The sequence below is a fragment of the Mustela erminea genome, chromosome 7 (genome assembly GCF_009829155.1).
Source record: "Mustela erminea isolate mMusErm1 chromosome 7, mMusErm1.Pri, whole genome shotgun sequence".
NCBI classification, from domain to species: domain Eukaryota; kingdom Metazoa; phylum Chordata; class Mammalia; order Carnivora; family Mustelidae; genus Mustela; species Mustela erminea.
Window position 1 is genome coordinate 100,853,444 of NC_045620.1, and position 71,511 is coordinate 100,924,954.

The following is a 71,511-nucleotide window of genomic DNA, read 5'->3' on the forward strand; positions in this document are numbered from 1 at the left end:
TCATTTTCTATAGATTCCCCGTAAGACACAGACATATAAATAATAAATAACAAGACAGGAAGAGGGAGTGTTTGGAAACCATTTTCTTTTTTTTTTTTTTTTAAGATTTTATTTATTTATTTGACAGAGAGAGATCACAAGTAGACAGAGAGGTAGGCAGAAAGAGAGAGAGGGAAGTAGGCTCCCCACTAAGCAGAGAGCCGGATGCGGGACTCAATCTCAGGACCCTGAGATCATGACCTGAGCCGAAGGCAGCGGCTTAACCCACTGAGCCACCCAGGCTCCCCTGGAAACCACTTTCTTGCACAGCCCCTTTGACAAAACTCACCCATTCACCCAGTCTTCAGCATGCCGGTGAGACCCATTATACGTAATTAAAGCGCTTGCCAGAGTGCAGGAAGCACCCTAATCACAGACCTGAAATAGAGAGGAGTAAACAAAGGTCCTGCGGCCTACTGACTCCCCAGAATCCAGAACCCGCAGTGAGTAGGAAGAGGAGCAGCAGGAAGGAGAACAGGGTCAGGATCCAAAGTGGCAGGAGGCCAGGAGCAGAGCCCAGGAGTGAAGCGGTGATAGTATCCAGAGGGTGTGAGCAAGAGTTGTTTGCATAATATATACACATTGTAGGAAAAAGCCTATACAGAAAATGTATTTAATTATTTTCATATAATACATTTATAATTATTTTCATACAACTCATTATATTACAAAACTGTACACCTACCCCAAGCACTGCTGGATAACCCAAAGTCAATTCTTGGACAAAGAAGAACCAACACGGCATTTTACTCTCTTTTCTTGGGTTGGGCCTATCAAGGCTGGACCAGAGTGTGGAGTACAGGTATGGCCATCCTTCAAGTCCACGGGGTCAGGGGCTTGGCCTGGCCCCTCCAGTCATTACAGGAGGGGTGCCTCTGTTTGGAAAGCCAGCGCCAGCACCCAGAACAGAGGAGTCCAGAGAGACAGGCAGGCACTGCTGGCCACCATCTGGCTGTGGTGGGAATGCCCACGGTGAAGGAGCTGGAGCTCGGCAGAGACGGACCTATCCAGAATGGGGACCTGCAGCTGTGGGACCATGACACTGGGAGAAAAAGAAAAAAACAAGAGTCTCAGAGCACAGCAGGAGCCACTGACTACTCCAAGGCCCAGAAAGGCCCACACAGCTTCTTTCAACTCCCTTTTTTTAAAGATATATGGGAATGGATTTAGTATATTAATGGGCTTCCTGTGTCTTTGTCCCTTAATACCACAAACCTAGCTAATACAAGTGCTAAGACCAGTGCATGCCCCCCAGCGATGTGGTTCTTGGTTCAGAGATTATCAACACTCTAGGTGTAAGAAGGCCCAACTCAGGGGCACCTGGGTGGCTCAGTGGGTTAAAGCCTCTACCTTCGGCTCAGGTCATGATTCCAGGGTCCTGGGATCGAGCCCCACATCGGGCTCTCTACTCAGCAGGGAGCCTGTTTCCCTTCCTCTCTCTCTGCCTGCCTCTCTGCCTACCTGTGATCTCCATCTGTCAAATAAATAAATTAAAAAAAAAAAGAAGGCCCAACTCAGACTTGCTTATCATTAGCCTTTGGGCGATCTCAGGCAGGGACCCTCCTCACTGACCATAACAGAGAGGCACATCCAAGCCACAAGGTGTCTTCCCTGGGATCTGGCTCTCTCCCCCACCCCAGTTCAGTCTGGTGTGAACACCATGCAGACATCCCAAGTCAAGACAGTATGAGCTGAGGGACCCATGGTCTCAGGCCCATCTGGACCTTTCAGCTCAGCTCAGGTGTAAAGTGCCCAACTCCGGGCCACTTTGAAAGGAAATGGCCCAGAATGAAAAAGTACCGAACAGGTTGACTTCTTCCTCCACCAAGGAAGGATGGTTGTAGGGCTGTCCTCTGTCAGGTACTGTGGAGCATGGATACATTCTCCAGGTCCTGTTTGGCACCCAGCTTCCCTCCATTTAAAAATGCCAATTAGGGGACGGCTGAGTGGCTCAGTGGATTAAGCCTCTGCCTTCGGCTCGGGTCATGATCTCGGGATCCTGGGATCGAGTCCCGCATCGGGCTCTCTGCTTGGCAGGGAGCCTGCTTCCTCCTCTCTCTCTTTGTTTGCCTCTCTGCTTACTTGTGATCTCTTGTGATCTCGCTCTCTGTCAAATAAATAAATAAATAATCTTTTAAAAAAATGCCAATTAGGGCACCTGGGTGGCTCAGAGGGTTAAGCTACTGCCTTCAGCTCAGATCATGATCTTGGGGTCCTGGGATTGAGACCCACATCTGGCTCCCTGCTCACCAGGGAGCCTGCTTCTCCCTCTCCCTCTCCCTCTACCTGCTTGTACTCTCTCTCTTTCTCTGTCAAATAAATAAATAAAATCTTTAAAAAGTGAAAAAATGTGAATCCCAGGGCCGCCTGGGTGGCTCAGTCAGTTGAGTATCTGACTATTGATTTTGGCTTAAATCATGCTCTCACAGTCACGGGATCAAGCCCTCGGTCAGGTTTCCTGCTCAGAGTGAGGTCTGTTTCAGATTCTCCCTCTCCCACTCACTCACTCTCTCTCTCTCAAAGAGGTAAATAAAATCTTTTTAAAATTTAAAAAACAAAAACAAAGAAGCTGCCAATTCCATAGCACAGTGGATGCCTGCTTCCCGCCTTCAGTGGCTCCTCATTCCTGCAGGCACAAGACTCTCGTCAGTCCACCCCTCTTCCTGTCTGCACGCACCCCACCCCACCCCACTGCTCTTGACTTCCCAGGCTCCAGCCATAATGACTTCATCTTGGTTTCTTCAACACGCTCACTCTCTCCATGCCTTCAAGTTGTTCCCTTTGCTTGGAACTTCTTCCCCTCCTTGCTCAATTGCTACTCAGTCAACATTATTAAGCACCTATGCAAGCATCAGATCCCTGAATCTCCCGATCCAGACTCAAAAGTTCTGTTCGTTGGACTTCACTTTGTCAGGCTTCTACTCAGTATCAGCTGAAAGGTCCGTCACTCCATGAGGCCTTTCCTGGTGCCCAGCCCTATATACACACACAGTCCTCCAACACACACAAAAGCACATTCCCACAGTACCCTATACTTCCTTTGCAGGCGATCGACTCAAGATCTGGCTTTCTCCCCAGAATGTGAACTCCATGAAGGCAGACGGCTAATGCCTGGTTTACTCCAAAGCCACAGCCCTGAACACAAAAGCAGGCACATAGAAGGAACTCAATACACTCAGGCTGAACTGGATCCTGGATCCCAGGCCTCTCTGATATAGTTCTTCCAGAAGCCTTATGCCCTGCAGACCAGGCTGAGTCATCATCTTTGATTCCTCTGCCCACCTCTGATCTACCCCCTAAGCATCTCTGAGAGTACATTCTGTGGTCACCCTACTCCCTGTCAAACGTGGGGGCTGAACAGGCCCATTCTTACAAGGATGCTTCCAACTCTGCAAAACTATGAAATCCCTGATCTGCAGTGCAGAAAGGACTGGCAAACCAACAAGCTCATGCATACCTACACCAGCTCCCCCACCCCACTATCCTTTAACAAAGATAAACATGTTGCCCTTATTCCGGCTTGAAGCAACTACCTTTAATCTGGCTTCACCTGTATCACAGTGACCGGAACACCAGTGCCTAAGACTGTGAGGAACAGGAAAGGCTGGTCCACCAGTGGGGCACTTATCCCCACCAGAGCCTTGAAGCCCCTCACTCTTAAGCAGTGTAGTGGGCATTCCTGGGCTGCTCCCCACTCACACTCCCAGGGGGCAGATGCATGACAGGAATGGGCTCCCGGCCCGGCCCGGCCCGGCCCAGCCCAGCCCAGCCCAGCCCAGCCCAGCCCAGCCCAGCCCAGCCCAAACCACCCTCTCACCGTTCCTCCAGTCGAACCCACAGATCACTGAACTGCCTAAGCCGCTGCCTTCGCTGTGGGCGTGGCCGCCTCCGCTTCTTCCGATACTTCGGCTCCGCCCCGCCACCCAGGTCGGCACTTCCGGGCGGGGGCACGTGAGGCAGAAACAGCGAGTGGGCCGCCAACGCAGCTTCCGGAGCTCGGACGTCCACAGCGGGCACTTCCGGAGCGAAGACCGACGAGAAGGTGGGCCCCGAGGACGGAGTTTGGCGCTTCTCTCTGTGAAGAGGGGTGGAGGGAAGATAGATCTGAAGGACCGTCGCACAGCATGGCGTCCTCCCCACCCTCAGGGCCTCAAAAGGGAGAGAGAATGTGAAAGTTCAAGCTGGCTAGGGAGGGTTCTCGAAGCCACCTCCAGAACTGATCCCTTTGACGCCTTAATTTCTCATTCCCCATACTGTCATCATAGTCGTTCCAAATCCCCCAGCTGGGGAGGAAACAAGACCTCTTTTAAATTGTGTATAATTACTCCCCTTCCCTAACAATGGGTCCCACTGTCTAGAAAGTCACTGAAGATTACAGCATTGAAAGCAACATGAAGAATGTTTAAAGGCCATTTACCTAGGACAGTTGAAGTGGCCCTTAATCATGTTAATCCCTCCTTTACCCTCCTAAGGGCTTCACTCAGAATGAGTCTGTAGCAGCCCCATCCCCACCTGAATGACTGCTACTGTTCACAGCGCTGGCCTCTGACCACCTTACCCCAGGCCTCACCATAAGCCATCCTTCCCAAAGGGAACATGTGGTTCACAATTGATGAGAAACTCAAACTTGCTTCTAGTCTTCCCCTAAAGGTGACTATAGTCCCCCCCACCCACCCCAAGAATCTCTTCTGGTGGGGAAATAAGCTGTTAGAAGGACCAATTTTCTTCCTACAACAGGACTTTTGTCAAGGGTTTAGTTGGGGTTGAGAAGGGCCAGTAAGAGACGAATCCCAGCTACTAGAGGCCAATCCCATTGTCTCCTGATGGAGGCACTGAGGGCCCTGAGGCTCCCATGCACCTGAGAAAAGGGAGCCGTGGATGTGCCAAGTGCATCCTCCAACAATGTGCGTGTAGCAGACCAGCATATGTAAGAACTCGGTCATTCTGCCCTGATTCAGCCTTGATGAACTGCCCACTAGCCAGAAGCAGGGCTCAATTCTGACCCACAACCCGACAGAACTGAGATGTCAACTAATATTCATGGCCCTGTGTGAGGAACGGAGGAGGTATAAGAGACAAAAAAATGAAAAAGGGAAAGACTCAGGGTGGGCAAAAAAGGTAAAAGAAGGGAATTCCTCAAATGGCAAAGAAGAAAGGCCCCTATTCTGAACTTGAGCCTGGGAATCCCAGCAACATACAGTGACAGCTACAAGACCCCTGGAGGACAGGACCTGCCAGATTCATCACTGTCTCTGGAGCCCAGCACAATGCCTGACTCGTAAGTGTGACACCACTTAGATGAACCTCTTCATTATGCCAAGAAACTGGAGCCTAGAGAGGAAAACTGTCCCGCCTCTCTCTCTCCAAGATTCTGGTGGCCTCCTAGAGGATTTAGGAGCAGATGGTCAGGCAGACCCCATGCCAAGGCCCTCTACCCCAGCAGAGATTATGTCTATGTCATCCTTGACCTCCATATCACCCAAACAGGCTCTGGTACACAGTAGGCACTCCAAACGAGGTCTGTTGTTTTTACTTAGCAAAGAACATGGACTCAAATTCATGAAGGCTCAGCTCTTATGGCTTCAAGCAGTGGATCCTCTCAGGGGTACAAATCACAGCTTCGGTTCTGTTCAAATCACATCACAACAGACACAAGGAGACCTCAGTCCAGTTACTGCAGGTAGCCAAGGCCAGGGCTTGAGAACCAAGTTAATTACCCCTGCACGTGGTTGGGGCAAGGGGGGTAGATTAATCCAAAAGAAATTGATTTTACTTCTCCTGATTTTTATCTTTCTCATATTTCACAGCTGAGATGTCCTGGGGAATCATAACATCCACTTTACAATTTGAGGAAACTAAGGACCAGGAAAATAAACTTCCTTACCCTAGATCCCAATAAGGATTCAGTGCCATTTTCAAATAACATTCATCATTTAGATTTTTTTTTTTCAGTTTATAAAGCTAATCTATTTCACTATAGAAAATATGGAGAGTATAGCATGCTGTCGCTATAATCTCCTGGGAGAGACCCTACGGACAAATGCTCACAAGGTTTCTGGCTGCTGCTCTGCCGGGAACAGAAAATCCCAGGGGCTGAACACAGCCTAATCCATCCCAGAACTTCTGGGCTAGCTTAAGTATCCCATCAGAGCTTGAGGTTATAGGTTACCATGTTTTGGTCCATCTGAATTCCCAAAGTTTAGCAAAACCTCTAGTTATGTATGAAGCCTAGGCCCATGGTCATTCTGGCCACAGTAGAGGACTCTTGGGCTGAGAAACTGTTTGTCCCCTGCCTGAATTTCATATAATCTACTCACTCCACGGAAGTCTCCAAGAAAGAAACACTGGATGGCAGTGGCCCCTCTCCTGGGCACACACCCACAGGAGGACATGTGGTATCCAGGAAAGAGCCCAGGCTTGGAAACCAGGGCAAGGTAATTAGCCTTTCCGGGCCTTTGCTGTTTCTGTGAAGTTGAGCTATCTTGCCTGGCTGCTGTGAGGATTGAAACGACTCAGTCACCTCACAAAGGGCTGAGCTCACAGTCCGCATTCCATGTGCATGCCCCTTCCTCCCAGTCACTCTGTGTGGGGATGAGTGACACTGGATGTGCGCCAGCAAGCATGGCCAGAAGCCTCGAGCACACCCCTGTGTAGCCTAAGGAACATTCACCAGATCCTCATTGGATTTGTGGTAGGCAGAATAATGACCCCCCCCAGAGATGTCCACATCTTGATCCCCAGAACCTGTGAATACATTTGTTACCTTTCCTGGTAAAAGGGCTTTTCTGGATGTGACATAGGACTATGAGAGGGAGATTGCCCCAGGCTATCTGGATGGGCCCAATCTAATCACATGCATCCTTAAAGCTAAAGAACTTTTCTGTGGCCTGTGGGAGATGTAAGTACAGAAGAATGGTCAGCGAGATGCAGTGTCACTGGCTTTGAACATGGTGGAAGAGGTCACAAACCAGGAAATGTGAGCAACCTCTGTAAGCTGGAAAAGGTGAGTAAACAGATCCTCCCCTCTCCGACTCCAGAGGGGAATGCAGAAGGCTCCAGAAGGGAATGCAGCCCCACTAACATCATGTCAACCCAATGAGACATGTCAGACTTCTCATCTACAGAACTGTAAAATAATCTTGCTTGAAGTTTATAGTAGTTTGTTGTGGTAGCAAAAACAAAAACAAAAACCCTACAGCATCCATTATCCTGGAAGAGGTGTGGGTGTGGGGGACTGGCTAAATCCTTGGGATCAGCTCAGCAGGAGCCTTGCCAGCAGCATTTCCTGTGTGTTCCAGCTGTGTGTTCCAGGTGACAGTGGAGGGGAGTGGCTGCCAGTTGCCCTCCCCTTATTCCAAAATACAACCCTTCTCTGTCCATCTCGTACTGGTCTACCCCAAACCCCAAGGGGCTGGCAGGGCTGGAGTAAGCTAGGTCACCAGTTGGAAGGCCTCCTGCCCCCTCATTCACACAGCCTGTCCCAGATCCAAGTTCCATACAATCAGAATCATCCCTCAAGGGTTATCAGATCGCTGCTAAGGAGAGTAGGAAGGAAGTGGGTGTGTTCACAGCCACTGCACTGGCCCTCACCAATACCTTCACTGTGGACACTTCTCCCCACCCTCCCCCCAGCTCTAGGCCCTTTTCCCCCACCCCCTCCTCTTCCTGAACAGAAGCTCCTTTCCAGACTTCCTGCTCCCTTGTGGCCTCCCCTGGGAGCACTGCTCACCACTGAGAAGTCATAGACATTTATCCAAATGGAGCACATAGGGTGTGCCAGACGCCAGGACAGCTACCACAGATGCACACACCAAACCCCTTGGGAATTCCTGCGTGGGGGTGGGCCCTGGCTGGAGCAGAGAAGAAGATAGGGCATTTGTACTGGACCTCACAAATAGTGACAGAATAAGGGGCAGGGATGATGACTGACCCTCTGGCAGAGGAAACTGCTTGAGCAAAGACAAAAGATCTGGGAAGTAAAACATAGAAGAAGAAAGGGCCGAAAGAGAAGGGACATGCAGGTGGGGCACTCTGAGCCGCACTATGGCACTGATGACCTGTGTGATCTTTCTGTTTGTCTGTCAGGAAAGGAGAAGAAACACCTGCCTCACAGGCTGGCTTTGAAGATTAACTGAGAGTCCGTGTAAACTTGGCTGACACCTGACAATCTATCAGTAAATGTTCTTTCCTCCCCTGGAAATGTGAGCGGCCGGCTGCATGTCACCATGGTTCTCAGCCCTCACTGTGCATCAGAATCACGGAGAGATTTTCAAAATTGTGATTCCTGACCTTACTTCCTCCCAGAGGCAGGTTTCAGGGTTAGAAAGAGAAGTAGGAAGTGCACATACGTACATACACATGCACACACGTACATGCACACCCATGTACATATACACACATACACACACAGGCACGGCAGGGTCCTCTTCAGCACCCACAAGCACTGGGTGCCAAACACCAGCCGAGTCAGCCCCGCAGCAGGGCGGGGAGCTGAGAAGGGACCAGGAGGCCCAGCCCACCCTGCTATCCAGGAGCACAGAGCCCGTAGGTGAGGAAAGACCCAGTCCTCCCAAACCAAGCAGGAACCAGTAAGGGCTGGGTTCTCCGTCCAGGGCTGAAGGAGGAGAGGAGGGAGAGAAAGAGCCACCCTTGGGCCATCAGCAGAGCTGGCTGAAGGAGGGGCAGGGTCTTCCCTGTCAGGGGGAGGTGAACAGGCAGCAGCCTGGACAGGAGGTTTTCCCATGCAAGAAGCCTACCTGTGCTGGAAAAACGGTAGGGACTGGGAGCTGAGACATCAGCGCACAGAAATCGGACTTTGGAAAAGAACAGGGAGAAACCACTGAAGGTTTCTGAGGAAGGGACACTTGCAAGGTTAGTCCCACAGAAAGGAAAGAATGGATCAGAGTGTGAGGGCCAGGGGAAAGGAGAGGAGGGAACCGGAGAAAGGAGGCCCGAGGTGTGATAAAGGTGAGAAATGAGGAGTCTCAGGTGAGGGCTTTTTCAGAGTAAGGGTGCCAGTGCAGAACAGTTACTACTGATGCACTGGGTGTAGGTATCAAGTAGCGGGGGGAGATGGGCCCAGGCTGTACTGAGGGAGACTGGCAGAATTCTGGCCCACTTCCCCCCCCCACCCCCGGGGGGTCACTGGACTTTGAGGAAGGACCCTCTGGAGTAAGGGGCTAGCAAGAGGCCCTGGCTTGAAACAACATGAGTTGAAGGGAGATTCTGAAGAGAGAGAGGGTCCCTGGGGAAGAGCAGCCATAAGCAGGCACCACCTCCTACCCCCTCTCTACCCCCTCAGCAGAGGACCACCCCCCACCTCCGCATTCACCTCAGCTCCGCTGAGATCTCTGCCAGGAGGGGGCGCTGGTGACCACAATCTGGAAGAAGTGGAGGGAAGAATGGCATGTGCTCTGGGCCGAATTCCTATGTTGAAGCCTTGACAGCCAGTTCCTCAGAATGTGACTGTGTTCATAGGCAGGGCCTTTAAAGAGGTGATTAAGCTAAAATGAAGCTGTTAGGGTGGGCTGGGATCGTCTGACTGGTGTCTTTGTAAGAAGGGGAAATTAAACAGAGACGCTGGGATTATGTGTGCACAGAGGGCGCCATCTGCCAGCCAGAGAGACATCAGGGGAAACCGAACCTACCAACACCTGGATTTTGGACTTCTGGCCTCCAAAACTGACAGTAAATATATTTTTGTTATTCGAGTGCCCAGTCTGTGGCATTCTGGGATGGCAGTCCAAGCTGACTAGTATGAAAAGGGAAGGAAGTATCCACACGGCCATCAAAATTAGAAATAAACTGACCTGGGGGTGGGGGGAGCTTAGGGAAAGAGAAGGGGTTTGGCTCCTGCCCCCAAGATGGGTCTCACAGGGGTGTCCTGCCCCTTTAGCCCCTCTGACCTGACAATATGACTGATTCCACCATCTGCCTCCCTGAAACCTCCCAAATGCCCACTGGAAGGGCACTGAGCATTAAGCCAAACCACCCGTCCTGGGGCCCCCAGGACCGTGGAACAGTCTCTCCTTCTAATTCTCTGCTTCAAGACTGTGAGGAAAAGTCCACAGTCTTTTGTTGCCCAAAGTGTCTGCAGCCAACCCACGTCTGACAGAGCCGCAGCCAAACCAGGATGCCAACTGAGCTGGGTGCCAAGTGTCCATTTAGCCACCAGATGGGAAAGGTGATAAGAGCATTGCTGGGGGCCTCTGGAGCCCCTCAGGGGACAGCCCACCTCGGTGCCCAGGCAGCCCTGTGGGGGTCTTGGTCCCCCTACTTGCTCCCCAACCAGGATAGAAGCACAGGAAGGTTACTTGTTGATGGGTCGTCCAGCGGGGGCGTGTTCTACCTCATAGCCTTCGCGCCGCAAGACATCAAGTACTGTGTTGTTGCCCATGAAATGACCTGCGGGAAGAAAAATGATCAGAAACACGGCAGTTCCCATGATTACTAAACATACCCCCAAACATATACCCCAGATCAAAGAAATAACCTGGGCAACCCACCATCCCTTCTGTCCAGCCCAGGAGAGTTCCAGAGTGTCTAGACAGGGAGCAGTAACCATTATTTCAGAGATGAGGACACAGAGGATCAGAAAAGTGCAGTGAGCTGCCCAGAGTCACACAGTAAGAGGACAGCCGAGACACCAAATCCCAACCTTCTACCTCTGAAGGCACTGTTAACAGTCCTGACAATTCTCCTTATTTATACAAGCCAACCACCTCTAAGACCCAAGCCCCCTTCTGTCCGACACATAAAGATAAATGTACAGTTAAAACCTCTGTTTAGCAGAAGCCACCATAGCTGGAAACAGCTTGAATTTTATTTCAGTTTTTCCCTTTTTTTTTTTTTTTTAAGATTTTATTTATTTGACAGACAGCGATCACAAGTAGAGAGGCAGGCAGAGAGGGTGGGGGAAGCAGGCTCCCCACCGAGCAGAGAGCCTGACACGGGGCTTGATCCCAGAACCCTGAGATCATGACCTGAGCTGAGGCAGAGGCTTTAACCCACTGAGCCACCCAGGCTCCCCTCACTTTTTCCCTTTTGATAAAAAACAACAAAGATCAAACAGATAAGCTTGTGGTGACATCTTCAAATAAACATTTTAAAGGCCAAAAGTAGATCCTGAGATCAACCTTCTTTCCTTTCAGGTTTTTTTGGTTTTGTTTTTGTTTTTTTTAGGTGGCTCCATGCATGGAGCCCAGCACAGAGCTCGAACTCATGACCCTGAGATCAAGACTCAGATGCTTAACAGACTGTGCCACCCAGGCACCCCTCCTTTGGTTTTGATGCTCAGAATGACATGTCTCTGTCTGTGACAGTGTATGGCACTTTAATGTCCTAAATGGCCCATTAAATTGCAGCAGTCTACCACGTGATGGCATAGAACTTTAGAGGGATTGTTATTATCTCCACTTTAAATTAGAAAACAGGTAAAACAGGTTCCGGACCTGTTTAAAGTCTAAGCAGCAGCAGAGTCTATGCAATTTTGACACCTCAGTATTTGATAACCAGAGACTGGGACAGCAAATTAAGGTCCATCCATGCTGCAGAAGAGACCACAAGTGGTCTGTAGGTCTCTCCCGTGTCCTGGTCCCACAGAAGGAACCTGGATCAGCCTCTGTGTCCCTAGAAAGCCCAAGGGCATGGACTATGGCAGAAGATATTGGGCCCTACTCCATTCTTGGGTTCAACTGTAGGGTCTATGACTCCAATACTGATGAGAGGCAACTGGCTCAGATGAAAGGGGCATTGGCAAGGCCCAGATTAACCCCGGCGCAGAAGTGCACACATTATGCCTGGGCACCTGGCTGGCTCAGTCAGTAGAGCGTCCAACTCTTAGTTTCGGTTCAGGCCATGATCTCAGGGGAATCTGCTTGTCCCTCTCCCTCCCCCCCAATTCTCCCCCACCTTACCCGCCCCCCGCACATGTACTTATATATACATGCATACATACATACAAGATTATGCCTGGGCTGGGTGGAAGGGGGTGTGGCTACTAAGCTTGCAGAGTGCTGCCCTGACCTCACTCCCCCAGCCATTGCCAAGCCCACACAGCAGGGGTGATCACAAAAATAAAGTCACTGAACATTACAAGGTGCAGTGATTTACACATCACTGAACACCGTCCCCCCATGCCAACAATCCTATAAGGTGGGCGTAGTAGTATCCCCATTTTACAGGTGAGATGAGGCACTGAGAGATGAAGCAGATAGCATCTCAAACCCTAGGGGTCTGGCTCCAGAGTCCAAGCTCTCCACCAATCAGGAAGGCAAACAATATTTGTCAAGTCAATGAACTGCCCCCATTACAATGCTTTCTCATCACAGAACCGAGCTATTCTGTTTGACTTAATTTTCCTCCTACTCCAAAGGCGCACTCCATTTCTCATCTCTAAATTTTATCACCAGGCCCCTGTAGCAAAAGCTGCTGTTTGCTTTTAAATGCTGGAGCTTTTAGTTTTCAGTTATCCTCACTTTGCAATTAAAAGTTTGCTAACCGCAGATTTTTTAAATTTTAAAGCACTAGTACTATGTGTCAGGAGCAATTTCTGGGGTTCCTCCAGCCAACACAGCCTTCGGAAGGCACGGAGAAATGGATTCAGGCGGTGGAGAAAAAAGCTACAGGGAAGAAAACCTGGCACTAGCAGCTGCCCAGGGCACTACCGATCCCCAAATGCCCAGAGGCTGCGAGGCCTCTCCCCAGAGCTGCAGCAGTGCGACGAGCTGTGCCCAGAGAATGAGGCTAGCCCAGGTGCTGCAGTCTCACCTGAGCCCTCTGTCCAGCACAGTCCCCAACTAGAGGGCCTGCCCCACGATCTGCTCAGATCAACCTGCCCACCAACCTGCCCACCAACCTGGTGTGCTGCCCAGCCTCACACCACAGGGCGAGTCATTGTCATCTCAAAGCATCCACCTTTCCCCCAGCACCCAGTGCTCTACTCTACCACTGAACATCAGGAAAGCTTGGGAGACATCAGCTGAGTCTGGCAGGAGTGGAAAGCAAAAGACCATGCTCAGGGGGTGGCACCTCCTCCTGGAAGACCCAGCACAGCAAGCTACCAGTTCTGCATCCCAACAGAGAGCCACCATCACACCACCAGACACCATGAGGGCTTCTGGGACCTAACTCCTATAGGATGCCACAGGACCAGAGCCAACAGCTTTAGAGACAGGCCAGTTGTGGGCACAATACGACCTGGCAGAGTGCACAATCCACATACAGAATGATTCAGGGAAGAGGAAAATCGCTCACCCAGCTCACAGGAACCAGCTACCAAAGGCAAAATTGTTCATTTTTCAATGAACAAAATATAGGAGCCCAACCTCTCATTTTCTCCACAACAGCTTTATTTGAGTATAATTCACATAATATAAAATTCGTCTTCTTTTTAAGTTTATTTATTTTAGTAATCTCTACACCCAACGAGGGGCTCGAACACATGACCTGGAAATCAAGAGTCGTACGCTCTTCCGACTAAGCCAGCCAGGCGCCCCTAAAATACATTCTTTTAAAGTGTGCAATTCAGAGATTTTTGAAATATTCACAAAGTTGTGCAAACATCACCACTATCTAATTTTAAAACATTTTTATCAGCTGAGATTTTGATAACAATTACACTGAATGTATAGATCAATTTGGGGGAATACTGTCATTTTAACAGTATTTATCAAGTCTTCCAATTCATGACCATGAGATGTCTTTCCATTTACTTAGGTCTTCTTTAATTCCTTTCTATTACATTTTTAGTTTTCATTATACATCATGCATGTCACTTGTTAAATTTAGTAGTATGCATTTTTTTATGCTTTTAAATGGAACTGGCTTCAGAAAAACCATAAGAGACCCTTAGTCATAGGAAACAAACTGAGGGTTGCTGGAAAGGAGGTGGGTGGAGGGAAGGAGTAACTGGGTGATGGACATTAAGGAGGGCACATGATGTTAACGAGCACTGGGTGTTATATAAGACTGATGATCGCTGAACTCTACCTCTGAAACTAACAACACACTGTATGTGTGCTTTAAATTAGTTGGATTTAAATTTAATATAAATAAATAAATAGATGGCCCCGGTTTCTTAGCCGCATTTTCAAAATTTCATTGCTAGAATATAGAAACACGACTGATTTTTGTATATTAATCTTGTATCCTGCCTCCTTACACCCTTGGTTATTAGTGCTCACGGTTTTTTGATGGATTACCTAAGCATTTTCTATACACAAGACCATTGCTCCTGAGAAAAAATACAGTTTCACTTCTTCCTTTCCAATTTAAATGTTTTTTATTCCTTTTCTGTGTCTAATTTTACATTGTTGAAGAGACACACAGTGAGAACAGCCATCCTTGTCTTACTCCTGACCTTAGGGGGAAACTGTTCTGGGCTTTCACCATTAAACATTAATGTGGGATTTTTCATACTGACCTTTCACAGGCTGATGAAGTAAATTCCCTTCTAGCCCAATTCTGAGGAGTGCGTTTATCATGAAAGAATACTGCACTTTATCAACAGCTTTTTCTACAACTATTGAGAGCATCACTTGATGCTTAGCCTTTAGTCTACTTATATGGGGTTAGCATGTTGACTAATTTTCATATGTTGTGAAAATGGCCCCCGGAAATCGGCACCCTAATCCCTGGAACCTGTGAATGTTATGTTACGTTGGGGGGAAGAAAAAAAAAAAAAAAGATTTCGCTGCTGTAATGAAGCAGGATCCTGAGGCCAAGTGATAATAATTATACCGGACCCTTCCTGCCACTCTGGAAGAGCTTCTCTCCAACCCCCCCCCCCCCCCGATTTTACTCCTAAGAAAAACTGAGGGAGGTGACTTGCCCAAGTCTATGAAGCTAGTGGAAGAAATGAAGGGAGAAAGCAGAGGCCAGCAAATGGTCTCTCTGCACCCTACCAGGCGCTGGCACTTCCATCTTTAATTCTGGAGGGGGCAAAGATAGAAAGTGATAGAATCACTCAAGAAGAGGGGATAATTTTTTCAAAAAGCCAACAGAAGAAAACCATTTTCCCAGTCTGTTTCCCCGTATGCTGGTAGCAGCCGGGTCTATCCGCCCCGGGCCTTCCAGCGAAGTTGCAGCCCTGCGGGGCGCTGGGGCATCAGCAGGGCCTCTTGGCGAGTGAACTACGGCAAAGAAGGTGCCTGCCGTTCAGCTCTTTTCCTCCAGGCGCCACCCCAGCAGGCCCCTCGTGGAAGGAGCATCCGAGCCCAGTGTCCCAGCAGCGGGAACCTACGACTCACCAGCTCCAAAGGCAAAGAAAAAGCCTTTATCAGGAAACTCTTCCAAGAGCGCCTTCACCCGCTTCCCCATTCTCTCATTCCGCTTGTAGATAAGCTCCTGGCGGAAGTAGCTGTCGATCTCCTGCGCCGTGACGCGCTCCTGGGGCGGCAGTGTGGCCTTAATAAAATTGGGAACCTCCGCCAAAAGAGAGAGAAAAGGAAAAAATTAGGGGCCACAGAGTAACGAAGGAAGTTGCTTAATTGGAGCGTCAAATCACCCAGCCTAGACAGTCAAACCGCTGGGGGCGGGGGGCGGGGGGTGCGGACACACCACTCTTGGGGTCTCCCACCTGCTTTTTCAAACTGGGATATCATTGTCTGTAACCCAGGTGCAAACACAGTAAATGAAGCACTGAAAGAACCCTTGGGCTATTTTAGACAGCGCTTCTCTTCCATTTAAATGAGAGTGCTTGGCACCATGTGTTTGTACAAGGAGACCCTATCTTTGCCTTAGCACATCCCAAGTTTGTACTTGTCAGATTCACACATGCTTTCTTTAGGAAAATACTTTTACATAAATACATAGTTTAGAACCAATAATTGTGATTCTACCACCAAACACATGGAACGCCTATAGCCATTTGACTGTTTTCTAAATTCCATACATGTTCATTGTCATTACGACTCCAATTCCCATGTCTTCCTCTTGCTTTCTCCCGTGTTCTTGGCCCTCCTGGCAAGTATTTCACCTGGCTCCGGCACACATCTTGGCCAGCTGCGGTGTTTGGACTAACAAAAGGGTGACGTTACACCAAACTATGACCATCCGGGTGGTACTTGCAGCCCAGCGGCTGTAGATGAGGTGACACGTGGGTTCTCTCCCACCCCACCTGGATCCCCTCCTCCTGGGTGCGGTGCTCTCTCCTCTACCCAGGGATTTAACAAGCTTCACCATTTGCAAGCTTATAAAACAAGATATCCTCCCAGGCAGCTTCTCCCACCTGCAGTAGCCCCTCCAAGTCCTTCTGAATGTCCTTATTCTGTGGCACAGCCGTCAATTTCCATTTCACCAACAACAGATCCCCTTCGGCTATTTACTTGGAATACTTTTTTCATTTCCAAATCCAAAGCCTTCATCTATTCCTTTATCGTCTTTTCAAAAATCCTGTCGTTTATGTGCGATCCTTCTGTCCATTTCTCCATGTCCCTTCTCTTCAGCACAGCACTTCCTTTGTGCCGGCCCCTCCCCCACAGGCAGCCCAGAGTGTGCAGGGCAGCCTCCCACTGCCATCCTGCTGTCCCTTCTAAATGTCGAACGTGCCCCCTGACCTGCGCCCCTCAGCGTGACCAGCCTGGCCCTCCTGGCACCACCTCCTCAGTACCCCACACCACCGGTGGGGGCGCTGTGAGCAGGCCAGGGATGAAGGAGCCACAGAAAAGGGAAGCATAAGGCGCCTCTCTCTGACCGCCCCCACCAGCCTTCGCATTTACCCGTCTTATTTCCAAACCCCCGTCCCTATTAGCTTTTCCTGCCATTTCGGATTTTAATATGTCCCAATTGACCGTGACTTGTCTCCCCGCTTACCCCACACCCACTACAAGTGCCAGTAAGAACTGTCATCACCATGAACTCTACTATTCCTTCTGTAGTGCATTCCTTGCTCTCCCCTTCCCCTTGCTTGCTTTGCCTGGTTTTACTTCCTCCAGCATTAGACTTTCCGGAAAGCTCATTAACTATTTTGACGCTTGTGGGGCTGATGCCGGGTCCAGCCTCTGTTGTCCCTTTCCCCAGGCTGCCATTCCTTGTTCACCTCTTATATTCACGCACATTGCCTTACAACAGGGTCCCCAGATCTAACAGACCCTGAGCATGGCTCTCGCCCTCCTCCCGCATGAGGACACTGGTCCTGGGGCTGGAGACAACACACTCCCCATCTCAGAAGCTCAGCTGGCACTTGCCACCGCCATATGGTATTGGTGGGGGGAGGGTAGGAAGCCACGGTTTGTCCCCAGGAAGCTTATTGATAAAAGAGTAACAAACATCCCCGTAGGGAGGCTGCACTCTGAGCTTCCTTCCCCCTTGAGAGGCCACAGGTAAGACCTGTCCCGTGTGTCACTCACTACACCAGCTCGGTCACCGGCACAATCCAACCCATCCTGCTCACGTGCCCCTAGAAGCCACTGCTGAGGTGCAGTTGAAGTTCTGCTCCATCACTTCCCAGAAGTACTGCCTAAGCCAGCCAGGGGGCTTTAGCCCTCAGATTCCTTCCATGCCCCAGAGGCCGCCCCTGCTGCTGGATCCCTTGAAGCTTCATTCTTTGCCTCAATCTGAGAATTAACGCTCATCAACGCCCCCAGTTCCCAGTAGCATAAAGAATGCCTCTGTTAGCTGCAGCATCTCCTTCAACATCTAAACCTGCCCAGTTTTATTTTTGGAGTCCTTTATGACCTTGATCCTTTGTACACAGAAGGTCCAGGTGTCAGTAGGTAATGTCTTTACTCTTGTGCTTAAATGCACGCTGAGCTGGGCAGAGGACCAAGGCCCTCACCTGGGAGCTGTCATGGCTGAAGATGACAGAGCTGAGGTCCCCACAGTTATAGTGTTTGATGAGATCCTCCGTCGTGTAGGGAATCTGAAGGCTGCCTGCTCGAAGGCTCTCCTGCTGCAGGAGGGTCTGGTTCAAAGCAAAGATGACCTAAGGGAAGAAAACATAGGACCCCTTTTAAGTTCACCGACACAGCAATCATTAGCTGCCATCTTATTTCTTTTGTCCAAGGTTGGCAATGGCCTCACCTCTGGGTTTGTTGTGCAAGGACACGGATGCTGCTGCTGAAAAGGGGAACACAAATCCCTGGAGAGTGTCCAAAGGAAAGGAGGGCTGTCCTACCCAAGTTGGCCCCTTGTGGGTCACACAGGAGGAAGTGTCTTAAAACAAACACAGACCACCAGGAGCTATCCCATGAGAGTCCCCAGGAGATGACGAGACCAGAGAATGGCTTGCAATGAATGTCTGAAGAAGCTGGGGAGGAATGGCAGGAGGCAGCTGGGCACACAGATAGGCACATACTGATGAAAGCTTCACTTACACAAAGGACTGGAGAGGAACCTATACACAACATCCACAAGTCTGTTCTAACCACCAGTTGGGTGTCTGCTGCCTAATGGGTTCACTGGGTCGGTGGGACATAAATAGAAGTTACAGTTAATAGAAGTTATAGAGAAGGAGGAAACGAGGGCTAAACAAAACCAAACAGCTTTATCTGTATGGGTTTCTCAGAGTCTCTGATACCCACTAATGTGGGTTATTCCAAAGGGAGAGAGTGTGGCGGGTTTCCCAAGTTTATTTGGGCCACACATCACTAGAGAAAGGTTCACTGCACATCTTTTGGGAAAATCCAGCCTCAAGGAATTTTACAAAACTGGATTCTTTGTGGCACTGGAGAGATGGGACGGGGGGGAGGGGGGATTCTGGCACCAGGTGGGACTGGGGCTCCTGACCGCAGTGAAGATGCCATGGCACTCTCTCTCTCTCTTGCCCTTCCCAGGTGTGGACGCAGACACATCACCTTCAACAGCTGCCCTTCCACGTGCTGCCCCAGTAGTCATGTACAGACACCACCTGGCTGGAATATTCCCTCCCCATTTGCTGACAGAGAGGCGGGTGCTGACACCTGAGCACTCGATGAGGTCTTCAGCAGGAAGTTTTCGGTTCTCTGGAGACAACATGTTACATGTCTCCAGTCAGCAGATGACCCTGCACAGCCCCAACCCCCTGACTTCCTCCTGTCCACATCTCCCTCATTCTGAGGGCAAAGAGGCAGGAGGGCTCGGTGACTTGCTTCCCATAGGCCATAGCGACCCACGCCTGCTGTACACCCTCCTCCAGTGGCCCGGTCTCCCTTGGTTACGCTATTGGCTGTGTCCTGAGGCTTGAACCCAAGGCAGTGGGGGCAGGTCCCTCTGTAGAATCCCCTCCTCTCCTCTCAAAATGTCCCCCTCCTCTCTGTTGGGTCCAGACCTTCTTGGCCAGGCCCTGTCCCCACCCCTCTCTGATGACAGGAGCTGACAGACACACCCAGGTGCATGTCCACAAATTATGATCTCAGTGAGGAAACTTGGCCATCCACAAAGATGAGCCTCTGGGTTCTAAAGCCACACAGTTGGGACCTCTCCACCACCACTGGGAATGGCTGAGTAACTTCTCTGGATTAGCTGGAGGAACAAATCTATGGAGAGGAGGGGAGGGGCAGAATGAAGCCCCTCTCAGGTCTGTGGAGCCCCAGGCCAAGGTCTCACACCTCTGAACCAAGTTGTGCTTGGCTCTCAAACCGGTGCTAATGGAGCCTGCCCTCTCCTAAAGGCATTCAGGACAAGCCCAGGTGTCAGACCTTCCTCCAAGAGTTCCCACTGACTTTGAAATGCTTTTCTGAAGGCGTTCCTGGTATTTAGAGAAGACAGAGCCACCTATCCCACTGGACAGGCCGATCTGCCAAATGGAGAAGTCTGTGTGGCCCGTCAGGCAGGTTAAACCAGGCCTTTGTTTATTCAGTTCCTTCTCGATGTGGTCAAATGTCTTTTACCCAAAAGACATTTCACCTGTTTAGAACAGACTTCCAAAGCTTCTCTGGGACGTTAATTTACTTTTGATGATCAAGCTCCATGCAGCCAGGAGCAGGGCCCTGAGGCCCTTCTGGAGGGCCCTTGTTTGGGGCAAACCAGGCGGGGGCCTTCTGTGTCAGCCTCCACAGCTGTAGGAGGTAACTCCCCCGGGGTCCTCTGCAGGAAGTCTCAAGGCCCCGGAGCAGGAGTCAGGGAACACAAGACAGAGCCACAAAAACAATACACAGCCCCAAACTCAGCCGACGGACACCATGGAGGTCCAGACCCGGTTTCCTCAGAGACCTACTGTGGCACCTGGAAAGGCCCCACAGTCTGACAGGCTTCATGACTGTGGGTCATTCTGAGGCAATTCACTCTCCTTGCTGTGCTTGGTGAAGTCTGAGCCCATCTGAGAAATCTGAGGTGTCAGGATCTGACTCACAGATTAGCAAACTCCTCCCAAACAACTGTGTCCTGTTATGCTGAGCACAGAGGCCTCTCCTAGGAGGCTTGTCACCGACCTAGCCTCCCGGCATCGCAGGATCACTTCTGTTCCCGGGCAGCCTGTCCAGCTGAGAACTGAGGCAGGCAAGCAGGAAGGGAAGGCAGGGCAAAGCAGCAAGCACAGGGTCCAGGCCGGCGGGCCGGCCGTGCATGCTGCCCCCCCACACACACCTCATCCCTAACAAACCCCCTCCCCCCACCACTCCTCCTCTCTAGCCCATCAATCCCTTTCTTTGGAGACTCTGCTAACAGTTTCTCACTTGGTGACTTACTTTCCCCGAAGCTGCCATAACAAAGGACCACAACCTGGAAGGCTTAAGCAACGGAAATGTATTGAGGCAGAGTTCTGGAGGCCAGAAATCCAAAATCAAGGGGCTGGCTTGGCAGGGCCATGCTCCCTCTGAAGGACTTAAGGAAGGATCTGATCCAGGAGTCTCTCCTAGCTTCCGGTCCTCCCTTGGCTTGTGGCTACAGAACTCCAAGCTCCATGTGGCACACTCCCCATGTGGGTCTGTGTCCAAACTTTCCCTTTGTAAAAGGACACAGTCATATTGGATCAATGCCCACCCCAGTGACCTCATCTTAAATCATCTGTAAAGACCCAATTTCCAAATAAGGTCACATTCTCAGGTCCTGAGGGTTAGGACTTCAACGTAAGGATTTGGAGACACAAGTCAAAACATGTCAGTCTCAGCTTACTCTTTTTTTAATAGTTTATATGAATGTGGTAAAAATTTCAAACAGTACGAAGAAAAAGAGCTCCCTCCTATTCCTGCACCCCTAATCTCCCTCCCAAAAAACAATCACTGGGGTCCTTGCCTTGTGTATCTTTCCAGGGACAATCTCTGTCTGTGAAAGCCCACAGATAGGTGATACATGACAGACAGACAAATAAATGTACAGATATACTGCACTTTTCTGTTTGTGCTCCTTTGGCCTTGAAGCACTCAAATAAATGCCTTTCCACAGACAAACTGAAGCTATCCATTGCAACGGAAGACAAAACAATCATGGGATAAAACGCCAGGGTTTGGCCAACAGGGCTCTCCTCCGTGGTCTCTGAAGTACATGCAGCCTGAGACTTACCCTTATCCTTAAGATAACATTAGTGACTACAGCAAATCACAAAAAAGGAAAAGGGAATTTTCTGGCTGCAAGAAGGGACAAAATGAAGGTTTCCTACAACCTTTCCAATAAGAAAGCAGGCTGGATGCAGAAGCCCAGGGGTCACCCCAAGAGGCCCCACCACCCCCAACCCAGAGCTGTCCTAGTGTGGCAGGATCATCGAGCGCAAGTTGCTGTACCGTGCAACTTAGTACATATATGTGAGTAGCACAGGGATGGGACCCCCGGGCATGGGGAGCTGCACTATATGAAGCTGGTGGGTATATACTTAGTGCGCACGCAGGGAGGTGACATGCAGGGAGTACAAGATCATAAATGTCTTCTTTGAATTAACACTCACAAAACTTGCACACAATTTCTATGGTGCTCATCATTCCATTCAATATTAACTATTGGTGAGATTTACAGGCAGTCGCGGGACGCTTTATGAATGTAGCAACTAGCACGTTCTTGATCCTTACTGGAACTATGCCAGCTATAGGTCAGCCTTGTGGGCTAAAGGTGAACATGTTTCTGCTTCCCTTGTTCCCAGGACCTCTGCTCTGGGCTCAGGCAGATGCAGGCAGGCCCCAAGGAGAAACCCTGGCAGAATTCTACAGATGAAGATTTCAGACAATCCTATAAGGACTCAGGTTCATTTCTGCAAGATCAGATAAGGCTTTTCCTCCAGATACCCAGATGGCGTGGTTTTCCCAGGAACCTTCAGAGCCAGTGTTTTCCAAACCCCAGACTGTAACTCATTACCCACCACTTCGTTGTTGACATAAATCTTGGCATACTCTGCCCACTGCTCCGGAGCCTGCTTATTTCTTTTAATCTCGGGCGTCCGTCCATACAGTGCATTCAGGGCTACTCCATGCTTTAGAACAGAGGCACATAAACCATGACGAGCCCGTGCAACCGCCCCCTTACATGCACTTACTTATTTATTTACTTATTTATTTATTTACTTACTTACTTATTCATTTGACAGAGAGAGAGCATAAGTAGGCAAAGCAGCAGACAGAGGGAGAGGGAGAAGCAGGCTCTCCCCCAAGCAGGGAGCACGACATGGGACTCAATCCCAGGACCCTGGGATCATGACCTGAGCAGAAGCTGACGCTCAACCCACTGAGCCACCCAGGCACATTTTGTAATTACAGCTACCCTAGCGCAAACCACCACCCACATTGTGCTGGCAGGGCTGGGAGTCACTGATGGAATTAAGTTAGGGTGAGAGCATCAGGAACCTGCAGAAATGAAGAGCAAACACATCCAGCTCTTTAAAATCTGAACTATCTCCAGAGAGACCGCGGTGTGCACGGCCCTGCAGTCAATTCCTGGCTCGGTTCTCTGACCCTGAATGACAATTCTCTGCACCGTAGCTTCTGGAGTCTGACTCATATCCTCACCAGGAAGGATGTGGGCTAAGGGACCAGCATGCTTCTGAAACAGCATGGCTTCTGCAGTTTTGCATGCAAACAAAACGCTCTGTGGCCAAACCTAGAAACTATCCCCAAAAACATCATTTCAGAAGAAAGCCATGTTCTAAATTCTCAAGTTCTGCTTTTGGAATGCACAGGGAAGTTCCAAGAATTATGCCTCCTGTATGGTTACCATCTTGCCAAGCTACTTGGGCTGATGCAGAATAACAAATTCTCTTAAAAATTCCTGAGCGACAGATACTTCACACAGGTCCTTGTCTCTCACTGTCAATTTTTTCACCTGAGGGCCAAGCAAAAGGCTCCAGGGAAAAGAGAACTAGAGGGGGAGGTGGTAGAACCTTAAAACTCTGAGCAGCTGAAGGTGGTCAGCAAAGTCATCAGCGTGATGTACTTACATAATAATAATAATATAGTAACAGCAGCAGCCCCTCCCCACCCCCTAGAGTGCCAGCTTGTTATCTGGGAAGTGGAGTTGCATTTGGGGATGAAGATTTGGTCTCCATCCCGAGGGGGTGCCCATTGGGAGTGGGACAGGACAAAAGAGTGTATGACGGCAACAGATCACAGAGGGCAGTAAAGGATTAAGAAACACCCAGTGGGCACCTCTAGGCAGAGGTGGAAACCCCAGAAAGGGACAGGCCATCACAGTCACTATCTCGGTCCGAAGCTACATTTTGCCCAGCTGTTAAAAACAGGAGGTGCCAAGAGCAGCAAATCTATTACAGCATTCCCTGGTCCCATAGCAGCCACACCACGGGCACACTCAGCACCTCACAGGAGCACTGCAGCAGCAAGAATACAAGGAGAGCATGTAGTCAAGAACATGTGGTTGTCTGAGGGCACATCACCCTGATCAGCAAAAGAGAAGTGACCAACTTACACAACCACATCCCAAATGGCGGCCATGGACTTGGCACCCGTCAGCCCACCCTCCATAACCTAGCACCAATCTCTTGGCCTGCCCAGCCACAGGCCAAGAGAAGCATGCTACACGTGCCACCAGAGGCCACCAGAGGAAGGAGCTAAGGATCTAAAGATCTAAAGATCCAAGATCTTAGAGCTAAGCAGGCTACTTCCCTTGAAACCTGTCAAGACTGCTGTTAAGAAACAGCAGCTATGCCTGAAGCTTGCAACTGAACATTCCTGCTATCTTCAGGGTACACAGGAGGACTTCCTGCCTGTTGGGAAAAGCTCATTTATCTCCTGAGGCCACCCGTGGAGGGTCCTGGCAGAACTCGGGCCAACACAGCTGGGGATACAATGGACAGATCTGGGTTTATGACAGAGGACAAGCAGAGCCCCGTGGCAGGTCTCTGCAAACACACAAGGAGATAGGCTCAGAATGCTTCAGGACAGGTCCTGAAAAACCTTTGCTGTTCTCTGGGACTCCCTTGGAAGATGCGTGATGTTTGAAAGGGCTCAAGGCCAAATAAGCCACCACTAGGGGATCTGCCACCTTGGAGAGGTTCCCAGTGCTTCTCCAGGATATACCAAGCTCTTCTTGTTGAATGCTTGCTATCTCAAGTCAGGCACTCTGCTCTATTGTGGGACATTTTTACTATTAGAAGGTCCTTTCTTTTTTTGAGCTCCCTGTCTCCTCCATGACTGTCATGTAGTCATTTTTGTATATAACAATACAATGTGTGTTTCCATACACGCACAATCTGTTAGCAGCCATCCACACAGAAAATGCATGTGTCCTACTTCTAGGAATCTCTCCTACAGAAATACAAGCCTACATGTCCAAGAGAGAAGAATACAAGGATGTTCCCTGGGGACCTGTAATATTGCTCTCCTTGGCACTAAGACTGTTCAATCAAAATTGGAATGTCCATATGGGGGCGGTGATGCTGCACTAAAGGGGAGACAGCACGTGAGGACCGCAAACGCTCTTCCACTTGGAAGCATTTGATTTGCTCCATTTCAGGGAGGGAGGGGAGCAGACCCTTCTGGTCTGTCTTCTCTGTCTCTGTTGTTTCTCCTCCCCTTGGCACAGGCCACGGGGCTCCACGTTGAAGGGAATCAGGTCAGGTGACCATGAGGAGCCTCCATATGGTCCCCATGGTGTCTGAGCCACCTCCTCAGTTCATGCTAGGGTGAGGGAATCCAATGTACCCCAAAGACCCTCTGTTCATGGAAGGGCCAGTGTATCCACCCCGAGCACATACTCTTCTGCAGTCACGGGGCCTACAGGCTCTGCCAAAGGGACAACGACAGGGGCAGTGGCAGCACTGGCAGCCACAGGACCTCAACAAGAGCTGTGCGTGTGGCAGCAACAAAATCTACAAGCCCAGGACATACAAAGGGAGTGACAAGGGTCCAGAAAGAAGCACCACCAGCATGACCAAAGGGGTTGGGGGGGTGCGGGGGGGACCAGCATGGCCACAGAGAGTCCGAACAGGATGGAGGAGGGTACTATAAGCTCATCCTAGGAGGCTGCTTCCAGCATGTCACCAGGAGCCAGTCCCTCCCCAGGGGGGCAGCAGGAGTGTGGCAACTGCAAAGACAACCAGTAAGCCCAACGTAGGAACAGCTAAACATCCAGTGAGCATCTCATCGGGGCAGAGTGAAGACTCCACGAGGGAAGGAGATGGAAGCCAGAGTCACCCAGACCAGTACCAAAGCCCAGGAAGAAAGAAGGAAAACAGAGGCTAGAGCTCCTGGTAGAAGGAGTTCCCATCCCCACTAGACAAGTGTAAGTCCCCACAGGTCAGGCAAGACAGGTCTGTCCAAAGTTCATCTCCCTAATCAGCCAGAGAAGCAGCAGAGTGGGGAAAAAGAAGATGTTACGGGTTGACTTTTCTCCCCTCAAAAGATATGTTCATACTAATCCTCATTACTTGTGAACCTTTCAGAAATAGGGTCTTTGCAGATGTAATCGGGCTAGGATGAGGTCATTAGGGTGGGCCCGAATCCATCAGGAATGATATCCTTACAAGAGGGGGAAATGTGGACACACGGACATGCACAGCTGGAAGACACTGTAAGATACACAGTGAAGACAGCCAAGCGATGACCAACACAGAGAGAGATCGGAGGGATGCACCCACAAGCCAAGAAAGGCCAAAATTGCCAGAAACTACTAGAAGCTGGATGAGGCAAGGGAGGATTCTCCTCTAGGCCCTTCAGAGTGAGCGGAGCTCTGCTGACACCTTGACTTGGGACTTCTAGCCTCCAGAACTAGGAGAGAATACATTTCTGTTATTTTAAGGCCCCAGTCTTAAGCCCTACTTTGTTAGTGTAACGAACACAGGAGCAACAGCTCCTGCCCTCACCACAGCCCAACCAGGAAGGATCTAGAGCCTCTCATGAACAGGAGGAGCCAATCTATGGCTAAGTCAGGTTCTGCAGGGGACAGACCCAGCTTCATTGTCTCTCAAAGAATTTGAAGAAGCCAGTCCTACTATAAAAACAGTGGTCTCATCTCTTGGTAGAAGGAAATAGCATGTCCAAGACTGTGCTGGGGAGCAGCAAAGGGGTCATCCTGGAGCCAGCAGAAGGTGGCAAGTGGATGGAGATCATGGGTACCCAATTCCTGACACCAAGGAGACAATAACCTTTGAAGCTGATTAAAGAGGAGTCAGAGCAGGAAGACCGAGGCTCACAGAAGTGTCCCTAGAGAGTCAACCCAACTTCCCTTACTACAGTTTAATTAAATAGAAAGCAAAATGATAGCACATGGGAATGAAACTTCTCGCATGTGTGTTCTAGGAGACTCCTATGAGAATGTTTATAGCCAAGTCATTTGAAACAGCAAAACCCTGGAAACAGTCCATCAAGAAGAGAACTGAAAAACTGCAGTAGATGCCGCACAACAGTGAAAATGAATAGTGGCCACGCACATTAGCATGGATGAATAACACACAATTTTGGTTAACCAGCAAGACATAGAATTAAGTATACAGTACAGTTCCATTTATAGAAATATGTATATACACACACACATATATATATATATATTCAAATATAATTCTATAATAATTTGAAAACAAGACCAAACACCATATTGTTTAAAACACATATTTGATAAAATGGCAAAGAAAAATGGTGACCTCAGGTTTCTGAAAAATGGTGATTTCGTTTCTATGAAGCAGTTACAGCGACAGTGGGGATCAGGATGAACAGAGCCTAAGTCGGTTTAAATCATAAGGAAACAGACTCTCACACAGCAGAAAGCCAAAAGCAAGGAGTGAAGTAAGGTTAGGGCTCCCCTGGTCTATGCACCTGCTTAATTTCTGGTCCACTCTTACAACTAGAAAATGCAAGATGAGCCAAGGCAAGCCAACACCGGGGTTCTAACCTTTCCTTTCTTCCATCTAGAGCCATGAGCCAACTCATGAGCCAACTTACTACACGTGCTCACACCTACACCAAGCAGAGAAGCCAGAAGAATTCTGCATGCTGATTGGCTTAAAACCAGGATCCTGAACCAATCACTGACAAGATTCAAGTAAGGAGGCAAACTATTGAACTCAGAAGTAAAATTCAACCCCCAATGCTGTCCCAGTTTCTCCTGCCAGGTTGAAAAGAGTGTCTATGAATAAAAGGAGGCAAGAGGGAAAAAAACGTGTAGAGATGTGTCAACAGGAATGAGGTATAAGAGCGTACTGAGTCGGTACAAATAAGCCCAACCACTTAGGGTGATAGGAGTAAACGTAACCGCGCACTTCTAACCAAAGTCTGTTATGCACTGGGTCCTCTACAGAGGCTCTCTCCTTCATTCCTCAATACAGTCCTAAGGTGTCTGTTTCATCAACCCCATTTTATAGATGAGGAAATGGACTCAGAAAAGTTCAGTACCTTGTCCCAGGTCAAAAAGGTAAGAAGTGAGGAGGGAGCCAGGATTTGACCCTAGATCTATGGCCTCCTAAGTTCATGCTTTTTCCAATGAGAAGAAGCTGGGTAGGACAGCAGGAGGGCAGAAAGACCAGCCTTGACCTCTCCCAGGTGTCTAAAGCCCACTTCTCCCAAGGCTAGGCCCAACTGCTTAGGGTCCAGGCACCTCTCAGCAAGGACAGGCAGTATGCCTACTTCTGGCCCTGTCCTGGTTATAACAGTACTGCTCAGGTAAAAAGATTCAGAGACAGCCTCAAAGTCACTCTCTGTGCCCCGCACCCAGAGATCACTATGTCAGGTCAGTCCTCATCTTTCAGACCCTCTCTCCTTCTAGGGAAGTGAGACATGCCAAAACCATCAGGCTCCCTCCTCTCCCAACTCCCTACCCAACCACAGCCCCTGAAGGGACAGCCCTCCACAGGACATGCCTGTCCACTCCCTCCCAAGCCACACGCATGACAACCAGATGGATGTCCCTTCAATGACACAGCACCACCAGGCTTGTGGCCCAGGAGGCCATCTACTCCACAGAAGAGACTCAAAAAGCATCCACAAGCAACAAACCTCTAAGCCAAATGCCAAGTGCTTTGTTTTGAGTATTGGTTAAGATTCCAAGAAGGGTAAGAGACAGGAAGAAAGGAAGAACTATTGGAAGTTATTACACAATTAGAGCTTCTGACAGCACAGAGACTTAAAGGGACTTTCTTTTCCCCTCTGGAAACAGAGTGAGCCAGATGGATGTCTGCTTTCATATTGTGCTTGCCTTATACTGTCATTTAAAAAACAGTACCAGTCCACCCCAAAACATGTCTTATTAACTGAGTACTGTTCTTCATCCCTCCAATGCCGCATACTCACCTCATCTGCACTGTCTTCAGAAAAGTAACCCGGCTACTACCTGACAGTTCAAATGCTACCCTTCCGTCCTGCTACCCGTCCCGCTCCCCGCCATGTCTCCCCTTCCGTTCTCCCCTTGCTTCCCTACAGCGCTTCTCTTTCCCTTTCTTTCTGGGCTGTGGAAAGAATCGATTAAGCTCCCTGTCCAACATTTGCAGCATGCTTCTTTCTCTTTCCTGAGACTTCTTCAGCTGTGGGGAGACCCAGGTCCCAGTCCGGGCATTGTTGTGGGAGCCCTTGGGCTGAAGGAGCAGGCGAGGGGGTTCGAGTCCGGCAGATGCCTTTTTTGTCAAAGACAAAGGCCCCCCATCGAGCCTCTCCACTTTCCAGCACTTTCATCCCCCTCAGATCAAAGGGCTGCTCTGCATATGAAAGGCACCGCCCATTATGCGGCTCCCATTAGCCCGCACCACCCCACCAGCCTCCCAGCTCCCCGAACAAAGGGGCTCGCATCTGTTCAGGCGCAGGCCTCACCTTCTGGGGCGGTGGGTTTTTGGGTCTTTTTTCTTAGTTCACTTTTGAGAGCCATTCAGCCCCTTGAAGTATAGTTGGAGAGCAGTAGGGGAAGGTCTTCCTTGTCCCCAGAACATTCCGCCCCGATATTGTTTCGAGCCCCCCCCTTGAGGATTTCTGGTCCTGGCCTCTCCCGTCTCACCTGGGTATCCAGGCCGTGGGGATGTCCTCCTCAAGCTCATTTGTTTTCTCCCTTCCAGCCACTCCGGAAAACCCCTCCCCCTTCTGTACCCAAAAGGGGACTATTCCCGTGGAATAGTCTAGACTGGCCCCTCAAAGCAAGATGGTGAGAAATCCTGCTCCTTTTCTTGTCGTGTGCATACGTGCTGACACAGGAGGTAAGGCTTCCGCACACTGCACACTTCTCCGGACACTGAGGTCTGCTTTCCAGGGGGTGGAGAAAGCGCTCCCAAGCACTTGGACCTGAGCTCTTCGCAGCCAAAGGACTCAAGCATGAGGACGAGAGAAACTCATCTTCAGTGACATTCCAACTGGTCCTTTGGCAGGTTGTCCTTTTGTAAGTGATGCCGGCTCCTGAGGAGCAGGAGAGCCCACGGAGAGGCCTGGGAGAATGCACCAGGCCCTCCCTCTCTTCCGGGCCCGCCACCCCTTCAACACCCTCCACGTCTCTTCTCTCTTTCTCTTCTCAGTCAGGCCTCCTGACCATTCTCTCTCCCTGCCACCCTGTCCGCATCCTGCCTGATGTCCGATGGGCCTCCTGTCACAAACTGAACTGTGCTACCCACCCCCAAATTCACAGGATGAAGCCCTAACTGCCAATCTGACTGTATTTGGAGACAGGGCCTCTAAGGAGGTATTAGGGTTAAGGGTAGGGCCCTGATCTGATAGGACTGCAGTCCTTATAAGATGAGGAAGAGACACTGGAGCAACCCCAGCGCCCCCCCCACATACACACACACAGAGTAAAGGGCACGTCAGGACACAGCAAGAAGATGACCAGCTACAAGCTGAGAGAGCCTTCTCCAGAAACTGACCCTGCCAGCACCCTGATTTTGTACTTTGACCTTCTAGAACTGTAAGAAAACACATTTCCGTTGCTTACACTCCCCCCATGTAGTATTCTGGGATGGGCGCCCCCGGTTATCTAATACCCCTCCTTCCCCCAAATCCCACACAATGCTGAGGTGACAGTAAGAACAAATACCGACCTCTCATCCCCCAGGCCTAGTGAAAGTCACACCTCCGCTAAGCACTTCCAGACCATCTCAGCCCCTCTCCAGAAATCTCCTTTTTCAACTTCTATTGCTCTGAAAGGTAATTTTCCTTTACATTTTTTCAAGTTCTGACAAGACAAACAAGCTTCAGGAACAACAGACGATGAAGAGTCCTATGAAGAACCAAACTAAAAGCACAATAGGGGCACCTGGGTGGCTCAGCGGGTTAAAGCCTCTGCCTTCGGCTCAGGTCATGATGCCAGGGTCCTGGGATCCAGCCCCACATCCGGCTCTCTGCTCGGCAGGGAGCCTGCTTCCCCCTCTCTCTCTGCCTGCCTCTCTGCCTACTTGTGATCTTTGTCTGTCAAATAAATAAATAAAATCTTTTAAAATAAATAAATAAAAGCACAATAAAGCCAAGCACACCCACTTAGCCACAAGCACAACTGTTACTGGGCCTCATTAGGCCTAAGTGGCAAGCAGGTCATCTCAATGGCTACACACTGCACTACCTCTGGAGTCCAGCCCGCTCCTGGATGTTTCTTATTTTGTATCCAATATCCGCTATCAGCTCTCTGGCAGGTTTCCCTTGAAGGACAAACAAACTCCAGTCCACAGAGAGCCCAGTTCCCAATCCTGCAGTTCTCCCTTGCTGGCCCCGGGGCCTGGACTAACACGGCCAAAGCTCTTAGCTGAGAGGCTGACTCCAGAGCCTGCAGTAGTGACCAGGGTGGCAGCCCCATCCAGCCCACGCTCGGCTGCCAGAGGCACTGACCAGCAACCCTGCTCTCGGGGCTCCCATTGTACCCCCAAAACCGCTCCGTGGGCACAGAGATTCCCCAGCCTCACACTCAAGCCCTCTGCAGCATCGGCCTCCATCCCGCCCTACACAAAGGCTCATGGAGCCCGCCCAGCCTGCCACCATTTGGCCAGCCTGGTGTGCTTGTCCCCAGGTTGGCCTGCACTGTTGGCCCGTTTGAACTACCTCCCTCATTTCCTCTGCCTGTCTCAATCCCAGCCTCCCCTTGAAAACCCAGCTCAGTATTAAAGTAGCCTGGGGGGCATCTGACTCTTGGTTTCGGCTCAGGGTTATGGTCTCAGGGTCGAGCCCTGAGATGGGCTCCACACTCAGCCCAGAGTCTGTTTGAGACTATTTCTCCCTCCCTCCCAGGTCCTTGTCAGCTCCTCCTTTAGCGCTGTGGTTCTGGCCCTCCCCTTCCCCTCACACATTCTTCACCTCTCCCAACCCTCCTTCTTTCCCCCACTTTCCCTGCTCTGTGGTGGGATGTGACAGTTCAGAATGCAGGTATTCTTACCTCAAAGGTAGAAAAGAGAAACAGGACAGGGATGCCTGGGTGGCTCAGTCAGTTAAGTGTCTGCTTTCAGCTCAGGTCATGATCCCAGAGTCCTAGAATCGAGTCCTGCACTGGGTTCCTTGCTCAGTGGGGAGCCTGCTTTTCCCTCTGCCTGCTGCTCCCTGCTTGTGCTCTCTCTCTCTCTCTGACCAAAAAAATAAAAAATAAAAATAAAAAATAAATAAATCTAAAAAAGAGAGAGAAACAGAAGACAAGGAGAAAGAGAGGAGGAAATAAACAGAAGAAGGGAGGATGAGTATATGGATCCTGGTAGCACAAGACTGGAGTTTTCTTCTTGCCTTTCTGGTCTATTCCTAGGAGGTGAAGAGGAAAGCCCAGGCAGAAGGGACTGCATTAGTTTGCTGGAGCTGCCATAACAGAGTACCACAGACTGGGTGACTTCAACAACAGAAATGTGTTTTCTCTTGGTTCTAGAGGCTGGAAGTCAGTGATCATGGTGTCATAGGGTTCATTTCTCCTGAGACCTCTCTCCATGCCTTGCAGACCACTGTCTTTTCCCTGTGTCTTCACATGGTCCTCACTCTGTGTGTGTCTGTGTCCTAATGTCTTCTTCTTATAAGGACACCAGTCATACTGAGTTAGAGTCCACCCCAGTGATCTCATTTTAACTTAATTACCTCTTTAAAGACCCAGTCTCCAAATGCAGTCACATTCTGAGGTACTTGGGGTTAGGGCTTCAAAATATGAATGGGGGCAGAGAGACACAATAACAGAAACCCAGTGTAGAGTTGCAGAATTTGGGCAAGGTAACAAGAACAGTAGTCCAAAAGGAGGAGCTGACAAGGACCTTGGAAGTCCGAATCCAGGAAGGGAGGTGTGAGAGTCGGGGAATGGAGGGAGGGTGGGGAAGGGTACAGGCCGGTATCAGGCCCCTCAGCTCGGGTTCAGTCACAGATTGTCTCAAATGTCTACAAACATGTTCCCTCTGCCCAGCACCGTGGGACTTTTGATCCTACAGCATCTCAGAATCACTTCTGGGCCTGGGCTGAGTCTGCAACATCAGCAGTCTTATCAGATGGCGTCCAGCCTGTGACCATGACCACTGCAAATGCAAACATGGCTGTCTGGTCCCGGATCAACTGGGGGCCCCACTGAAGCCCCAGAAAGCATCAGAGAGCATCTCCACCCTGAGAAGTCAACCAACAGCACCCCTCAAGGATATTCTGTTCAGTGATAAGCAACCTCGCTACCCAACGTACCTGCCAAAAGCAGAGACTCGCTTGGAATGGAGTCAGGGCCCCCAGAGATGGGGGGCTTAGGTCTCTCATGTCGTCATCCACATTTTGTGATTCCATAACTTTTGCTGAGGCTGGCACCAAAGCCCTACTCGCTCCCTTTGAAAGCCTGAATGATCATGAAGGGAAAGGAAAGTCCTCATGGAAAAGTGTAGGGAGGAAGGGCAGCACAAGAATGGGTCAGGAGGGACAGTGGAGAAGCAGAGAAGTGCCATAATGCCCAAGATGTGACATTATACAATGCCACCAATGTCCCCCTCCAGAGTCCAGGGCAGCCTGGCTCCATCGCTGGGCCACAGAGTACGTCACCCTGCTGAGACTCTGGCTCCTTGCAGGGCCTGAGGGAACAGCTGGTCCAGTCCCACCGGCTCCTTCCACTTTCCTTCCCCCATCTCCTCCAAGCAGGGTAGACTCTGCCCTAGCCCCCCTGCTTGGGAGGTGGATCATGGACAAGAGACAGAGGGCTCACACTCTCCTATTCCTCCCACAGGAAGATGCTGAGAGTTATTCCTAGAGTTTAGGGGTATCCTGGAGCTGATCCACCATGAAAGAACTGGCTGCTGCGGTGTCAAAGGGCTCGGCTCCCAGCCTAATTCATCAGGTAGGAGGCAGGGACATGGGGCAGAAACAAGACTGCAGCATCCTTCGAAGTGCTTCTTTTATGACTCCAAAGGGAGCAGAATGGGGCCAAAGCCAGAAGAGCCCACAGCACATGGTGTGTCCGTGCAAGGGTACAAAAATACCTCCTTTTTTAAACTTCACTTTGGACTTTAGAGAGGCAGCCCAGAGCCAGGGGATGGCAGGATCACCACCAGCTTTGTCTCTTGAGTCCCCAAAATGATAAACAGAGCACCTAGCCCATGCCGAGTGCTGAAGAAATGTGTCCCAAATAAAGACCAGTCATTAAAAAATAAAAGAAGAAGACTCCATGGGCACCTGGGTGGCTCAGTGGGTTAAGCCGCTGCCTTCGGCTCAGGTCATGATCTCAGGGTCCTGGGTTCGAGTCCCGCATCGGGCTCTCTGCTAAGCAGGGAGCCTGCTTCCTCCTCTCTCTCTCTGCCCGCCTCTCTGCCTACTTGTGATCTCTGTCTGTCAAATAAATAAATAAAATCTTAAAAAAAAAAAAAAAAAAAAGAAGAAGACTCCAATCCTGAGTGGGCCTGTCCCCAGGTGGAAACACAGAGTTCAAGTCTCTGACTGGAAGCTCGTGAAAAATCACAGCCAGCCGTGAGGTACACAGTTGATTCCATTTCCCACTTCTGGTCCAAAAATAAGAAAGTCAAGGGAAGGCCAAGATGCAGAAATGCCATGGAAGACCTCGCTGGGTGGCCTGATGGCCCAGCCTGGACTTCCCATGTCTGAAGACAGTGTCCATCACAAAGGCTATGTCGATGCTCTGTGTGCAAGCAGACCCAAGGTTGATTCAGGGGCAAGATGCCACGGGCTCCTAGGGCGTGCACACTTACCGCAGCACGTCACCCCGCCATGCAGAAGAACACACAGTATCACAGAGCAAGGGCAGGAAAGAATGTAAAAAAGCAGAAAGCGAAAACACTGTACATAGTGTGTATTTTAACCTGCTGGTCCTAACACAGTTAGAAAGGTTGTATTCAACTCCTCGAAGTAATGGGCACACACTCATGTTGTGTCCCATTTCGGCCAAGGTATCGCCGAGCCCACTGTCACCCACGGGCTTCAGGGACACGTTCCACAGTGGCCTGTCCATCATCCCGTAACACTCACAAGTGCCTCTTGTGCTCCAGACACCATGCTAGGAACCGGGGCGCAAGGACCGTCAGAGTGTGGCCCAACCTTCAAGAAGCCTACACCTCTGAGGGGCGCCTGGGTGGCTCAGTTGGTTACCGGTCTCCTTCAGTTCAGGTCATGATCCCAGGGTCCTGGGATGGAGCCTTCCATGGTCTTTGTTGTCATCTTCGCCCGGCTCCCTGCTCAGCGGGGAGTCTGCTTCTCCCTCTCCCTTTGCTCCTTTCACGCTTGTGCTCTCTCTCTCAAATAAACAAACAAATAATCTTAAAAAAAAAAAGAAAAGAAAGAAAAAGAAAGAAAGAAAGAAAAAGAAAAGGCTGCACCTCTGAGAAAGGCAGTCATCAGGGCTCTGGCGGAGGCTTCCACAAGGGACACTCAGAACAGCAGAGTCTGGCCTTGGGATTCTTCATGGAAGAAATAATGTGTAAGTTTAATCAGCCAGCCTGAGGAACAGCATGAGGAAGGGTTCCCGGCACAAGGGACAACGTACAGGCCCTGAAGAGGTCACTGTCAAAGAGTGTTTATGCTCACAAACAAATCTGCCCATATTTTAGAAACCACTTCCCTTTCAGGGAGCATATATATATATATATATATATATATATATATATATATATATGTAACATATATATATATATATGTAACATATATATTATATATAATATATATTTTTAAGATTTTATTTATTTCTTTGAGAGAGAGAGAGAGCACACGTGCATACAAGTTGGGAGGCAAGGGCAGATTGAGAGGGAGAAGCAGACTCCCTGCTGAGCAGGGAGCCTGACTCTGGGGGCTTGATCCCAGGACCCTGAGATCATTTCCTGAGCCAAAGGTAGACACTTAACCAACTGAGCCACCCAGGTGCTCCAAGAGCGCATATATTTTTGTCTAGGCCCTTATTTTAAGCCAAACCTACCCAGGAAAAACAAAATGTCAAGATCACCACCTTCAAGCACATTCCATTTCCATTATGGAAAACGTGAAAAAGTCATCCATCAGTATATGATCAACTTCAAAGATAAGACCATCTGCTTTTATGGAATTTATGACTAGGGAGCAGCAACTCCTCAGCGAGTCAGACCTGTGAATCCAACAGGTGGCAGCCCTCAGAAGCAGAACTGGATTTAGAAAATGGGAGTCTACAGCCATACCACCCTAAAGTCGCCGGTCTCTGCTGATCTTGGAAGCTAAGCAGAGCTGGGCTTGGCTAGTACTTGGATGGGAGGAAACAGGAGACTAAAGAGACCAGGTCTGCTCAGTCTCACTGTGACCCCCAAGCTGTCCACCCGGGTTATTCCAACAGGAAACTGACCCCAGGGGCATCTGCTCACTGACCCACCAGCACTCTTCCCATGGCCTCTCTCAGGGAACAGAGACCTGTGGAGATGCCTGCAAAGGACAAAACACGGCACCCGATGCTATCCTAAGACTGGGCTACCCTGGGCCTAACAGGTCCATACCCTCCTAATAATCTGACCTTAGGTGCTCAGGAGGCTTTCTCAGACCAGCCAGCCCCTCCCCAGCTCATACCTCTCCTTCATCAGCCAGAGGTGTAGACACACAGATGGCATCTTTCTAGGAATCCACCCTGCCAGGGACCGCCTCCACCACTCTGCCCTGCCTGGACCAGAGCCCCATTGTTGAGCCAGTGGTATCTTCTCTTCAAGAACTGATCCATCTAAAGAAAACTTGCTCTAAAGAAGAAAAATCCAGGGGCACCTCGGTGGCTCAGTGGGTTAAAGGGTTATAGCCTCTGCCTTCAGCTCAGGTCATGATCTTGGTATCCTGGGATCAAGCCCTGCATTGGGCTCTCTGCTCAGCAGGGAGCCTGCTTTCCCCTCTCTCTCTGCCTGCTGCTCTGCCTGCTTGTCATCTCTCTCTCTGTGTCAAATAAATAAAATCTTAAAAAAAAAAAAAAGAAGAAGAAGAAAATCTTCTCAACACCCCAAAACTGGGACTCAAGAAATGCACTCTTTCATAAGAATCAGAAGGTACATCCACTGGGCCCAAACCATTGTTTAAGGTTTTAGTTTGTGGGGGTAAAATGGCTTTTCAGCAGAGAGAATGAGTCGTTAGGGTCCTAGGGCAGAGGGACAGAACTGGCAGTGACACCTGCTGCTGGAAGGGACAGCAGAAGTGACAGGTGAAAAGGCAAATATGAAATATGTTAGTGCCATCTATTGGCAAGAGTAAACAGCACCAGAAATGATTCTGCAGAACAGCCATTCAGATCACAAGAACCCTTACGCATCATCTAAAAATGTTCTGGGGTTGGCATGCGACGTTCACATCTGACTAACTTCAGTATCTCGGGATCCAGAAAGCCCAAAGATGCAGGCTTTACGTGTGGAAAGCAGAGGGCCACTCCAGGCCTCCTGGCTTCATTCATGTTAGCTTTTGGATTCCGTGACTCAAACCCCAAACCTAGATGTGACTGTGTCCTAATGGACAGAATTCAATGCTGAGAAGATCAGGGCTGTTCCAAATTCCCACCCCATCCCACCATGTCATTCAGTCCATCACTGGGAAGTGGGCAGGAGAACCCTTCGTTCAGCCAGATTTGTTCTGGTCAACCCCTCAGAGGAAACAGACAGCGCCCCATGTCTGGAGCTTGTGCACACATATCTGGTGATGCGTGACCATGGAAATGGAATACAGGAAGATCATTTCTCTAGGGAACTCTTTAAGTCTTTAATTGGGACCCACCTGTGCAGCTGGGAAGGGAGGGCACTGCAGCTAACAGCATCAAGCAGAGAGGAACTTGGAGTGAAAGAACAGGCGTTATAACCTGACTCCATCCTCGAGCAGGAAACACGGCATCTGTTCTGAGATGGCAAGATCAAATCCCCAGACAGAAAACATCCTTTCCCTCATGCCAAATCCAGAGAGTTGAGGGAACAATTAGCTCTCAGGAAGTAGTGGACACATGAAGGGAGACAGAAGTAGGAAAAATAGCGGAATCATGAGGGATCTAGAACAGGGAGAGGCCTCCAATCATTTACCACACAGAAGCTAACTGAGCATCTACCAAGTGCGGGCCATGGTGCTAAGTCCCTAGGAAAACGGTGAAGAATCCTGTCCTGGAAAACCTGACCACCTGCATCATAAAGACCCCGAGTTCTGGGGAGCAACCACCAGATTATAGCTGATCCTTTTTTTACACAGCACCACGCTCAGCAGGAATTCAATGGATGTGTTGACTAAATGAATATAGGAACGGGTGGCTACAAGGGTAATTCTTTGTGAACTCACACCCTAGGTTTTGAAGTTTAGGGTCAGCAGGGCAGGGATAGTTTAATACTGAAAAGTTTTCAGAGAGGGGGACAAAGAAAGCCACAAGATCAAGACATCACTGAAAGTTGCTAAAAGAAGAGATCTTAAAAGTCCTCATCAATAGAAAAGAAGTTTTGTTAATTATGTTTGGTGACAGATGTTAACTAGACTTACTGTTGAGATCATTTCACAATGTGTACAAACATCAAATAATGATGTACATCTGAAACCGATGTTACATGTCGATTACATCTCAATAAAAAAAAAAAAATCACAACAGAGACCAAAAAAAGATCTTAATAAAACTCAACAATTGCTTCCCCTAACAACAACAACTTCTGATAAAATTCCTAGGAAAACAGGAACACCTGGGTGGCTTATTTGGGTATCCGTCTGCATTCGGCTCAAGTCATGATCCTGGGGTCCTGTGATCGAGCTGTGTTGGGCTCCCTGCTCAGTGCTCTCACTCTCTCTGACAAATAAATAAATAAAGTCTTTTTTTTTTTAATTCCTAGTAAAACAGAAATTCAAGGACACTTCATTCACATCAGAAAGACTAAACTACCAGTGTTGTATTTGATGGTGAAATAATAAGGCCATTCTCACTCAAGTTGGGGAAAAGAACGGCCTTTGTTACCACTACTACTTAATGCTGTTCTAGGTATCCTAAGCAGCACACAAGAACAAGAAGAAATGAGAAAAACTGAGGAAAGATGAAGACAAAATAATTATTTGTCAATGATGGTCACTATGAAAGCAAGAGGATCAACTACCATTGTTAAAATACACAACTGCAACTCAGTGGTTAAATTAATACATAAAAATCAGTTACCAGATAGAAAACATATTGAGAAGAGAATCTTTACACCAGCACGATTTTTATTAAAAACAATGAATAAATGTATGACTTGAGCAAAGTCTAGATTAAGAATTCTACAAAATAAGAAAAAAGACTAAAATACAATCAGGTGAATGGGAAGGAGAGCATGTTCCTGGACTACTGGGCTTACCAGGAGGAAAAATGTCAGTTCTGCCCACACTGATGCAGAAATTAATAAAATCATCATCAACATGATAATCAAACTCATTAAGGAAATCTTTAAATCCAGATGCTGAGACACCGTAAGAGGCAAACAGATCCACAGACAAAACGGGAATTGCAAAAACAGGAGGGCACACATGTGCTCACAGTGTGTGCATGTGGTGCGTGCAGTGCATACGTGCGGTGCGTGCATGGTATGTGTAGTGTGCGTGGCGCGTGCAGTGCATGCGTGGTACGTGCAGTGTGTGTGCATGTGGTGTGCAGTGCATACGTGCAGTGCGTGTGTGCGTGTGGTGCGTCCACTGCATGAGTACGTGGTGCGGGCATGTGTGTGGTACGTGCCATGGTGCATGTGAGAGAGTGTGTATGTGTAATGCAGTGCTAAAAACAAAGAGCATCACAAGCTAATGAAGAAAAGCTGACCCTGGCCAGTTACACCAGAAGGGGCAGCCATCGACCTTTAGAGGCTCCCCAGAGTCCATCCCTGGCTAGGCACACGGGGTAAAGGGTACAGGGAGGAGACGCATCACAGGCAACATGGACTCCATGTGGACCCACCTCAGGCACATGCATCTAAAACAATCTAGATTGGGGCGCCTGGGTGGCTCAGTGGGTTAAAGTGGGTTAAAGCCTCTGCCTTCAGCTCAGGGCATGATCCCAGGGTCCAGGGATCGAGCCCCACTTCGGCGGGGAGCCTGCTTCCTCCTCTCTCTCTCTTCCTGCCTCTCTGCCTACATGTGATCTCTGTCTGTCAAATAAATAAATAAAATCTTAAATAAATAAAAAATAAAAAATAAATAAAACAATCTAGATCAAAGTTTTCTAGCAGAAGCATTAAAAAAGAAAAAAAAACAGGTGAAATTAAATTTAATGATATATTTTTATTTAACCCAATACATCCAAAGCATTATCATCTCAACAGGTAATCAGTATAAAAAGTTATTCATTCTTTTTTCATATTTAGTTTTCAAAATCAGTTATATATTTTCCACTTGTCTGACATCTCAATTTGGATACTAAATTTTCATCAGAGACATTGGATTTGTAGGTCAATTTCATAATATTTATAGTTGAGAAAAGAGATCCACATGCCCAAGTTGTTCCAAACAACTTAAAAGTTTCTCAATAATTAGACCAATTATGGGTTTTTAAACTTTAATTCAAACCAACTAAAATTTAAAATTCATTTCCCAAGGCACACTAGCAACATTTCAAGTGCTGAAAGCCCAACATGTGGCCAGAGGCTAACAAATTAGACAACAGAAGTCCAGAATCTTCCACTGCAACTCAAACCTCCAAGGTCTCACACTGACCACCACAGCTGCTAAAGACTCAAAGTCACCATGACCTTTAATACAGCTAGAATCAAACCCAAATTCCTCCATCTGCTGGTTATGCAGTCATGGCTGTGTTCTTATGCTCAACGAGCTTCGGTTTTCTCATCTATAAAAAAGGGGTGATGGTGTCCATCTTGTGAAATTCTGAAGATTAAAGGCCTGATTCACAGAAGACACTATATGTTAATTCTCTTCCCCTTATATCTATAGAGTACTTATGAAGTGTTTTCCAATTTACTGTTTTATTTGCTTCCGACAACAGGATGGTAGGACAAGTATCATTACCCCCATTTAAAGATGAGACAACATGGGGTGCCTGGGTGGCTCAATGGGTTAAGCCTCTGCCTTCGGCTCAGGTCATGATCTCAGGGTCCTGGGATCGAGCCCCGAATCGAGCTCTCTGCTCAGCAGGGAGCCTTCTTCCCCCTCTCTCTCTTTGCCTGCCTCTCTGCCTACTTGTGATCTCTGCCTGTCAAATAAATAAATAAAATATTTAAAAAAAAAAAAAAAAGATGAGACAACAAAGTTCAGAGAAGTTAAGGGAACAACTGAAAGTCCTACGCTGGTGATGGTACAGGAATTCTAACCTCTGTACATCTGCCTTGGGGTCCACTGCTTCTCTCACAGCCAGCACAGCATTCCAGCCCCAGCTGTGCCTCAGTCTCCAGCTGCCTCCTCCTTACTAATCCAAGAGGAGGGTGGGGAGCCCTGGAGTATAGGGAATGGGACTCCTCCTAGGCAGCCTGCCCTGGCTTCAAGGAAGACACGGGCTCTCCTCTGCCTCTTCCCTATAGCACAGGAGCCAGGAGGGCCTGGCCATCTCCCTGTCTCAGTGCATAGTCAGGACCCCTCTGACGTCCTTCTGCAGAGAAGAGAAGGAACCAACCACTCCTCAAAGGAGCAAAAGAAAAGGACCCAAGGGAATGAGTTAGGCTCATCTTCTATCAAAACGAATGCAGATGATCTTACCGTTCTCTGGACTTACTGAGAAGGCAGACTCCATCAGCCACCACCCCAAAGCCTCTGGTGGGATTCTTCAATGCCACACAGCAGCAAGAATGAACGATGGACAACTACACACAGCAACGTGGTGAATCACAAGGGGGAATGCTAAGCAAAAGCAGCCTAATCCCCTAAAGGAAGCAGATGGGGTAATTCCATTTATGTGAAATTCTAAAACGTTCAAACTAATTTATGCTCAAAGATTTGCAGGAGAGGGGTTATCCTTGGTTGGGGAGTGTGGGATAGACGGGGGAGTCCAGGGGCTTCTGGGGGACTGGTGTTGTTCTGTTTCTGGCCCCGAAAGCTGACATTGAAAACATGGCTATGTTTGTGAAAATTTGTCATGTGCACTTTTCTGTATAGTTATTCTGCAAGAAAACTTCATACTAACTTTCTGGGGTGATGGAAATCTTCAATAAATCGATCCAAGTGGTGGTTATATGGGTATAGATATATATGTTAAATGTCATTGACTTGTTTGCTAAGGTTGTATTTTACTGTTTACAAGTGAAACCATAGGAAATTACACCCCAAAAAGAGTCTCAGAAACGTCATATAACTGTCCCTTCTAAATTTAAACAACTCTAAACTTGCTAGCTTAGCCTCAAGGTCTTATTAAAAAAATTTAGTTTATAAATATTAGATACCTATTTGAAACTTAAGAAGGTATTATGAAATCAAATGACACTCTAGTATATAACTATATGGCTCTAAAATGTTTCTTAAATATCTTTATTATCTTAAGAGTTGGTGCCACACACTTTCCTTCAAGGATACCTTGCTTGGGGCACCTGGGTGGTATACTCAGTTAAGCGTCCGACTCTTGGCTTCAGCTTAGGTCATGATCTCATGGGTCATAGAATCAAATCCTATGACCTGCTACCTGCTCAGTGCAGAGTCCACTTGAGATTCTCTCCCCTTCCTCCCCTCCCACTTGTGCACACTCTCTTTCCCAAATAAATAAATAAAACTTTTTTAAAAACAACAACAACAAAGAGGGGTGCCTGGGTGGCTCAGTGGGTGAAGCCTCTGCCTTCAGATCAGGTCATGATCTCAGGGTCCTGGGATCAAGCCCTGCATTGGGCTCCCTGCTCAGCAGGAAGCTTGCTTCCCCCTCTCTCTCTGCCTGCCTCTCTGCCTACTTGTGATCGCTCCCTGTCAAGTAAATAAATAAAATCTTTAAAAACAAAAACAAAAAACAAAGATACCTTAAGATAATATTTTACTTCCAAGCCTTTTTCCTTCCCAACTGGGAGTATGAAAAAAGGCTTATTAGCTCAGGCAAAAATTCTCACAGATTTCAAGCTTGTAAGGTTAAAATCAGTGAGCCTTTAAATCAAAGCATTTGCCTTTTAGAAAACATTGTATTAAATGTAGACATTCAAAACATTAGAATATTGACAATGGGTTTCCAAAATAATGCAAGAGAACTCCCCCAAGAGATCGATGGGAAGATTATTGGTCTCTTAATTTGTCTATAAATCTCAATGTGTCAAACAAATACTATATTTTAGCACTTGACTACTTATTAATATAAAATCTTAGCAAGGTAAATTAAATTCCCTATAAATTTTTTTATCAACTCAGAAACACTATTTTTTAGGCTGTTAAATGCCCTTAAGTTCTTTAAGTAACAGCCCCAGTTCAGCCTTGCTGAGATCTGCTAAGGCCTAGAGGGTTGACTTTTATTCTGAGGTCCAGCCTCCCAAGGCCAACCACTGAGAATATCTGCAAAACAAGAATAGTTATTTCAGGGTGCCTGGGTGGCTCAGTGGGTTAAGCCGCTGCCTTCGGCTCAGGTCATGATCTCAGGGTCCTGGGATCGAGTCCCGCATCGGGCTCTCTGCTCAGCAGGGAGCCTGCTTCCTCCTCTCTCTCTCTCTCTGCCTGCCTCTCTGCCTACTCGTGATCTCTGTCTGTCAAATAAATAAATAAAATCTTTAAAAAAAAAAAATAAAAAAAAAAATAAAAAAAAAAAAGAATAGTTATTTCAGTACAGTCAATAATAATAACAACTTTATATGGTCACCATACTTATTGTGGTGAACATTTCATACTGTATGTCATTGTCAAATCACTACGTTGTATACCTGAAATTAATGTAGTATTATATGTCAACTATACTTCAATTAAACATTTTTAAAAAGTAAAAAACTGCTTATTTCATACTGTAAAATTCCCATTGGCCCCCAGAGGCATCTAACGTACTTTAAAATATTAACAACAACAAATTTCACCAAACCAATTAAACAATGGCACTTTAATAAAGTGGCACTTGTCTTATGAGAAATGAAGAACTTCTTGAACATGAACCTAAATTCCAGTGTCCTGAGGGAGGGGGTTAAAAACTATGGAAAAGAGGGGCACCTGGGTGGCTCAGTGGGTTAAGCCACTGCCTTCAGCTCAGGTCATGATCTCAGGGTCCTGGAATCAAGTCCCACATTAGGCTCTCTGCTCAGCAGGGAGCCTGCTTCCCTCTCTCTCTCTCTCTCTGCCTGCCTCTGCCTACTTGTGATCTCTGTTTGTCAAAAAACTAAATAAAATCTTTAAAAAAAAAAAAAAAACAACTATGGAAAAGAGAAACATACCTCTGCCTCACAAAGGGATTTCCTAGGGAGAGTGTCCTGAAGAGGCACAACACTGATCTGAAAGGGACCATGATGACCTAAAACAGCCATGGCTGTATCATTTTCAAACCAGGCCATACCCTCTGATAGTCAGTCTGACTTTCACATTGTCCACATCCTCTCAATGCAGCTTGTTAATAAATAACCTGTTAAAACAAGTGACAAATGTATGCCAATACTTGTTGGGATGACAAGAGAAAAAAACCTTTTCTCTCTTAGTAATACACACATTAAGTGATATAACTAACTCTTGGGCTTATTTTTTAATCTTCAGAATAACATTCTCGAGCAAAGACAATTTTTGGATAAACGATGCTTCTGGCCTACCTCCTAATTATACTTCAGTAGATTTACACATAATCAAAGGCCAAGTCCTTCACACAAAGAGGGTCTTACCTGTGAGAAGTTCAGCCCATTCAGTGGATGGCACTGCTCTTCTACCTTTTCCACAGCCCCAGTCTGCTTCCTCAGCCGCTCAGCCTCCTGCGCAAGGTACAGGTCTAAGACAGGCACCCCACGGGACTTAATGTCCACTTCCGTCAGGGAGTTGACCATAAGCATCACCCAGATGGGCCTCTTCCGCTCCCAGTTCCCCGCAATGGCATTGAAGAGGTAGTCGGCATAGAGGCCTTTGCCACGCTGGTCCGGCGTCATCCATGAGGGCATCATGAGCTTGACATACTCTAGGTGCCGCTTGAGGCGGCAGTAGATGTCCCGGGGGAGCACGTCCTGGAGGTTCTCTCCCTGTGGCAGCATCTGACAGCTAGTGAGGGCTGAGATTGTGTAGGGGTCAGTGAGGTCCAGCTCGAAGTACACAATGCTGCTCTGCTGAAAAGCTTCCTTGGAGTTGTCTGGGATGAAGTCCCAAACCCGCGTGTACGGAACATGGATCGTGCCAAAGAAGTAAGATGGCGGGTCTCGCTTTATGGTCCACAAGAAGGAATTCAATTCAGTTTGCTGAAAGGAAGAGAAAGGACATTAAGGTATTATATGGAGGATCAGAAACCTGACAGGAGAAAACGAAGAGGACAGACAGGCCACACTGCAGGAGAAAGATGATTAAAGTACGATTTAGACTTCTGAGTCCAGGTAGATTCACCTGACAGCAGCAGGAGTCCTTGAGGCAGCATTTTCCCCTTTTCCACCAAAATGCTGATTGAAGTGAAAAAAGTAATAGCAGCCCTTGAGTTTGCCCTAGTAATGAACTGGGCCTCGGCCAAAGCAGGGACTCTCAAGGGACTCCCAATGACACACCTGATAGAGATGGGGGGACACCTCTGGAGACCACTGGTACTTCCCAGGCAGGAAGACCGATGGTGTCTGCATCTTCAGATCTCGAATCCAACATTCCCAGAAGCAGTGGCTCTCAAGGGCCGCGCATTGTCTCCCAACAGCTACAGGCTGAGCAACGGTACCCATTTACCCAAGGGCAAGCCACAGTACCCTGAGGGTCTCAGTTTCAACAGCAGGCATTTAGGAAGTGTCTGTTTATTAAGAGACCCCGTACAAAGATGTGCACAAGGCAGCCCTCCAGGACTTCAAGTCTCAAGGTCAGACTCCTGAGGTGAACCATGCATCAAGCAGCCCAAAAATGTGATAATCCAGGTTTACAGAAAAGACATTTCTTTACAAAAAGAGCTTTAATTTGAGCAGCCCTTTAAATAATATGCTTTCCTGGATTGCAGAGTTTCAACTTACATTATTATTGTCTCTCATTATTATCTTTATTGTCATAGTTACGTTCTATAAAGTCACCACAAGCACTGAATTACCAAATAATGAACCACTGCTCCTAGGAGAAATGCAAGGGTTAGGTTCCTAAAAGCCTCTGGTTATAACTTTTTTTTTTAAAGATTTTATTTATTTATTTGACAGAGAGAGACCACAAGCAGGCAGAGAGGCAGGCAGAGAAAGAGAGAGGAGGAAGCAGGCTCTCCGCTGAGCAGAGAGCCCGATGAGGGGCTCCATTCCAGGACTCCGAGACCATGACCCGAGCCGCAGGCACCAGCTTAACCCACTGAGCCACCCAGGCGCCCCTGGTTATAACATTTTCATTGACAGAGCAATGCTTCTGTTGAAAAGCATCATAGTGAGACGCATGGATGGCTCAGTGGGTTAAGCTGCTGCCTTCGGCTCAGGTCATGATCCAGGGTTCTGGAATTGAGTCCTGAATTGGGCTCCTTGCTCAGTGGGGAGCCTGCTTCTCTGCCTCTGCCTCCAAGTGCCACTCTGCCTGCTTGTGTTCTCTCTCTCTGACAAACAAATAAAATCTTTAAAAAGAAAAGAAAAGCTCATATTGTATACATGTGGCTAATTCACGAACACTGAACTCATGGCCAACAGCGCTACAACTCATGCCTGAACAAAGCTCGTCCAACCCAACCATTTTCTTCCTAAGGCACGTCACAGCCTCCTTGCGCTTAGGAACACTAGACGGTACCTGGGCTTGGTTATTTTAGACAGTGAGATCACCCACAAGCAGCACAAAAATGCAAAAAACATAGTATTCAGCAGACCACTGAAAGAACACTTGTTCACCTGTTATTTGTTGGGAGCTGAAACAAAGTGCGGCATTGATTTATTTGACCCCAGCTGGGAGTGTATGCATCGGGGGCCTCAAATTTTTCCAGTCCTGGAAATGGCTACACATGACCATGATCGTGCCACAAGCATTGGGGTTACAAATCAATTTTAGCAGGCAGGCCAATTCACAAATGGTTTCGAAATCCACAAAGAATGAGGATCAGCAGTATTTGCATTTGTGTGTTAATGGTTTCAGTAAGAGGCAGCTACCTATTTTCCAGTGAAGAGTTACAAAGAATCTTAAAATCTAAGACAAAAGCTGGCTGACGCAGGGGCCTCATTCTCGCAGCCTTTAACCTTTTCTTCTCCTGCCCTCTGGCCACCCTCCACAAAAGGACCTTCTGACCACTCAGACGAGGACAGAGGACGCAAGGGCTGGGCATGAGGTAACAGTGGGGGACAGTTGGCAGCAAACAGGTTCATAGCTCTGGATAAACACTATTGCCTAAGCAGCCTGAGCCAGTCATGGCCACAGGGGGAGCAGGCCTAGCGCTCCAGAACAGGTTTTTCAAAAACAACTAAAAATCTTCAGTTTAAATAAAAGATTCCAGTTGAAGGGGTGCCTGGGTGGCTCAGTTGATGAAGCATCTGCCTTCAGTTCAGATCATGATCTTGGGGTCCTGGAACGGAGTCACGCATCCAGCTCCCTGCTCAGCAGGAAGTGTGCTTCTCCCTCTACTGCTCCCCCTGGATTCTGATCTTCCCCCACCATAAATTAATAAAACCTTAAAAAAGAAGAAGAAGAAAAAAGATTCTCTCTCCTTCTGCCCCTCCCAGCTTCCACACTCACTAAAAAAAAAAAAAAAAAAAAAAAAAAAAAATCCAGTTGGAGTATGTTGCCCCCATTTTCTTAAATGCCATCCAAGCCAAACAGAACATATCTCACTAGCCCTAGTCCCCAGCCTGTGGCCTTGGTTGGTTGGTTGTTTTTTTAAGTATTTAAGTTACAGTTCTGCTCACACACACACCTTTTCAAGACTGCACTAATTGGTAACAAGAGTCTAAATTCTGCTTGTCTCAGCTACCTCCCTGAGATTTTTAAAAGCCACTTCATTTCTCTGTACCTCAGATTCCCCATCTTTATTTATTTATTTTTTAATATTTTATTTATTTGACAGAGAGAAATACAACTAGGCATAGAGGCAGGCAGAGAGAGAGGAGGAAGCTGGCTCCCTGCGGAGCAGAGAGCCTGATGTGGGGCTCGATTCCAGAACCCCGGAATCATGACCTGAGCCAAAGGCAGAGGCTTTAACCCACTGAGCCACCCAGGCACCCTTTTTTCTTTTCTTTTCTTTTTTTTAAAATATAGATTCCCCATCTTTAAAAGTTAGATAATATCTGCCACAGGTTATGGGAATAAACAAACTAGGCAGGTAATTGTTAAATGAATGAAAAATGAAAGAAAGAATGTATTTTTTAAACTTATTAACGATTGAATTGATATTAAGAGATGAATCAAATCCAGGGTCTCTAGCCAGCCTTCTGGCATCCTTTTAGGGAGTAATGACTCTCCCCAAGGTTATTTAAATACATCAAAAAGTCAAACTGAAACTCTGTCTAAAACAATGGTTGCCAAGGCTAATTAAGCAGTCAAATGACTCATTGTTAAAATTAAATCGAGCTGATAGAAAAACACTGGTTAACCAGATGCTACTCAAAAGCTGAGACTGACAGTTACACTTTGGTTCGTTTAAAATGGGTCACAAAATGAGTACCTGTAAAGGCAACTCATTCGGTCTAGGTGGTCTTTGAGGCAGAGGTTGAGTTTGGTTTATTCATTTTATGGGGAAGAGTTGCTCACTGAAGGGCCCTGGGAGTGCTATGACGGGGCATCCCAGACCAATGGACAGGATCTGCTCACACACGTTCCACATAGTCCACCAACTGGGACTCCACAGCCTCCAACTGGGAGACACGGCAAAGAGCTAAAATGCTATTATTAAACCCATGGGCACCTAACTCGTCGTCATCTACCAGGAGACTGTGATATCAGACTAATATATTCCCAGGAAAAGGCAACCCCTACTGCAGGGTCGTGGTCAAGGGTTGGGGGATGAGCAGAGCGGGAGGTGTGGTTTCCTTTCACTTGGATTTGGGTTTGTTTTTCCCCAATACTTTTTTTTTTTTTTTTTTTTTTAATTTACTTGACAGACAGAGATTCACAAGTAGGCAGAGAGGCAGGCAGAGAGAGAGGAAGGAAAGCAGGCTCCTGCTGGACAGAGAGCCCGATGCGGGGCTCGATCCCAGAACCCTGGGATCATGACCTGAGCCGAAAGCAGAGGCTTAACCCACTGAGCCACCCAGGCGCCCCTCCCCAATACTCTTAATCACCCTAAACTCTCATCCTATCTCAAAATACCTATACTTCTCTTCAGTTTTTTAATATTTATTTATTTACTTCAGAGACAGCGAGAGAGTGAGAACAAGCAGGGGAAGGGGCAGAGGAGAGGAAGAAACAGACTCCCCACCAAGCAGGGAGCCTGATAAGAGACTTGATCCCAGGACCCCAGGATCATGACCTGAGCCAAAGACAGAGGCTTAACCCACTGAGCCCCCCGGCTCATCTTTACACTGCCTTTAAACAAAATCTGTTCAACTCTATGTATCCATTTTTATTTAATTACTTATTTCTTCCTTTTCAATTAGTATTAGTCTAGCAATGGAGTCGTTTTACAGTCTTTTTGCTGAAAACTGCTCATATTTAAAAAAAAAAAAAAAACACACACACACACAAAAAACAAGACTCACGTCCTGGCATCCAGCCACATAATAACAGTAATGACACCAAGAACAGCCAGCTGTTCTGAAATGTTCACTGTGCACCAGGGACCATTCAAGCATTGCACACGAATGCTCCTACTTCATTTGTTCAATTTGCATTTATTCCACAACTATTTACTGGGTGTCAGGGACTGTTGTAGGCATGAGATACTGGGGTATTCTAGGGCACTAGAAGTATAAGCAAATAAAAAACAAACCCCGCCTCAGGTATGTCAATGATATCTGTTGTAAAAAATATGAAAGCAGAAAAGGGAACAGGGAATACTGGTGAAGGAGAGATTCAGCCTTAAATAAGGTGAACGAAATCACAGAATGTCTGGTAGGAGATTCAGGCCTTGCTGTGAAGGCAGGTGAAAGGGCAAACCAGGGGGATATCTGAAAAAGTATTCCATCCAGGAGGAAGGAACAGCAGTGCAAAGGCCCCAAGGCAGAAAGGTTCCAGCAAGGATGCCATCCTAACTACGGCAGGATGAGTGAAGAGGAAAGCAGGAAGAAAGGTCAGAGAGGTGAGCATGGCCAGGCCACACTGGAGCTACAGCAGGTTTCTGTGAGAAGAGCAACACAAGCCAACCAAATGCGTGAACAGGACTGCTCTGACGGCCGTCAGTGGACTACGGAGGGATGAGGACAGATGCAAGAAAGTCAGTTAGGAAGTTACCAAAGGGATCCAAGAGAGAAAACAGAGTTGTAGTGACAGAATTGAGATGTGATCAGGTTCTGGGTGTATTTTAGAAGCTAGAGTTAATAGGACTTGCTGATGAATCAATGTTAATTAAAAGGAGGAAGAAGCTGCCATCGACTGAGAGAAAGGAGGGAGGGGGTGGAACAGGAGCAGAGGGGAAGGTCAGAAGTCTGGCTTGGGCCCTGCTGAGTGGAGATGTCCAGTAAACCACCAAGTGGGGAAGCTGAGCTGCAGGAGTCCGGACTTTGGGAGAGGCCTGGGCCACAGATAAACACGAGGTACGGCCACCATTTAGATGTTATTTAGAGTCAAGGGACTGAATAAGATTTCCAAGGGACTGTGTATCAATTAGGAAAGAAAAGGTCTAGAGATGATCTCACCTTGCAAAGTCAAGGGAAAGAAGAGCAGCCAGCGAAAGAGAATGAGAGAAGTGACAGTCGTGGTCGCAGAGAAAATCGAAAGGGTAGGAAGGCAAGTGAAGACAGCGCTTCAAGGAGGAGAACTTGAGCAAGGGGCTCAGTGTGGCTGGTGCCACACAAGGATTTGAGAACTGGCTTCTGGATGGAGCAACACTGAGGACACTGGTGACCGAAACAAGAAGAGTTTTGGTGGCATGCTGGGGATGAAAGCCTGCCAGGCACCCCCCCATTCAGGACTGAATCAGAAGAAAGGCAGTTGAGAAGATACACCATTAATTAAGACACTGGCCATTTCCACATGCGGAAATTGAGATCTTGAGAGAATTATGATGTGATCCAAGGTCCCAGAACTGCTGAGTGGGTTTGAAGCCAGGCAGGTTGGCTCCTGAATCCTGGGTTTTGTTTTGTTTTTTAAGATTTTTATTTATTTATTTGACAGAGAGGTAGGCAGAGAGGCAGAGGGAGAGAGAGAAAAAGAGGGAAGTAGGGCCCCTGCTGAGCCGAGAGCCCGATGTGGGACTCGATCCCAGGACCCCGGGATCATGACCTGAGCCGAAGGCAGCGGCTTAACCCACTGAGCCACCCAGGCGCCCGAATCCTGAGTTTAAAACACCACAAGATGCCACCTTAAGATGGAACACACTATACTCCTGACTCAGCGTCCTCTTTCCATGGATACGCTAGTAGGCATGTGGCTGCTTAGGAGCGCTTCCTAACTGAAGAAAAGGCTCTGTCCAGGTCCCCTTCCCTTAGCCCCATGACCCACCCACCCCCCAAATAAATCCACACCACCACTCTTTTTTTTAAGATTTTATTTACTTATTTGAGAGAAAGAAAATGAGCCAAGGGTCGTAGAGGGGAGGCAGAGGGAGAGAGGGAAAGAGAGAACCTCAAGCCAGCTCTGCGCTGAGCATGAAACCTGACAGGGCTCAATTTCACGACCCTGAGATCACAACTTGAGCTGAACTCAAGAGTCGGACACTATAACTGACTGAGCTACCCAAGCGCCCCCACACCATTTTTAAATCTCCAAAATGCCACCTTTTCCCACTCTGTCTTTTCAAAATAACACAATTTGGGGAAGCTTCCCACTTTTTTAAGCCAGGGGTCTTAAAGAGTTTTTAAAGAAGTGTTCCTCATCTTGGAGAGCTAGCTTCTTCAATAAATGGAGCTCTGCTCATCCCTCACAGCACCAGCAGTCCCTTCCTGGGGCCACTGACAGTGCCCTCTCAGGCAGGGGTGCTTTGGGGAGAGCATCAACTGGAAGAAAGTCTTCAGGGCTTCTGATCTGGGACCTCTCCCCTTGACCTGCCCACCAGCAAGCCCCCAGGCCGCTGCATTGGTCCTAGGGGTGCAACTGCCCCCGCCGCCCTTATACTCAGGGATGGGGCTGTTTCGTCTCCACAAAAGGAAAAGAACAAAATTGTTCTACCACCCCCATTTCAGTGTAACTGCGGCTACCACATGCTACTAGTTGAAGCCTCGTGTTTTAATATTTCATTGAAGGATGGGCACCTGGGTGGCTCAGTGGGTTAAGCATCTGCCTTCGACTCGGGTTATGATCCTGGGGTCCTGGAATCGAGTCCTGCATTGGGCTCCTTGCTTAGCAGGGACCCGGCTTCTCCCTCTGCCTGACGCTCCCCCTGCTTGTGCTTGCTCTCTCTCTCTCTCTGTTTGTCAAATAGATTAAAAAAAAAAAACTTTAAAAAAAAACCGTTATTACTGATTAGAATAAAAACTTAATACCATAAACACACGTCCTTCTGAACCTTGCTGCAACTGGCCTGGAAGAAAAAAGACACAGCCATGGATGACAAGCGCAAGAAGCTACAAGCTCTGTCCGCTAAGTCACTGGCGATTTTAAACCATGTATCTTTAATCCATGCAATGAAACAAAGGAGCTCAATGGCAACTTGTGCAATGTGGGCTAAGTCCCTTAGCGGCTGCACCCCTGAGCTCCTTCCATCCCAGCCTCCTGGGGCCTGTGATAACCGCACTTTTCCAAAAGTACTCTTCGGCAGACCAATTAGAATGATACCAAAGTGAGTTGGCTTCCGTTAACAGCCCTCATTCAACAAATATTTATTGAGCATCTACTGTGCCCAAGCACTCTTCTAAGCACTGGGGACGAAGCAAGCCAAACAAACAAAAATTCCTACCGTTATGAAGATTACATGGTGTGTGGGGCGGGGCAGGGTGGGGGGAGTGTGGAGTGAGTAGGAGAGCAAACAAATTTTTATCAGTTAAGTGCTCCGGAAAAAAATAAAGCAGGAAAGGCAGATAGGAGTGCAGGTGGGTCAGGGGTTGACATAATCTTCAACAGACAATCAGGAAAGGTCTCTTTAAAGAGTTTGAGCAAAGACCGGATAGAAGTATAGGAGCAAGCATGTGGATATTTGTGGGAAGAAACAGCACCGGTGAAAGAACAGAGGCAGGAATAATAAAGAACACTCACTGAGTTCTGTGTGAGTGTAGATAAGGAAGAGATGACCCCCATGATGCTCAGCGCAAAATCTGCAGTATCTGCAGACAGATCAGCTTAGAAGACCTCTCTGTAATGATTAACGAAAGTGGACACCAAACCAGTTCTCAAATCGCAGAATGCTACCCAGTAAGCTGCTGCACTGGATTGGAGGCTGGATTCCCGAGCTTTGCTCTACAATCTCAAGACCCCAGCCTGGTGGGGGGGGGCACCCACCCGCAGCGTCCCCCACAGAGCAGGTCATACAGTCCTGCCGCTGACTGATCTGACCTCAGCAGGGGATAAGACAGTTTGCCCACGGAAAAGAACAGAGATTTCCCAAATGTGGTCCAGGGACCTGTGGCTGTCCCCAAGACCCCTCCAAGCAGTGTGCAAGGTCAGAACTATTTCAACAATAATGCTAAGATATTTTCCTCTCATGCTCTCATTCTCTCACAAGCTTATACAGACTTTTCTAGAGGTTACATGTGTGGGATAATATCACTGCTTTGAAGATGAAGGGCGTGTGTCCTTACTAAAACTTCCATTAACCCACATGCATAAAGGCTCTTTGGAGTCCTCAGCACTTTTTTAGATCGTAGAGCGGTCCTGGGACCAAAAAAGTTTGAGAACTGCGAGAGTAAAAAGGCCATGGAGAGGGGTTCAAGAATCAAGAGAAACAGAGACTTTACCAAGACTCACTCGTCAGACTATAATTACGAGTGGATTTGCAGCAGTGAAAAACGTTTGCTTTCACAGGAAAGGATAGACTGCTTTGTAGACCAAGGGCGCAGCTGTCCTCCGGTGTTTGAAACTTTCTCCCTGCTGCGGACTTCCTCTCCAGCCACTGCGCCTCCCGCCTTCCTAGAGGGAGACCCTCCGCAAGTACGCAGCCCAGGACGCGTCAGGGAACTCAGTGTGACTTTCCGCTCAGCCCCGTAAGCCAGAAAGGCTCAATTAGGTCTCCCTCTCCTTTAGTGTGGTTAGGACGATGAATAAAATTACCACGGTGACAGGGCCCACGATGCTCCGCAGGTGTCACCGAAGGTGGGCCGACCTAAGGTCCGAGGGTCTAGTATCACCCTCCTCAACTCCAGAGATCCGGAGATCAGACCCACCGAAACAAACACAGCCTTCACGGAGCTCGAAAGAACTGGAGAACGACAGAAAATTCGAGCCTAAGAAAACTAATCGGAAGAAGGAAACATTCATCTCGAAAGGGGGGCCAGCCTCGGAGACGCTAGACCTTCCAATTGCTGCTCGGCTTCTGCTCCTGGAGGGCTGGGTGAACCCGGGTAGGTCACCGGGACTCCCTCGCCCGGGATCCCTTCACCTGCAAGGCGCCGATGAGAATATCTAGGGAAGCGCCTGTGCGTGAACCAGAGGCTGTCAGATGCGGTTACTTCGCGAATGCGCTGTGTGACCTGGGGCGCAAAGGTCCCTCTCTGAGCCTCAGTTACCCCAGTCTCCCACATCGGTAAAACAAGGGGACTGACTTCAGCTCCCCCAAATCCCTTCTAACTCGGGTACTGAATATATGACGGTTAAGTCAAGCAGCTGCAGGTCGCTTTTACCATCTCGATAAGCGCAGGAGAAAGTAAACGCCGGGGAAGAGCGAGCAGAACAAACTTCCAAAGTCAATGTGCCACAGTCCCTGCACCTCTCGGTCTTCGAAGACTCCTCCGCCCGACGACCCGAAAGCCCGCGAAGCAGACGGGAGAGACCCAGGAGACCCCGCTGGGACTCTCTTTGGCTGCCCAGCCCAATGGCGAGGGCTGGGGACAGGGTCTCATGCGGCCGGGGGGCTTGCGCCCCCGCCAGAAAGGGGAACCCAGCAAGAAGGCGAGGCCGGGGGAGGTGGCTCGGGATCCGAGCGCGCGGTTCTTCGCGGGCCTGCGGGGGTAACGCGGGGAAGCCGCCTCTCCCGCTCGAGACGCGCGCCTTACCTGGGGCTTGAGCTCGCAGTTGGCGGAGGCAGGCGCGCCGCGCCGCGGGTCTGCGCCCGTGGGCAGGAGGCAGAGGGTCGGCAGCAGGAACCAGCTCCAGGGACTCATCCTCCCCAGCGCGGCTCCGAGGCCCGGGACGCGGGGGGAAGGAGTAGGGCAGCAGGGACCGCGCAGCCCGGCTAGCCGGCGGCCGCGGAGCTGCGGACTAGCGGGGCGCCCGCCATAGCGCGCGGGGCTCGGGGGCTCGGGGGACCGGGAGCGCCGGCCTCCCCTTGCAGTTCGCGCGGCCGCCGGCGGGCGGGGCTGGGGCGAGCAGGGCCCTGGCAGCCACGTGGGGCGGGGCCCTGACCTCCCACCCCCACTCGCTCCCCTGTCCTTCAGCCCCGCGCGGAGGCGGCCGCGGGAGTCGCCGCCGCGCTGCTCCCGCCCAAACCCGTCCCAGGCCGCGGGCCACCGGCTGCGGCGTCCAGAGGGGAAAAGTGAAGTTGCAGCGCCGTCTCCCAGCCTCACGCCGAAATCCTATCGGCTCCTACCCGCGCGTCTGTATTTAGGCTTCCAGCTCTGAGGGTGGCCCTGGGTTGAAGGAGACAGTCCACAGAAACAAACGATAGGCTGTTTTTAAAGGAAAACTCATTTAAACAAAGGAAATGGCACAGAAGTTTTGTCTGCAAAAGAGAGGAATAGTCAGTGTGTGCATATACGCTTAAAAGTCCGGAACCGCAAAAGCCGGCCCTCCATTAGGTGTCCTCTTAAGGGATTTAGGGTAATAATATTAAGGATGTGAACACCAAACTCGGATTACTTCACAAATTAGATGAGAACATTGATGGAAAACATCATGTTTGATGCACATAGGAGGCCTCCAAAATGTTATTTGCTCCCTTTCTGCCCCAGAATTTTCAAGGGCCTTTTCACAGCACTGATCCTTCGGGGGGGCGGGGGGGAATTATCAAAGCACCTAGCGGTCTCCAGCCTCTGCCACCTCCTTCCCCAGGCCTGAGTGCACTGTACCAGCCCTTCTGTACAGCCCAGACTTACACGGGATCGCCTTCTGAGGGGTGTAGCGGGGGTTCTTAATTCCAAGTCGCTCCATTTTGAGACTCGGATAGAAACTGGAAGCAAAGGCGGGGAGGGGTTGGGGGGTTTTGGAGGGAGGCTCAGTGGCCCAGATTTACACACGATGGGAGGAGTGTTCTGAACCGCAGATGCCCATCTATAGCACTCCAGTGAAAAACCCCTGGCTTTAAAAAAGCCAAGCTCTTGGAGCTTTTGTTCCACAGGCGTCTAAGTCTCAGGTGTTTTTGTGAAATCGCTAAATCTTTACTGTTTGAAGTCTCAACGGGGATTTGCTTTCTGGAGTTGACTCTCGGGCCTTCAAACGGCCCCCTTTCAGCCACGCAGCAAACCTTGGAAAGTACAGCCTGTCCTGGTTTTGAGATTACCAGCACTGCCACCTACTGGCAAAAATAGTCTCTCTGGTTGTGAGATGAAAGCATCAAGAACTGTTACTGTTTCATACTCTTGCCTCCACTACAGATGAGGTCTCCACTCATCAACTGGGGCTAGAGGGAACAGGGGGAGAGAAAACGTGTGGCAAAATGAGACTGAGTTTGTTAATTTTCTCCTGTTTGCCTCTTCCCTCTTCCCTGATTCCTGCTTTTTATAATGTCCTTTTTTTTTTTTAATTTATTTGGCTCTTCTTTTTCTAGCTTCTTAGGGAGCAATGTAGGTCCTTAACTTTAAACCTTTCTTTTCTAATATAAGCATGTTAAAGCTATAAATTTCCCTCTAACCACTGCTTTAGCTGCTTTGGCCAGATTTTTGAAAAACTGTAATTTGATTATCATTCAGTTTGGAAAACTTTCCTTTTTTAGATTTTATTTATTTATTTATTTATTTGAGAAAGAGTTTGAGGGAGAGAGCGCAGGCAGAGGGAGCAGCAGAGGGAGAGGGAGAAGCAGACTCCCCACTGAGCAGGGAGCCTGCTGGGGGGGTTCAGTCTCAGGACCCCTAATATCATGACCTGAGTCAAAGGCAGACACTTAACCAACTGAGCCTCAAACACCCATGGAATACTTTCTAATCTCCCTGGTGACTTTTTTCTTTGACCATGGGTAGTTTAAAAGTATGTTGCTTAATTTTCAAATTATAGATTTTTCCTGATACCTTGTTATATATTTCTGATCTAACTCCACTATAATCTGAGAACATACCTTGTATGATTGCAATTACTTTATATTAATTGGGACTTGTTTATGGCCCAGGATATGATCATACACTGAATTTGAAAATGTCTAGTGTACGTACAATTTTGTTTGGTTCTAATATTGGGGGGGCTGTACAGTGGAGGCAAGAGTATGAAACAGTAACAGTTCTTGATGCTTTCATCTCACAACCAGAGAGACTATTTTTTCCTATTTAGTCAGATTCATTATTAAGTGAAATTTATTCTGTAAGATACTCAATGTCTATACATTCAATAGAATCACATCTACTTTATATACATTGTCTATACAGATGTTCCTGAGTGCCTATGACTTCACAGTGAGGCCCAGGCCTGGTGACAGGCAGGTGGGCATGACCGGGTCCCCACCTATCTTCTAGGCTGATTGGCCTTCCTGGCTTCCCCTTGGTGGTTAGCAAGGAGACGCTAAACGTCCCCCTAGCCTCCTTGCTGCCTATCCACGGTGTTTCTGGGTCCTTTCAATTCCTCACTTCAGTGTTGTTCTTGTATCCCATTGCCAACAACCTGGATGTTCCTAAACTGTTCCCTGCTTCTGTTTCTCCTTCATATACAGTTGATATGTCCTTCCTATGTCCACCTAGTTGTAAGTTCTTTTTGTGCCCCTAGCAATGGATTCTTGAATTTACACAAATCTGTGAGGCTTGTTCCCTTCACAACAGTCACCTGAGGAAATTATATGCTAGAGGCCTATTCATTTTTTTCCCCAAAATCAGATCTTCCCTCAGAAACAAAGTTTTCAGGGTACACAGAGGATTTTCTATGGCTTCCACCACACTTCTGTGCCTTTGTCTGGCCTCGCCTGGCCAGCCTGCTTTGACTAACCTGCAGCCATCGAACTCCTGATCACTTAACACACTGCACACTTCCCAAGGTGCTCAGAACAGCCCAGGTGTGGAGGGTAGGCCCCTAGATCCTGCCACCTGGTATTCACACCCTTGTTGAATTGCCTCCCTTTGAGTGTGAGCAGGACCTATGACTTGCTTCTCACCCATGGAAGGTGACAAAGATGATGGGATGTACATGATTCTTGGATGAGTTTACACAAGCACGTGGCACCAGTCTTGCTAGAGTCTCTCCATTGCCATCTTTGATGAAGCAAGCTGTCATGAATCCTACAGCCGTGAGGAAATGAATTCTGCCAGCAACCTGAGGGAGCTCGGGAGTGGATCCTTCCCCCAAGTAGAACCTCTGGTGAGAGCCCCATCCTGGGTAGCACTAGGCCTGCATGCAGCCTTGTGTTTCCCTACACAGACGACCCAGTTAAGCCACGCCTGAACTCCTGATCCAGGGAGGCTGTGAGTCACTAAATGGGTGCTGTTCTAACCCACTGGGTTCGTGATTAGTTACACAGCAACAGAAAACTCATACACCAGGTGAAACGGAGGGCCAGGAATTCCCAGGTGTTCCAGCCGGGAATTGTAGCATCAGTGTGTATGCTCAAAGGGAGTCACTAAAGACCCACTTCCAGCATGTCCAGGCCTACGGGCTCTAGGCATTCCCAAAGGGCCACCAGAGTTCTGCCACAGTCTCTTGGTCACCCAGTATTGGCACCAGAATTTGTAAGTGGGAAAGGGTAGTAATCATCCCACAGGTGCTTTCACTTAGCAAGTACGCTGTACCTAGATCCTGGGAAGGAGAGAACCTCCCCTGGCGCAGGGAGTGGTCTACCTTTATCTGTGAGGTCTTGGTGTTGCTACAAGATGGCAATATCCACAGCCAGGCCATGGTGGTTTCCTACTGAATGTTGTATATTGAACGTAAACAATTTCACAGTATATCAACAACTGACAAGGCCACTCTGAGACTGTGGTGGAGGAAGACAAAAACCAGATGACTTCATTATCATGTCTCCACACAGACAAGACATGAACCTTGTCCAAACCACAAAAAAGGAACAGACAGTCCCTGACCTGGCTAATGAGTGACTGCTGCTTCTCCCCCAGTCTGGGCTTCAGCCTTTATGATTTCCCCCCACCTTATAGACAAGAGGTTTTAAGATACTGTTCTGGGCTGAAATGCATCCCCCGATAAATCAAATGTTGAAACCCATACCCCGGTACTTTAGAATGTGATTGTATTTGAAGACAGGGTCTTTAAAGAAGTGATGAAAATGAGATGGTGACTGTAGGCTCAAATCCAGCCTGACAGCTGTCCTTGTAAGGGAAGAAAATTTGGGCACACAACAGAGAACCAGGGGCATGCAGGCCCAGAGGGACAGCTGTGTGAGGACACCACAAGAAGGCAGCCTTCTGCCAGCCAGGAAAGAGGCCTCTGGAGAAAACACAGCAGCTGACACCTTGATTTTGAACTTCTGGCCTTCAGACCTGTGAGAAAATCTATTGTTTAAGCAACCAAGTCTGTTTTGTTATGGGAACCTGAGCAAGCTATTACAGATGTTCAGTCAGAATTACACCTACTTCCTCAGAACACCCAATCGAGAGCTAAGCCCTGCTTCCTCGAACCTTCCTCCCACATCACCTAAAAAAAATAAATAAATAAAAATAAAAATCTGTAACAAGTCCTTCCCTCACCCTTTTACCGAGATGCCCCAGTTTCCCAAGGTACAAGCTTTTCCTCTCTCCAAAGAGCAGTAAGTCTACCTATTCAACTTCAGGTGTGTCCCTGGTGGTCTTTGGCTAACAGGCACTGATAACTGTTTGTCTACTTGGGGCAACTTCAGCCAGTCCCTAAGCCTCCCCTTTTGCTCCCGCTGGTCTTACATCAGAACATGGGGTGGTGGTTCTCTCCACATTGACATATTTTTACTCTCCTCCCTGCTCCTCCTCTCCTGCCTCTCCCCTTGCCACAGGAGCAAGGCTGCACCTGAGGTAAGTGGTGTCTCTCTCCTGGGAGCCTGGGAGTTGGTGCCTGTGTGACTGATTCCTAACAGAAAGGGCTGAACAGTATGTTGGGATGAACTGAGGCCTCTCAGGAGAGCACGGGAGCTAGAGGTCTGTTCATGTCAGCTAGCTTCTGGCTTCTGGCTTCTGGCTGCCTGCGGGGAATACGCAAGCAGAGGGAAAGGGCTGAATTGCAGCATGTCTGCAACAACTGGTTTTTTTCAGAGACGGAGGAAAGGAGAAGAAACTGGAGACAAGGAAACGGCAGAAGACTGCTGGGGGACGGGGACAAAGATGGCAGAGATGGCGGCCAGGGAATTTTTATTATATTTTACTCTTCATAAGCAATGGAAATGTCAAGAATTCCCATGAAACCTACCTTTCAGAGGTGGGTTTTGGGGTCTCCGACAGGGTAGCAATTGGCCTCAACAGGGCCCAGGAGGAGAGATTTCCAAAAGGGAACCAACTACACCCAAGTGGCTAAATATGTAATTTTTACTATGAATCTGAAGTAAACAAAACTATCCACATTTCTTAAAACATTTTATTTATTTATGAGAGAGATTGAGTGAGCAGGGGGAGGGACAGAGGGAGAGGGAGAACCAGACTCTCCGCTGAGCTGAGAACCTGAGGCCAGATGATCTCCAGATCATTTATTTATTTCTTTATTTATTTATCAGAGAGAGAAAGAGAGAGAGCGCAAAGGCAGACAGAATGGCAGGCAGAGGCAGAGGGAGAAGCAGGCTCTCCGCCAAACAAGGAGCCTGGTGTGGGACTCGATCCCAGGACGCTGGGATCATGACCTGAGCCGAAGGCAGCTGCTTAACCCACTGAGCCACCCAGGCGTCCCTGATCACCAGATCATGACCAGAGCCCAAGTCAGAAGCTTAACTCACTGAGCCACCCAGACACTCCTATGCATTTTTTTTAAATGACCTGAATGATCAGGGAGTTGTTATAGGACAGTTTACTGATTATTATCTGGAACCTTTAAAAAGCCCTAGGAGCCTGAGAAGCTCAGTCGGTTGAGCATCCCACCCTTGATTTGGGCTGGGATCGCCATCTCAGGGTTGTGAGATTGGGCTCCGTGCTTAGCAAGCAGTCTGCTTGTCCCTCTCCCACCCCCTCTGAATAAATCTTTCAAAAGAATTAAAAATAAATATAAAAAGCGCTAACTTGCTATCCAATGTATGTTCGGTATGCATCATTTTTTGTCCTTACTGATTCCTGCATCCCTCTAGAAACTGCTGCATTTGTTTATTCAACACACTTATTAAATGCCTGAGCATTTCAGTGCTCAGTGAGGAGTTTCAAACAATGACTATGACAGACAGGACTACTGACCCCATGGAGCATCCTATGAGGCTCTCTTCTGATCCCTGGTTGCACATTAGAATCACCTGGAACCTTCAAAACTACAGAATCCCAGGCCCCACTTCTGGATAGTAACTCAGAATCTCAGGGGCATGTGGTCCCAGCTTTGGCACTTTAAAAGCAGCCATGGTAGAGGCACCTGGGTGGCTCACTCGGTTAAGCGGCTGCCTTCCGCTCAGGTCACTGGGACCGAACCTCACCCACATCAGGCTCCTTGTGCAGCAGGGAGCCTGCTTCTCCCTCTCCCTCTGCCTGCCAATCTCCCTGCTTGTGGGTGCTCGCTCTCTCTGTCTCTCTCTGTGTCAAATAAATAAATAAAATCTTTTTTAAAAATAAAATAAAAACAAAAATAAAAATAAAAGCAGCCGTGGTAATTCTAATATGCAGCCAGGATTCAGAGACAGACAGACAGACAAAAGGAAAATTACCAGATGGTAGGGTGTGTGCAACAGCACAGCCCATTACTGAGCCCCTCATTCCAGGGATGGTTTCCCAATGGAATGTTGTTTAAAGAGAGACATAAATTTTCAGCACCAGTTAGCCAGGGAACAGCATTCCAGGGAGAGGGAACAATAGAGGCAAAGGCCTTGAGGCACCACAGAGAGTTAGTCATGTTCACAGAATTCATTCTGATTGATAGGCAGACAACAGTGGGAAAGGGAGAGATAAGCGGGGGCCAGAAGGTGAAGAGCCCATGGGCCAGGATGAGGTGTCTGTCACCCGTGTGAGAGGCTCTGCGGCCCCATCCAGGTGCACCATCAGATGTGCGCTTCAGCATGGAGGGGACTGGAGGGAGCCAGAGTACAAGTGGTAAGCCCAGTTAGGACACAACAGTGGGGACCTGGGCCTGGTTCTGGCAGGGGACGAAAAGATGAGAAGTGACACGGAGGAAGTGAAACCCACCCAACTTGTGGTTGATTGGATGTGGGAGAGAGGAGGAACAAGAAACTGCCTGGAATGAGTGGCCATAAAGAACCAGACCACACCCTCTGGTCTCTGCTCTGCAGCCACAGCAGTAAGGGGGGAGTGAAAACCCACAGACCCAAATTTCAAATGTGCTTTGATGGCTCTCCATGCAGTGATAACAATGGGGGAAGTGGGGAGCCTCTCTCTGATTTCCTCCCTGCTTAGCAATGTCAACTTCTAGATCCTTCCAGCCTCCCCCTGAAGTCTCCTGCGCTCCCCTGGCCTTCCCAGACACCGAGCCTGCCTTGCACTCTGTCAGAGTCTTAAGGCCTCATTTGGTTTCCCTGTGGCCTGAAACTGTGGAAAAGCCAGACAGAGCTGTCTCATCCCGTCTCCACTGCCTTAGCTATGTCCCCTCAGGCAAATCACATGACCTCTCTAAACTATAGCTTCTTAATCCACAAAATGGGAATAATACTACTTACCTCGCAGAAACCTTGTAAAATTTAAGACTCATGTGATGTTTAAGGAGCCAAGCAAGAAATATAAAACTGAAAATAGATCATACTCATAATACAGCAAAACTCCTAATTTTTAAAAAAGAGAGAAAGAGAAAGGACATCTTCTAGTTAGAAAACCTGCAGAGATCATTGAAAGACAAAAGAAACAAAGAGAAGGTGGGAAGGAGAAAAAGAAGGAGGAAGGAGGGTGAGGGGCATAAAGGAAAAATATAATAATCCATAGACAAAAAGATCCTCACTAGTTAATCCAATTAAAGCAAATTAATTCTGGAGAAGGATGGTGGAAATGGCTGTCCAAAAATGATAGCGTACTTCATGCCACAGAGCTGTATGCTTAAAAATGATTGCAACGGTAAATGTTATGTATATTTTACCATAATTTTTTAAAATAGAATAAATGTTCTTTTAATAAAGCAAAATAAAACGAGGTGCATTTTTACCTCTCAAATTGGGAAAAATGAAAGTTTGGCAATATCCAGAAGGAATTAAAGGCTTTTTGTAAGATGATTTGGCATCATTTAAAATGTACATTCCCTATGACCTAGAAATTCCACTGCAAAGATCTGTCCTGAGGAAATATTGGCACATATGTGCAAACACACACACACACACACCACAGTTTGGGTATCACCAAGCTCAGTTTACTGAAGCATTATCACAGTGAAAAATCTCAAACAATCCTTGTAATGAAAAGATATGTGGGCAGTTGAAGAAATGAGGTGCATCTTTATGTTCGAGAATGGAAGGACACACCAAACTGATGACTTCTCCTTGGGGAGAGAGAGGGATCCTTGGGGGTGGGGGAAGGAAGCTAAGAGGGTTAGTTTTTAACTCTCTATGTCCCTGTATTGCTGATTTTTTTTAAGTAAAAAATCACAACTTTTATCATTTCTTTAATTTTATGATATTTTTTTTTTTTAATGAATGCTTCTTGAAGGCATACTCCGTGAGGAGTCCAGCTGGGCGTGTCCCCTGCTCTTCAAAATAATCTTTTCCTTCTTCCCCCCCAGCTACCACACCAGCTCTTCGCAACATGGCCACATGCCATTTTTATGAACAGGAATAACGCTGCAGAGGATACCGCAGCAAAGAATATCAGTGCTGGAAAAAAACATCAGGATTATCATTCTTGTTATTCCAACTTGTTTGTCAGGAGTGGTGGCCCAGAGTGCTGCTGGCCTGGCCAGTCCTTTCTAAGAGACACGATGTGCCGCCAGCAGCCCCAGCCAGCGTCTCTCTGCTGTCTGTCTGCTGTGACCCACCCCCCCCACCCCCCACCCCCCGTCTGGCCCCTGAGACCCCACCAGCCTTTGGAATGCGCCCTGGCATCTGGCAGCTGATACTTTTAGGACCAAGAGGGGAGGCATCTCCATCCCCCCTCTTTCATTCCTTGCCAGAGGTCTGTTGTTTTGCAGGATAGTAAGTTCTTTTTGCCACATGAATGACAATCCATATGGGGCCTGGCCTCACAGACAAATGTCAGCAGCCTGAGTAAAGGAGAGCCTCCGTCCAGAACCCCTCCAACCAGCAGGCCACCAGCCATCCTGGCCAGAGGGTCAGAGATCTGCTTTCCTTCTTCCTCAGGTCCCTGGGGCACCCCCTTGTGGCCCTGGAATTGCAACCCAGAGGAGGCTTTTCTTCAAGTCGGCCTGCAGATCTGGGTCTACAGAGAAAAATATATTTTATAGTCTCCCAGAAATGAGGCATCACTAAAATTATTTTTTCCAGCTGGTGCTTGTGTACATAGAAGCACAACTTTTTAAAAAATACATTTTGGCTAAAATCAACAACATAAAACAGCAGGTGTTGGCAAGGATGCGGGGAAAGGGGAACCCTCACACGATGTTGGTAGGAATGCAAGCCTGGGCAGCCACTGTAGAAAACAGTATGGAGGTTCCTCAAAAAGTTAAAAATAGAACTACCCTACTATCCTGCAATTGCTCTACTAAGTACATACCCAAAGGATATAAAAATACTAATTCAAAGGGAAACATGCACCCTGATATTTATAGCTACCTTATCAGCAACACCCAGATTATGGAAACAGCACAAATGTCCATCAACTGATGAATGGATAAAGAAGATGTGCTATACACACACACATACACACACACACTAGAATAGTCCTCAGCCATAAAAAAGAGGGAAATCTTGCCATTTGCAGTGACACAGATGGAGCTAGAGAGTATAACACAAAGCAAAATAAATCATTCAGAGAGAGACCCTACCATATGATTTCACTCATATGTGGAGTTTAAGAAGCAAAACAAAGGAGCAAAGGGGGAAGAAAGAGAGAGGCAAACCAAGAAACAGACTCTTAACTACAGAGAACAAAGTGATGGTTACGAGAGGGGAAGTAGAGCGGGGGAGGGGGGAGACAGATGATGGGGATGAAGGAAGGCACTTGTGATGAACACCAGGGGATGGAGGAAAATGCTGAGTCACTCTACTGTATACCTGAAACTAGTATTACACTGTATGTTAACTGAATTTAAATAAAAACTTTAAAAAAAAATACACTGTGAGCGTCACACTTCATATTTCTCCATAAAAGAACTGTCCTGGGTATGTCAGACACCCATGTGCCCATCTTGCTGTGGGCCAGGTTGCCCGAAGCCCTTGCTGGGGAAGCAGAGCTCAGCTTGGGGAGGTGAGGTCCTTGCTGAGATCCTCCATGCACCAGGGGCTGGACTCCAACTCACACACTCTACCCCCTCCTCCTCCCATTACCAGCTAACATGTGCTTTCAGAAGGAGATTTATTTATTTATATTTTCTATGAAGCAGGTTTTTTTATGGAGCATTGGGTGTGGTGCATAAACAATGAATCTTGGAACACTTGGAATGTTTTAATTTAAAAAATTAAATTAAATTTTTTTAGAAAGGAGATTTTTTTAAAACATACACAAAAGAAGGGAGAAGAAGACAGTGAACCTGCATGTAGGTATCAGTGAGCTTTTGAAAGACATGGTAACCCAGACAGGGAATGCCCCATCTCACTCCCTTCCTTCCCCACCATACGAATTAATCCTAGGACACTCCTTAATAAATATCCTGCAAATGAAACCAGCTCATAGTCCGCTTCCCTGGAAATTCACACTGAAACGCCCCCTAAGGAAGTCCCAGGAATGAGGTGTCTGGGTGGCTCAGTCAGTAAAGATGGACTCTTGATTTCAGCTCAGGTCATGGTCTCAGGATCATGGGACCAAACCTTCTGTCGGGCTCCATACTCAGCACGGAGGCTGTTTAGGATTCTCTCTCCCTCTTCCCCTCCTCCCACTTGCGGGCCCGCTGTCTCTCTCTTTCTCTCTAAAATAAATAGATAGATAGATAGATAGATAGATTGTAAAAATAAAAAAAAAAAAGTCCCAGTGACTTGCAATCTAAAGAGCACAGTTATCACATCACCCCGGGGTCACCACAGGGGCTGTGATGACGACTATGCCCCATTCACTAAAAACATAGATATTGGGAGAGAAGAAAGACAAAGCAAACAAGAGAGACTCTTACATTGGGCATGTCCAGGGACCACAGGACCCATATGGGGGGCGGGCAGGGAATGCAGCTTTGTTTATTTCTCTGGGGGTACTTGGGAGCCCACTCCAGCACATTAAAGGTAACTCCGTATCCTCCTGCTCCAAGTCTCCTAGGGCTTTCTTCAGTCCCTCTGGGAGAAAGTCTTTGGGATTCATTCTCTCTCCCTCTTCACCAAGGAGGTCCCAGATCCAGAAGCTTAACTTGCCTACATCCATGAAACACCTGCGGCTGGTATAACTCAGGGTCTGGCTTTTTGGTGGACCTTCCTGACTTTGCAGAATAACTGAGTCTAACTTCCACTTTCCTCAACTCCCTGCTGCCCTCTTCTTAGGGCCAACTTACTCCTACAGTGGTGACACCCTCATCCCTGCAAACGTATCAGCCAACCTCTCAGGAAACTTCTTTATTTCTCCTGGGGTTCAAGGGAGATTCCTAGACCCCTTAAATTCTGTGAGCAGTGGGGCGCCTGGGTGGCTCAGTGGGTTAAGCCTCTGCCTTCAGCTCAGGTCATGATCTCAGGGTCGTGGGATCAAGCCCCATGTCGGGCTCTCTGTTCAGCAGGGAGACTTCTACCCCCACCTCCTCTGTCTGCCTCTCTGTCTGCTTGTGATCTCTGTCAAATAAATAAATAAAATCTTAAAAAAAAAATTCTGTGAGCAGCTCATGGAGACTGGGTACTCTCTAGGGCCAGGCTGCCTGATCTCTGTGATGACTTTTCTTTTTAAATTACTTTTTTTGTGGGGGTGGGGGTGTGCCTGGGTGGCTCAGTGGGTTAAAGCCTCTGCCTTCAGCTCAGGTCATGATCCCAGGGTCCTGGGATCGAGCCCCACATCGGGATCTCTGCTCGGTGGGGAGCCTGTCTCCCCCTCTCTCTGTGCCTGCTTCTCTGTCTACTTGTGATTTCTGTCAAATAAATAAAAGCTTTTTAAAAAATACCTTTTTTAAAAAGATTTTATTTATTTATTTATTTATTTGACAGAGAGAGAGAGTGCGCGTGCTCAATTGGGGGAGTGACAGGCAGAGAGGAGAGAAGGGAAAAGCAGGCTCCCTGCTGAGCAGAGAGCCCGACATGGGGCTGGATCCCAGGACCTTGGGATCATGAACCAAGCTGAAGGCAGACACTTAAATGACTAAGCCACCCAGGTGCTCCTATTTTTAAAAGATTTTATTTATTTGAGAGAGAGAGAGATCACAAGCAGGGGGAGGAGCAGAGGGAGAGGCAGACTCCCTGCTGAGCAGAGAGCCAGACTTGAGGCTCGATTCCAGGACCCTGGGATCATGACCTGAGCTAAAGGCAGAGGCTTTAACCCACTGAGCCGCCCAGGTGCCCCAAATATTGATTTTATTTATTTATTTACTTACTTACTTAAGAGACAGAGAGAGAGAAAGTACATGTGTGTTCACACTTGTGAGTGGAGTGAGGGGCAGAAGGAGAAGGAGAGAATCTCGAGCAGACTCCCACTGAGTAAGAGGCTGAAGTGAGGCTTGATCTCACGACCCTGAGATCATGACCTGAACAGAAATCAAGAGGCGGAGGCTTAACCATTTGAGCTACCCAGGTGCCACCGTGATGGCTTTTTTGACATGTCATCTCTGCTAGGCTACAGTGCCCGGCTATTTATTATACCACACAAAAATATAGTATATACTATACATTATATATACATATGTCAGGCAGTATGGTAAATGTTATGAAAAAATAATTAAACTTGGTGAGGCTCTGGATACACAGGGAGATACACTGGATACACAGGGAGGGAGATTTAGCTCAGAGCCTAGCACACAGTGTTAGTTATTTCTATTAATGTTACTATTTCACCCGAGCCAGCTGGAAACCCCTCTCTGTCAACCACTCCATCACATCCATCAACTGCTTCTTTTCTATGGTGATTAACTTTCAAATTTTTCAGCTTTTTATCCCCACTGCCATTCTGTGAGCCTGACCCTCATTATCCCTTGCACAGATCCCAGTGACAATCTCCTAACTAACCTGCCAGCCTCGATGTGGTAAGAGCAAACACGCGCGCAGCCTTCACCATGCGCCAGGTGCTGTTCTAAGCACTTTGCAAGCCTGGGATGTGTATCCTATTGCTGTCGCTCTCGTTTTACCGATGAGGACAGCGAGCCACAGAGGGACCAAGGCAGGACACCCTCCACCACCCCTCTTCACCTTCCTCCTTGCTCCTCCCTGCCTTGCTGCTGCTGAAATTTTCAGCACCGCAGCCTCTGATCCCATCCTTGCCACTTAGGACCAAGAGACCTTCAGCGCGTTCCTTTAGTTCCGTTTCGGTTGGCTTACGCGGACAGAATAAAGCACCACTGACTAGGTGGCTTAAACCACAGCCATTTCTTTCTCACAATTGTAGAGGCTGGAAAATCCAAGATCAAGAGGCCAGCAGGTTCAGCTTTCGGTGAGGGCCCTCTTCCTGGCTTGTGGACCAGACTGTAGCACCTCCTCACTGTGTGCCCACATGACACTTCCTCAGGGAACTTGTGGAGAGAAAGTGAGCCGCCCTCCTGTCTCTTCCTCTTTTTATAGAAGCACTAATCCCATCATGAGAGTTTCCTCTCCCGTCCTCGTCCAAGCTTAATTCCCTCCCAAAGGCCTCACCTCCTGACACCATCACACCCGCAGTTGGGGCTCCCACAGGTGTATTTCTCAGGGACACATTCAGTCCATAACTAGTTGCCTGGGCCTCTGTTTCCTCATCAGTAAAATGAAGGTAACAATACTTGCTCCTAACCATAAGGATTCAACTGTGGATTCAACCAGTGGTAGACGTCGACATTACTATTGTTGAGGTAATGCTAAGTAAAACCTACAGCACTGAGCCTGCCACATAGTGGAGATCCATGAATTGTCCACCATTACTCTTAGTGGCGTTACACATCACTAAACACTCAGCTCCGACGCCCACAGCCATGAGGATCGGCCTATGCCACCACCGAATGTGGTGTAGACTTACCCTGTTACACCCATCATACATCATCCCATCCACTTATTTATCTGTCTGTTTCCCATTACCCACCATGAGCAGCTCAAGGTCAGAGGGCAAGATGGCCTGCAATCCCCTGCACCTGGCCTAGTGCTCGGCACCTGACAGGCACCCAGGAGATGCTTGTTGAATAAAGGCATGAGCCCTTGAAAGAATGAATGGTCTCAAATGAAACGCGGAATCCCAGTGGAGAGCTCCCTGATTTATCCGACTGGTCACCATATGTATCAGTACCTGCCTTGGGGACAAGAAGTCATGTGTTTACACCAGTTCACAGAGGCTAGAAGTCAGAGTGCCTCATCTGGGCTAAGCACAGCACCTGTGCTGACATGTGAGTTCAGTGCTGATGAGTATTATGGGCTGAATTGTGTCCCCTCAAATATCATATGTCCTAACACCCCCATACCTCAGAATACAATTGTATTTGGGGATAAGTCCTTTAAAGAGATGCTTATGCTAAATGAGGCTGTTAGGGTGGAGGCCTAATGCAGTAAGAAGAGGAAATGGGGCACAGACAGCCATCAGGAACGCGCATGCGCATCCAGAAGGTCAACCATGTGAGGACATGGCAAGGAGGTGGCCAATGACAAGCCAAAGAGAGACAAAAAACCAAACCTGCCCATATCTTGATTTTGGACTTTCGGCCTCCAGAGCTGTGAGGCAACAGAAAATTTTTTTGTTGTTTTTGTTGTCAGTCTGTAGTATGTGGCATTTTGTTAGAGTAGCCTACTGTGGGAAATCCCAGCCCTGCCCCCCTCCCACTTCCGGCTGTGGAAACCTCCCCTGGCTTCCTGGCAAACAATTCCCAGGCAATTCCAGATATCATCTGATCTTAATTTCAGAACTCTGGCATTTTCTTCCATCCATTATCACCGTGTCCTTCAAAATCACCCTGTCCATTAACATTTCCAGAAACCTCTTCCAAAGCATAAATATTCAGCCCAGGAGCTCCTGGGTGGCTCAGTGGGTTAAATCCTCTGCCTTTGGCTCAGGTCACGATGTGGAGGGGGGGGGATCCTGGCATAGAGTCCTGCATCAGGCTCTCCGCTCAGAGGTGAGCCTGCTTCCCCCTCCCTCTCTGCCTCTCTCTCTGCCTGCCTCTCTGCCTACTTGTGATTTCTTTCAAATAAATAAAATCTTTAAAAATAATAATAATAAATAAATATTCAGCCCAGGAGCATTTACTGGGGAGAATGGAATGATAACAATAGAACAATACCGAGACTAGCCTGGAAAGTACTACAGACAAGTAATTAGCATGCTGGAGGGAAATTATAAAAAGAAACCAAAGTAGTTGAACCACTCCCCTTCACCTAATACATCTCACCTATAAAATGCTTTCAGATACTTGATCTCACAGATCCTCGTGACAGCTCAATTATGATCTCCATTTCTTAGACCAGGAAATCAAGGTTCAGAGAAGCAACCTGAAGGTCCATGGGCCCAGGGCTGGTAGGTAATGGTGCCAGTGTTTAGACCCAGGTCTCCTGACCCCCCATATGTGCTGTCTGAGGTGCTTCATAAATGTGCCAGTATTTTCATCACTACAGAGGGGGCCTGCCTGAAAGCACCCTACCACAAGCCTGTCTGGAGTTGCAGTGATAGTAAGAAAACCTTTCTTCCTGCTTGCCTGCTATAAATTATCACTCCTTCCCCAGTGAGCTTGTAATTGTCTTTTTATCAGGCTTGATTGGGGGAAGCTTAGCAATCTGGCTCCAAGCCAAAGAGCAACACATTGCATAAAAAAGACAGAATTCTGAAATGAGCAAATTAACTGAAAAGAAAATGGCAGTTTTGCATATTCTTTGAGGAGGAGGAGGATAAAAAATGTAGTATGCAGAAGGGGCCCAGTTTCCGGAAATTATGCAAATTAAAAGAAGTCAGAAATATGTGAAACTTGGACAAAGACTACAACAAAATAGAATTTATCCTACACAGACACTTGCACAGATTTTGTTTGCTTTCATTCATTGGCAGCATGGCTTGTAGGTGTCCCTTCCACAGACCCAGGCAAGAGGGGCTGGCACGTTAGAGCAGCCCATGCATACACGAGCACCGTGTGGATTGGGACACCGGCATCCTTCCTCTGTACCCTGGAAGCAAAGGCTGACTGCACCTCAGTGCCAGACAGAGAGGTGTGGAGCACCAAAGATGAAATACTCCCCAGAGGTTAGGGATGATTAGAGTTGACAGAAGCACTTACCTAAGCACTTGGGTCCTTC

At 48.2% G+C, this 71,511-nt stretch overlaps 1 protein-coding gene across 4 annotated transcripts; it reads right to left on the reverse strand.

The window, feature by feature from the left end:
• Window positions 1-227: 227 nt before the first annotated feature.
• Window positions 228-55,211, reverse strand: TRABD2A (TraB domain containing 2A). Of its 4 annotated transcripts, XM_032352626.1 has the most exons (8): window positions 54,872-55,211; window positions 44,396-44,956; window positions 17,816-17,962; window positions 15,288-15,468; window positions 10,353-10,443; window positions 9,371-9,419; window positions 3,857-4,114; window positions 993-1,081 (listed from the first exon to the last, which is right to left on the reverse strand). In XM_032352626.1, the coding sequence occupies exons 1-7, from the start codon at window positions 54,977-54,979 to the stop codon at window positions 3,893-3,895; spliced, it is 1,359 nt and encodes a 452-aa protein (XP_032208517.1). In that variant the 5' UTR covers window positions 54,980-55,211; the 3' UTR covers window positions 993-1,081; window positions 3,857-3,892. The 4 variants fall into 4 exon arrangements, with proteins under 4 accessions (XP_032208515.1, XP_032208516.1, XP_032208517.1 ...); XM_032352624.1 differs by lacking the exon at window positions 9,371-9,419 and having other exon boundaries at window positions 228-1,081; window positions 54,872-55,207; XM_032352625.1 differs by lacking the exon at window positions 9,371-9,419 and having other exon boundaries at window positions 228-1,081; window positions 15,288-15,462; window positions 54,872-55,206.
• Window positions 55,212-71,511: the final 16,300 nt, after the last annotated feature.

Excerpts from the sequence above, each read along its gene's own strand:
- TRABD2A (XM_032352624.1), bottom strand. The coding sequence starts at position 54,979 with ATGAGTCCCTGGAGCTGGTTCCTGCTGCCGACCCTCTGCCTCCTGCCC. Across the intron at positions 44,957-54,871 it reads ACTGCGAGCTCAAGCCCCAG|CAAACTGAATTGAATTCCTT; the intron begins GTAAGGCGCGCG and ends TCTTCCTTTCAG. Across the intron at positions 15,469-17,815 it reads TCAGCCATGACAGCTCCCAG|GCGGAGGTTCCCAATTTTAT; the intron begins GTGAGGGCCTTG and ends CTCTCTCTTTTG.